The sequence below is a fragment of the Felis catus genome, chromosome B4 (genome assembly GCF_018350175.1).
Source record: "Felis catus isolate Fca126 chromosome B4, F.catus_Fca126_mat1.0, whole genome shotgun sequence".
Taxonomy (NCBI): Eukaryota; Metazoa; Chordata; class Mammalia; order Carnivora; family Felidae; genus Felis; species Felis catus.
Window position 1 is genome coordinate 43,859,350 of NC_058374.1, and position 72,089 is coordinate 43,931,438.

Below are 72,089 nucleotides of genomic sequence, written 5' to 3' on the forward strand. Positions count from 1 at the left end.
CTTAAGGGATGATGGGAGGAAAATAAAACAATAAAAGGCAAGAGGCCAAGACAAGAGAAATAAGAAAAAAATGATAGAATGAGGAGGAGGCCAAAGAGGATGAGATTTCTAGAAGACAGTAAAGGGGATGTGAGGGTTAAGTATTTCATGTACCAGTTAAATGTAAACATAACATATCAAACTGCAAACACAAAAAAGTGTGATGGCTACATACAAACACGATGGAATGAATTATTCCTGTTGTCCAAGTACTTTTGTGTAGAGGGCAAGAGGGACAAGTGTCATATGATGCTTTGATAATGCAAGTGTCACCTAGATCAAAGCTGTATATCCTCCGTTAAATATTCCATGGTGGTCTAGTTTACTAAAGATCTTTTCTTAAACACACACACACACACAATCGCATCAAAACTTGGCATTTCCCATTCAATACTCCTAAACTGGAATGTCCGGTATGCCCCATTTAATTGATTAATTAATTAATTAATTGTTTATTCATTTATTTTGAGAGAGAGTTCACATGCCCACGTGGGCAAGCAGAGGAGGGGCAGAGAGAGAATCCCAAGCCGGCTCCATACTGTCAGCGTAGAGCCAAATGTGGGGCTCGATCTCACAAACCTGTGAGATCATGACCTGAGCCAGAATCAAGAGTCAGACTCTTAACCCACTGAGCCACCCAGGTACTCCTTTAGGCCCCATTTTATATTGAAATGCGGACCAGGAAAATTATTTTGGTTGTCTGTCCAACATAAACTGGAAAGAGGTTTCAATGCAAAGGGCAAGTAACAGAGCTATATTGTTCTTCAATAGTCTTTCATTCTTTAGAAGATACATAGATCTCAGCTCCCTGTTACCTCTCACCCTCACTGTGACACCAAGAAATTTTGGGAAAGTAAACATTAAATTCTAGAATTTCTCTGTGCCTTGAAATACAGCCATTAGCAGACTTCATCGCGCCCTCCTTGCCTCCTTAGAATTGGGGAAACGATTTTATTATGTCCGCAGACTATTGAATACGTGCCACGTAAAAAAATGAGGATTGAGAATTCTTGATTTAGGCACACACAAAAAAGTTTCCCACATAGGGACATTATTTACCACAAAGTGAATTCCTCTTACTTTACCATGTACCAAGGAGTCGTATTTTCCTTGAATGTAACTCTTGAATTTATATAGAGCCTCGGGTGTCTTTAAAAGCATGGAGTCCTGAGGTCGTATCTACATATCTGATGTGCCATGTTTTGGTAAAATAAACGAACTGAGAAGGTATCAAGCAATTCTTAACCCAATCAAATAAACTTTTGTGGCACCACCTGTGGACTCACCCCAACAGTGTATCTATGATGAATCAATTAATAAACATTTAGTAAGGGCCCAGTTGTAACTGAGGCACTGTGAGCAACATACATTGGGCGGAGATACTACACAAATAAGTTTAACCATTTTCTTTTAAAACACTATATTTTTAATTCTGGGGGTACTGGTAGAGTCCAGGATACTCTGTTTCCATTTTTTTTTTTCAGCTCAGCAACTGGAGAATTTATCTGTATCTTTTTCTTACTTGTAGTAGTATCTCAGCAGAGTCATAAGCCTGTATTAATCAGTATAATAAATTAATTTTTCAAAAGATCAAACGCCATTGGACTTCCCTCTCAATTATATAAAGGAAATTGATAAATCCATCAATTAATTTGTGACTTTCTAAGTACTTTTCCCCTTATTCTCTGATGATCTTTCATGGAGAAGAGTCTGTGCGTTTTGTGTTGCCTGTGTTTCTTTTATTTCCTTGAGCCCATATGAAGTCCTCTTTAACTTCATCTCTTTCCCTCACGCCCACTGACCCTGGCTTTCTTGCTCTTTCTCTGGATATTGGAGGATCCCATAGTCTGTACACCATAGCGTCTAGAAACTTGACCTCAGAATTGACACCAGTAAAGAAAATTATGAGAGCCGCTGTCAAAGAAAGTCCTAAGTTTCCCAGGATGAAAATTACATATAATATACTGAAAGGAGAGAAACTCACAGACTCCGATGAGAAATGAAAGCATTTTATGGGACAATAAAAAATACAATCTGATAAGAAGTCACGGAAGACTGTGGTCTCTTCAATATGGGAGGTGATGCATGGCTTTCTTCCAGGTTTGATACAGAAAGATGAGTTTATTCAAAGTAAATAGCTTTCCATCTGGAATTTAAAAACGTAGGTTAAACAATAAATAACTGTGTGCATAGAGAGAAAGATAGATAGATGATAGATAGACAGATGGATAGATAGGTATAGACATAGCTGAACAAACATACATATATACACACACACAAATACACATACACGTCTAATCTATACGTGAATGTGTATAAATGTATGTGCATCTATATTTGATGACTTATCAACTTATAGAACAAAGATGAGAGGCTTTAAAAAATGAGTCATGTACAAAAGCCACGTATACAGCTGGAAATTCTTTAAAGCTATTTTATTTTATTTTTTTTTAATTTTTTTTTTAACGTTTATTTATTTTTGGGACAGAGAGAGACAGAGCATGAACGGGGGAGGGGCAGAGAGAGGGGGAGACACAGAATCGGAAACAGGCTCCAGGCTCTGAGCCATCAGCCCAGAGTCCGACGCGGGGCTCGAACTCACGGACCGCGAGATCGTGACCTGGCTGAAGTCGGACGCTTAACCGACTGCGCCACCCAGGCGCCCCATCTTTAAAGCTATTTTAAAGAAAGAAATAAAATCTTATTGACTATCAAGATACTCATTTAGTACACATAGCTACTCAAACCCTGTGACACAGGGCAGACTTCCCTTTGTTTCATCTATTGTTTTTATCTTTTTAGGCGTTCGTTGCAGATATATTTTCAATATTTGTAATTTCCTTACCTTTTCCGGTGCTTTGTTTTTTCTCACGAGGAATCTGAAACGCTGTTGATGTTGTAAGTAACAAGGGCATATTCATCTGGGAAATAAAGAGAAAGTTCGCCCCTTATTAAGTTTCCAACTTTCTATAATCAGATTATGTCAGACTATGTAGATACATTAGGTCTTATCTTTCCAATAATTTTGTAGGACGGTCAATCACTTCTCCATTTTCTAAATCCAAAAATATTGTATGAAAGTTTAAAGCGCTTGATGAAGTACATTCAATTAGTAAAGGACAGGAGCAGGAATTCAAATGCTACTTGACAAATTTCATGTGACATGCAATGAGAAACTAATAGCACTGAGCTTCCACGGAAAATTTTTAGGGTCCTTACAACATCTTAGCAACTGTTTTGGAACCTAATCTATCAAGAGTTGTCTATAACATTTCAGAGTATTGTCCACTCTCCTTCTCAAATCAAAGTCCGTAAAGGTAGCACGACATGGTAAGGGCAACAAAGAGACTGGAAGTGTCGAATGGTTAGTATTTCAAGTTAAAGGGGCGCTTTCTCCCACTATGTCAAAAAGATTCTAGGTGCCGAAAATCTTTGGTAACTCGAAAATGGCCCAGTCTGAAGATATAACAGGGAGGGCAAAAAAGCAATATAGAAAGTAAAACCAGTTACTGTTTAGTATTTGATGACTGAGGTTGATTTCGGAAAATTTAGTGGCTCAGGGAGTCTTAGATCTAGATATCATGGTCATGTTCAGTAGCTTTAGGGCAAGGGCGTTGCTTGCCTACCTTTTTCATAATAATCATAGACCATAACCGGGGCTGGCTGTATGTTGGACACGAGGTTGCTTTGCTCAACAGAGAAAGTAAAACTGTTCACTGTACCAAAAACCTAGAAAGATACAAATGGTAAATACATCAGGTCTACATCACACGAGGACGCAAATGATAAATACATTAGGTGCAAATACATCAGCAGTTCTGCAAAGAGAAAATCACTGAGCAAATCATATCCAGAAGTTCATGATTTACCCAATTAAATAGAACTAGGGTATCAGGAATGGATAAAGAAATTGTGGTTTATATACACAATGGAGTACGACGTGGCAATGAGAAAGAATGAAATATGGCCCTTTGTAGCAACACGGATGGAACTGGAGAGTGTGATGCTAAGTGAAATAAGCCATACAGAGAAAGACAGATACCATATGGTTTCACTCTTATGTGGATCCTGAGAAACTTAACAGAAACCCATGGGGGAGGGGAAGGAAAAAAAAAAAGAGGTTAGATTGGAAGAGAGCCAAAGCATAAGAGACTCTTAAAAACTGAGAACAAACTGAGGGTTGATGGGGGGTGGGAGGGAGGGGAAGGTAGGTGATGGGTATTGAGGAGGGCACCTTTTGGGATGAGCACTGGGTGTTGTATGGAAACCAATTTGACAATAAACTTCATATATTGAAAAAAAAAAAGAACTAGGGTATCAGTATCTTACATAATGACAAAATCATGTGTTAGGTGACATTAATTTATAAGAAATTTGAAGTCCTGTTGCTTATATTGAAGTGAAAGGAATCTAGTTCAGAGCATTAGTGTAATGTAGGCATTTATGTGAAAGGTAATGATGTACATATGGAAGGGACGACTCTAAAACTCATGCCAGCCTTTGTTGGGAGTTCCTGTTAAACTCTACATGAATTCTACACCGACTCTGTGTCCATACTATGTTAGATGCTGTGAGGAATGAAAAACAGGAAAATGATATTGCTGGCTTGAGTCATCCTAGTAAAGTAGTAGCTAAAGCATATATGAACACGCTTGTTAACTCTTACTATCTAGTGATATTTAGATATCATTAAATATCTTAAATATCTAATGACATTTAGAGTTAAGAGGGAGAAGTGGGAATGGAAGAACACTGAGCATCCTTAATGTCCCATATTTTCTAATAAACCCCATCAGATATACAGTTGACCCTCGAACAACATGGAGGTTAAGGGTACCGACCTCTTGCGCAGTTGAAAATCTGCATATATATTTTGACTCCCCAAAACTTAACTATTAATAGCCTCCTGTTGAAGAGAAGCCTTACCTATAACATAAACAATTAACATATATTTTGTATGTTATATCATATGCTGTATTCTTACATTAAGTCTATAGAAAATGTTATTAAGAAAATCATAAGGAAGAGAGAATATACTTACAGTATTGTGTTGCACTTATAAAAAAAAGAATCCTTGTGTAAATGGACCCATGCAGTTCAAACCTGTGTCATTCAAAGGTCAACTGGATAAAAGTTCACATATGTATAAATAAAATACAAGCATCCAATTACCTTTAGAAAACAAAAGAAAGCCACGGAAGAAAAAAAAACAATTATTGCTGAACTTACACTTTCCAAGTAGAAAAGAACGTGATCATTCTTGACTTCAGTCTTCATCACTTGGCCATTATTTTCAAGCTTTAAAGAAATTGGCAGGGAGGGATGGAGAACAGATATTAAAGAATATCTTCTAGTATTGAATGGTTCATGCTTTTTACTTAACTGATTGTCAGGAATCCATTTTATGGATGTTCCTTTATGCCATGATATTTTTTGAAGTTTATTTATTTATTTATTTTTTTAAATTTTTTTTTTCAACGTTTATTTATTTTTGGGACAGAGAGAGACAGAGCATGAACGGGGGAGGGGCAGAGAGAGAGGGAGACGCAGAATCGGAAACAGGCTCCAGGCTCCGAGCCATCAGCCCGGAGCCCGACGTGGGGCTCGAACTCGCGGACCGCGAGATCGTGACCTGGTTGAAGTCGGACGCTTAACCGACTGCGCCACCCAGGCGCCCCCTGAAGTTTATTTATTTTGAGATAGAGAGAAAACACAAGTAGAGGAGGGGCAGAGAGTGAGAGAGAGAGAGAGAAAGGAGAGAGCGAGGATGCCAAGCACGCTCCTCACTGCCAGCGTGGAGCCCGATGCAGGGCTCGAACTCATGAACTGCGAGATCATGACCTGAACTGAAATCAGATGCTTAACCAATTGAGACACCCAGGTGTTCCACGCCACGATATTTTTATAAACGCAAGTAGGAACTAAATAATTATGAGCTATGGGAAAAAATGACTTCTAATTGCTACAAATTAAGAACACCGTCCCTCCAGTGTGACAGCAAAAACAAACAAATGAACTCTGAATATATTTGTTTAAAGGAAGAATTGCACGATTTTGTTCTGCTAACGAATTATTCCGTGTATACACTATAGCCTTTTCTGTGTTCAAGTTTTAGGCTTCTATTATTTACCTCTTCAATAGATGCCATGACTGGAGTAAATCCTGACAGCATTTTGACATCAACAAGGACCATATTGGAGTTATTGCGGATTCCAGTATATCTGAAATTTAAAAACAAACACAAGTTGAGACAACTGTCTGGAAAAGTGACCTATATTAAGGCAAGGATGATGGAGACGTAGATACCAACTGTCTGTACGTCTGGAGCAAAGGCAAAAACTGAAGAGGGAACAGGGCGAAGAAAGTCATTCTCAAACATCTGAGAATAGGCACTACTAGAATAATAATGGATGAGAAGATACAAAGGAGCGTAATTTGGAGTAAAGAGTAAATTATCTGGACCCAGAATCTCCCCAATCTCTTTTAAATTTACCTGAGGCCTCAAAATCATGAATTTTAAACAAAGCTGATAAATTTATATGACATATACTTATGTTAGCCTTAGATTTGCACAATACTTAAAGGATATCTTTGGAAAGCAAGACGTTGGCAGAATCTTAGAGTAGTCATGCCCTGACTACTAGATTATGTCCCTAGATTATGTCCCTGACTCTGGACAGCATTGTTTGGGACATGAAGTTGAGGGTTCCACAGAGTATGTAGTTCTTATCTTAGCTCTGATGTTTAAAAGATTTTCATTCAGAAATCCTAAGAAAAATCCCCCAAACTAATTTTACGCAGTGTTTCTCCACATATTAACTAGGATTAAAGCTCTCTGGCATCGATAAATTATATATATATATTTTTTTAAATTTTTTTTTCAACGTTTATTTATTTTTGGGACAGAGAGAGACAGAGCATGAACGGGGGAGGGGCAGAGAGAGAGGGAGACACAGAATCGGAAACAGGCTCCAGGCTCTGAGCCATCAGCCCAGAGCCCGATGTGGGGCTCGAACTCACGGACCGCGAGATCGTGACCTGGCTGAAGTCGGACGCTTAACCGACTGCGCCACCCAGGCGCCCCGATAAATTATATTTTAATTCAAGAGAATGATTTTGTCTATTCCAAAAAGTAAAAATCTAAAATTTTGCTCTGCATAGTTAGAGAACCAGTATTTGTAAGTTTCCTTGTACTGGCCCCACTGTGTGGTCTTCAGGAGGAAAAAAAAAATAGTATCTCTGTTGCCCAAATCTGACAGATCGTACACACACACACACACACACACACACACAAATGGGAGCATTGCTGGAATATACTTCCAGCAGAAGCTTTCAAATTTATACTTCCCTATAATACAAATCATACTCGCATAAGTACTAAACTGGTGTGTACAGAGAGAGCTGTAAAGTAACTATGCTGTAGAAATATCACAACCAACGTATGAACTCATCGTGGTTGCCATCATTAATATTTATTTTGCTACTATTTAAAATAATTATTGTTTGATCTATCGCCCTCTGTCTAAGCTGGGAGTTGATGTCAAAATGGGACACTCACTTGAGGGTTACGGTCAGGTTAAAATGGCTCTGGAATGTATCCGATGAGTTTTTCTTTATCATTTCCAAGGAAAGGGAAAATCCAGATGCCTTCTTAGGTAGGAGTACGTTATACCTCAGGGTAGCCTAAAAAGAAAAGCAAATCGTAAGAAAATCATAAGACAGATTTATCCTGAAGTAAAAATTGAAGGACTTCTGTTTCCTCTATTTTTAAATTTAATTTTTTTTTAACGTTTATTTATTTTTTTTTGGGACAGAGAGAGACAGAGCATGAACGGGGGAGGGGCAGAGAGAGAGGGAGACACAGAATTGGAAACAGGCTCCAGGCTCTGAGCCATCAGCCCAGAGCCTGACGCGGGGCTCGAACTCCCGGACCGCGAGATCGTGACCTGGCTGAAGTCGGACGCTTAACCGACTGCGCCACCCAGGCGCCCCTTAAATTTAATTTTTTAAACGTTTATTTGTTTTTGAGAGAGAGACAGAGCGTGAGCAGGGGAGGGGCAGAGAGAGAGCGGGAGACACAGAATCCAAAGGAGGCTCCAGGCTCCGAGCTGTCAGCACAGAGCCCGACGTTCATGACCTGTGAGTTCATGACCTGAGCTGAAGTCAGGCGCTCAACCAACTGAGCCACCCAGGCACCCCCCTTCTATATTTATTTCTAATGCACTTTATTTTATATCTTTACCATCAGGGAATAAGGCTAAATGTAATTGTTCAGTTTTCAGAAGATGTAAGAACCTTTACATAATTTAATGGAAATATCGGAATTCTTTCTAACAGTGACATTCCTCGAGAAACTTCTCAGTTACCCAGCTATCTTTAGTTGTAAGTGTCTCTTCATAAAATAACTTGCATTTTCAGCTTTTGATTAGAAAATATCAATGAGAGAAAGAATGGAGATAATAATGAAAATATACAATGGCAAAATAACACTCTATCTATAACTAAAAGGATAGTCTGGCTTTTTAACTGGCAAATATTTATTTCTGCCTCAGGTAGATTTCTATTACCTGGATAAATGTACAACCTTGTCCTTCCACATCTACTGTATATTGTCCGTGTGCTTTTGTTAGTTCGGAACGCTGGACCAGTAAGCGATTGTCACTGTTAACCTGGAAAATCTCACTGGATTCTTCATTGCGAAAGGTGACGGTGTTTTGGTCATCAGAGAAGGTTAACTTCATGTAGCGGGTCATGGCAAGAAGACAGACTGCAGTGTCCTGCAAAGAACAGTAGAAGCCAAGATCTAAGTTCTGTTATGTTGCAATATTAGTCATCACTTGACCATAAACTTTAAATCAATCCGTAAAAATATCCCTAAGACAGGTCAACGGACCAAGAAACAAATCTTAAGTCATAGGAAGATACATTTGCTTATGCAATGATTGCCATTTAATCTTCTTCAACCCATCTTTTTTTTTTTTTTTTTAATTTTTTTTTCAACGTTTATTTATTTTTGGGACAGAGAGAGACAGAGCATGAACGGGGGAGGGGCAGAGAGAGAGGGAGACACAGAATCAGAAACAGGCTCCAGGCTCTGAGCCATCAGCCCAGAGCCTGACGCGGGGCTCGAACTCACGGACCGCGAGATCGTGACCTGGCTGAAGTCGGACGCTTAACCAACTGCGCCACCCAGGCGCCCCCAACCCATCTTAATTAGATGTTCGTTTAAAGGATTTAATGCAATGTAGTCTCTGTTATTGAAAATAGTGTCAAATCTTTTCTAAAAATTAAGGTTCTATGTACTTTGGCTGCCTTGGATAATGCTTATGCCCACCAATCTTTAAGAAAAGGAGTCAGAATCAGAAAAGGATGTTGGGAGATTCACTAACATACGATTTTATTCAGATACTAAGACTAAAGCAAAGAAAATAAGGAGGGAAGTAACAATTTCCTTCATAGGAATGAAACCGCATTTCTTTGAATTTTACTTTTTTTCCTGTTAAGGAAAGACATAAGCCACTGTTTTTTATACCCACTTCTTTTGTTACTCATTACTTCCATTTGTTTTTCCCAATGCGTACACCACATAAATAGAGAGAAATTTTTTTTCTTGGTCTATATGTAGTATCATAGTATTATTGGATATCTAACATCATCAAGACTCTGGTGCTTACGGTAACAATCCCTTCTAGACTTACATTCTACTTTTACTGTGCAAATGGAGGTAAAAATCAGTCACAAATTCCTTGAACAGAGGCCTTAGTTTATTCATCTGTATATGAAGAATTCTTGGTAGAGTCTCTGTTGCACAAGAACTGCCCAACAAATCGATGGGCATACACAGTATCAAATATTCTTCATCTCAGAAGGTATTTTCTATGATTACCTTTGCTACCTAGATTACTGAAGGCTAGCGTCTTTCGCATGAAACATATGATTAATATCAGGCCCATGTCAATCACCTGAGTGGAGGAGAAACCCCCATGGGAATTCATCTGCTGGGCAAGCCACTGCACAATTTTACTCGCATAGGTGAGATCAGGAGTTTTCTTGGAAAGAACAGCCAAGAGCACATAACAAGTCTTCTCAGTCTCAGCAGAAGGTGCATGAGGAATAAAGAACGGGGATGCTTCTGTCTTGGGTTTCTTTGCTCGTTCCCAGTATATGACATTATCTAAGGAAAAGGAAGAATTTTCACATAGTCCCTATAAATACCGCTGATTACACATAAGAACAGTGCGAATTCCATTTCTGACCTCTGCTGTGGGTTGAGATGTGTTTTCTCAAAATTCACATATTGAAGCCCTAATCTCCAGTACCTCTGAATGTGACTCTCTTTGGAGATGGGGCCTTTAAAGAGGTGATTCAGTGAAAATGACACTGTTAACGTGGGCTCTACTCCAGTATGACTAGTATTCCAATAAGAGGGGAAAATTTGGATACACGGAAGGGACACCAGACAGACAGGTGCACGGAAGAACGCCCGTGTGAAGACAGAGGGAGAAGATGCCCATCTATAAGCCAAGAAGAGAAACCTCACTTGTTGATACCTTGATCTTGGACTTTAAACCTCTAGAACTGTGAGATAATAAATTTCTGTTGTTTCAGTCACCTAGTCTGCAGTACTTTGTTATCGCAGTCTTAGAAAACCCATATAGCTTCCAACAGCAATTCCCTAAGGTTAAAAGCAGTATGTGATTAAGTCACACAAACAGTAATTTTGGTCGACGGCATGGTCACCATGCTTGATTTTCTCCACTTCACTCATTGGAAAAGAAACTAACAGAAAGGAGAAAGAGGGAAATAGAAAACGTGTAACGTTCTTGATTTTATTTTTATTGTTTTAAAACTTTTTTAATTTTAAATTTAATTTTGTAATTTTAGAAGGGCAGAGAGACAGAGAGAGAGAGAGAGAGAGGGAGAGAGAATCTTAAGCAAGCTCTGCGCTCAGCAGGGCTTGATCCCTTGACTCCAGAATCAGGATCTGACCCGAAATCAAGAGTTGGATGCTCAACTGACTGAGCCAACAGGTGCCCTATGTAATGTTCTTTAAAGATAAAGGGGCACCGAGAAATTCCACAAGAGAAATGGAAGCAGACCAGTGAAGACAGGGTTCCTATATGATTATAAGTAAGTTTCATTTCTTTATTCTCAAGGCCATCCTCATTAGTAAGACTGAATAATAATACTTACTTGTTTTGGTAGCAGATTGATCCAGGATCTGGAGTAAGGATTCCATTTGCTCCTCTTTTTCAGCTAATGCAAAAGCGTAAGCTAGAATTGCATGATTATAGCCATTAGTGACGCCGTGTTGAAGTGCTTCCTCTAGGCAAAAGAGCCCATCTCGTAGAGCAGGAAACTAGTCAAGGCGAAGAATAATGTATTTTAAAATAATACCTGAATACTTTATAAGCTTGCTGACTATTTAAACTAATCATTCTGTAAAATGTATACAATATGTCCTTGAAGTATATTTTGCATATAAACTTATTCATATACACGTATGTGTGATAGTTCATAAAGATTGTTAAAATTCAGTTTTAATGACAATATTAGTGTTTAGGAAATAAAAGCTAAGTAATATGCATTATATTTCTAAGGATGCTTTTCGAGATATACTAGTGACTAAAAATTCCTGCTATTTCACTTAGTTCAGGAATAGATTTTTCAGTCATTTAATCTGAATTTGGGATTGGGGGGTAGCCAATATGATCACACTTCAGTTGAAAATGTTTACGTACTAAACTGGTTTGACAAACAGACTCTTCGGTTACGTCTACACCTAAAACAGGACTTCTTAACCTGAAATTCATGGCTGGACATAAGGAGATATCTCGATACTGGAAATGGTGTGAAAAGCTTGCGGATGTGTGCCTATGTGTATTTTCCCTAGAGAGAAACGCAAGCGTTCATCAGAGGTTTCTATGAATCAGAAAAACTTTGAGCAGCTTTAACTTAAGGAGGGGTAATGAATTAAATGCTCTCCCGATGTTTCGTTCAGTCTAAGGATTTCAAATCGCTCTGAACCCATAATGCATTTAATGTGCATTCAACTGGCTGGAACTCAAGGATGATAAGAATCCGTACGGTGAAATTGAGTCCAGCTTCAAGGAACGCTCCGACAATATAGGCAGTGAGTAAAACGTGCTCTTCTTCTCCACCCTAGACACAAGGGAACAATTAATCACACAGGATAGTAGACCACACACAAAAAAAGAGCTATTGTTCTGAAGTGAAACTAAGTATGCTAGAAACACTGGAACCAATACTCTTCTTTATAAAAACATCCTAAATGTAATTTTAAAATGAGACGGCTAATAACTATGCTATCGGAGTGAGAATCCATCAAGATTCATTACACTAATGAAATAAACAAAAGTACAATTAATGTCAAGTACACGAAATGACAATCCGTTTGCATGACCCAGGATTGAGCATGAATTCCAAATAACTCCCCTGGCTCTATTTTCCCTTATTTGTTGTTCATTTGGAAAAACAAACACAGAATTTCTGCTGCCCTCGAGCAGAAGGTTGCTGCGAAGCTGCCTGAACATCCCTGGGGACGTATCCTAGGAGGTAACGATAGTCAGGTCTCAAGGATTCGTAGAGTGTAAAACCAGAAAAGCATCCATAAGTTATGCAATTTGTAAGCTGACAATGCATAAAAACGCAGTGGGGAACTTAAGCATTAGATAAACCAGCATTCACACAAGAGATTCTGATTCAAAAAGTTAGGAATAAGACACAGGGAAATGAATGGGTGCTCTAATGATATAGGTGCATCGCATTCAGATGGCGTTTGAGATCCTCTGATCTGGCATAAACCTCTCAGTTTCTCTATTTAAGCAAAAGGTGACCTCTTTCTTCCTCAGAAAATGAACATCTGAGGAGCTCAGTTTGCAAGGTGCAAATAACTGTAGAAAGGAACAGCAAAATAAGCTGGGGGGATCCATTTAAATTATAACAGGCTCGGGGCGTCTGGGTGGCGCAGTCGGTTAAGCGTCCGACTTCAGCCAGGTCACGATCTCGCGGTCCGGGAGTTCGAGCCCCGCGTCGGGCTCTGGGCTGATGGCTCGGAGCCTGGAGCCTGTTTCCGATTCTGTGTCTCCCTCTCTCTCTGCCCCTCCCCCGTTCATGCTCTGTCTCTCTCTGTCCCCAAAATAAATAAAAAACGTTGAAAAAAAAATTAAAAAAAAAATTATAACAGGTTCTATCACCATTCCCTTGCAGTATAGGTTCTTGTTTTTCTGTTGCTTCTTACTCCTTCCCAGCTCAACACACACACACACACACACACACACACACACACACAATCGTGGAAAAGGGATTGGGTAAGATCAGACAAACGGAAGCAGTGCTCAGTAAAGAGCCCAGTAAGAAGAAAGCTTGCAGAGATGTTTTAGAAAAGAACATACACAATTCTCATTTTCTACATAAGGACAAGAGCTCTTCTCTACCAGGGTGCTCCTATTGTGAAGAAGAGATTTGAAATGATTTAAAGACATTTATCTAGGGGTGCCTGGGTGGCTCAGTGGGTTAAGTGTCCGACTCCTGATTTCGGCTCAGGTCATGATCTCACGGTTCGTGGGATTGAGCCCCAGGTTTGGGTTTTGTGCTGACAGCGCGAGGGCTGTCTGGGATTCTCTCCCCCTCTTTCTCTGTCTCTTTTCCTGTTCATGCTTGCATGTGCTCTCTCTCAAAAACAAACTTTAAAACAGTAAAAAGATAAAGACATTTTTCTTTTTTTTTTTTTTTTTAATTTTTTTTTCAACGTTTATTTTTATTTTGGGGACAGAGAGAGACAGAGCATGAACAGGGGAGGGGCAGAGAGAGAGGGAGACACAGAATCGGAAACAGGCTTCAGGCTCCGAGCCATCAGCCCAGAGCCTGACGCGGGGCTCGAACTCACAGACCGCGAGATCGTGACCTGGCTGAAGTCGGACGCTTAACCGACTGCGCCACCCAGGCGCCCCAAGACATTTTTCTACACTACAAAGAGTATACCAATTGGAAGAAAATTGCATTAAAATGAAATACCATACAGAGTGGCCATTTGTCCATATTTTGAAGTGGATTAGCTTTAGGTTTCAAATCCCAAGAATAGGTGTGATGACTCTGAACAATAAAGAGGGAAAGCCCGGAATATTTTCGGCGATACTATGGCATGCTAAAAAAAATCATGATCAGGGCTTGTTTTCAGAGGGAAATACAAAGGTTAGGAGAATAAAGAACGTAGAGGACGGAGGGGCACCTCGGTGGCTCAGTCGGTTGAGCGGCCGACTTCGGCTCAGGTCATGATCTCGCGGTCTGTGAGTTCAAGCCCGCCATCGGGTTCTGTGCTGACAGCTCAGAGCCTGGAGCCTGCTTCAGATTCTGTGTCCCCCTCTCTCTCTGCCCCTCCCCTGCTCATGCTCTCTCTGTCTCTCTCTGTCAAGAATAAATAAACATTAAAAAATTAAAAAAAAAAAAGAATGTAGAGGATGGAATGGAGGTGTACAGGTATCGTCAAAGAAAGGGAAGCAGAAAGGAAAATTCTGCCTAGTGATTTACCTACATATGCACAGGGGATGGGAAGGGGTGGGTACCTTCAAGGACATAGTTCATCTCATTTGTATTTTGACCTACAGCAACCTAAGCCTTCCTCCTTTGACTTGAGAAAACATTGAAAGAGTTTCACTGAAATGCTGTGAATGACTGGATATTCTTCCTGAACATTCTTGCCATCCATAAATAGGAATGAATTCCCTAAATAGGGCCCCATTCTTTAACATATTGTCTGACTTTAAATTTATGAATGTTTCCCTTCTAGGTTTCTTTTTTCTTCCTTCTCTCCTATTTTTAGTTTCTCCACTGCAGGAGACTAGTTCTACGGAAGAACTAAAGACCATGAGGCAAACACCAGGTTCAGGAGGAGTTAGTCTAGCTGTGGTTAACATGCATGCAGGGGAATGAGGCTGTTGACCAATACACCAGGGACCTACAACCCTGGTGGACTCAGAAGGGGTAATATTCCCAGGAAAAATATTCCTGTTCTAGATGAGTTAGACCAGAAGTAGGAAAGGTAGGCAATGCAACGACGCGAGGAAGGCCTAATTCTGTTCATCTCTCACCTCCCAGGCATTGTTGAAAAGCTTGCCATCACTTTTAAAGCAGCCATCGATTTGCTGTTTGCTTGAAAGCCAGAGCAAGGTCTGTTTTTGAACTTGTTCATCAATGTAAACATACTCCTTCATTTTCTCTAATGTCTTAAAAGTAAGGGCACTGAGCCTGTAATACAAATCACTAGTTAGACAACAGTTAGATAAGAAAGAGACGTCATTTCTCCAACAGGTTCATCAGCATTGTTCCCCCTACAAGAGTGGCTGCGTCTGATTTGGCTCACGTTGACCGCAAAGAACATTTACTGAGAGTGGATTTTTCCACTGGGTCAGTAAAATGCTGTGAACGTCAATATGTGAACCTAAGCGTAGGTAATTTCCAGCGTGTTTCCACTCAAAATTCTTGTTTTGTGGTTCATTGGATTATCTACACACGGAGACAGAATGGGTTTAATTAGATGTTCTGGGGCCTTCTGGTTTTCCTTTCCTCTCTCCTGAATCCACATGGCTCTCTGAGAAGTGTAGACCAACCTGTGTCATTTGCCACAATGTTAGGCTGTGGCGGTACGGGGGGGGGGGGTGTCATTAAATGATCAGACTTGTAGGCAAATTGCCACGGTACTTTAGGTATATGGTTGTATTAGAGGTAGAATAGTCAAACATTTTAGTCAATGTGACTCATTTCTGTAAAGTCACTTCGAAACTCATTTTGCTTCCAAATCCCACCGAACTCAGCCCCCTCAGACTGTCACAAGCCCTCTTCGGATCACTCTTACATTATTTAAAATAAAATGTTCATCTCTTACCATAGGCTTCCTTTCCGGTTACTCTGCCAAAACACACTATATGAACCATCAAAGTTTTTGAAAGACAACTGCTTTTGATAACCTAAAATTAAAAAAAAAATAGGAAATTAGTTTTTCAAGCTACGAAAATTAGAAGAAAAAGAACGGCACAGCACAAGCCCTGTGTTTGGGTTTTAGACAGACAGAAATTACTAGGAGGATCATTTCAAGTATAATTTCTGAAATTTGGGTTCTCTATCTATAGTGAGAAAAAGTAAGTCATGCTTTACAGGGTTTTAATGACCAGATATGACATGTGACTATGCCTAGCTTACTAAGTGGCACTTAACTAATTGTTTAATACCTTTTCCTTAAGGTTAATTTATTTCTGTGATATCTTTCTGGAAAGTAAACCTGGAGAAATTATCCCCTTGGATCTCTCCTTGGTGTCACATTTTGCAAGGTTTGTATATCCTTTTTTTTTTTTTTTTTTTTACATACAAATCCAGTCACTTCATTGCAATGGAATACAACTGGGCAAATGAATACAGAACTTGATGAGTGAGCTATTTATAGCTATTAGTAACAAGCGCAACAAACTAGGTAGGGTGGCACAATGTTCAGATGAAAAAAAAAACTGGGCTCATAATTTTAAAAGTTATTGTTCTAATCTGTGAGGCTGAATGACCGTGTAGATACTGAAGTAAAAAGAAAAAATAGCTAGGACTCCGAGCACCTCATTTGGGGTCCAGACCCCCTATTATGGGTCAAAAATAAATACCTACCTGTCCCCCCCCCCCCGCCACGAGACCACCTCATAATAATAGCTTTAGGACATCTTGGTATCAGGGACAATTGATTTTATTTATTATGGGTGGAAATTACTCAAATAGCCTCACCGTTAGACAAGAAAAAGAAAGCCTTAGATTTAACTTCCTCGGTCAACTGTTTAGTAGATTGTAGATAGTCTAGGACATAGGTATCCGATGCGAGTAGGGCAATATTCTGCTCTCCACATCCATAGGGCATTTGGAGAAGATTCTCCAGATTCTGCATCGCAAGTCCTAGAATATCCCCTAAAAATAAGAAAAGCAGAAGGTTACCACCACTTATGGTTGGTACCTCAGCATTAACAACCGCAGATAAAAGACACACAGTGGAAGTAGGAAATATTAAAAATCGCATTACAATTGTTTTTTAAGGTTTGTTTATTTTTGAGGGAGAGACAGAATACAAGCAGGGGAGGGGCAGAGAGAGAGGGAGACACAGAATCTGAAGCAGACTCTTGGCTCCGAGCTGTCAACACAGAGCCCAACACGGGGCTCGAACTCATGAACCTTGAGATCACGAACTGAGCCAAAGCCAGATGCTTAACTGACTGAGCCACCTCGGTGTCCCTAAAATTGCATTTAAATGGTGGAAACAAGGAACGTTCTCCTGAGGTAATTCTGAAGAGGAGATAGGCGTAGCCGGTGAAGTTAAAGGAGTTTCTGGTATGCAAAATGTTTCTTTTTTGTTTAAATGTTTATTTATTTTTGAGAGGGGGGGGGACGCCGAGAGAGAGGAAGACAGAGAATCCCAAGCAGGCTCCTCACTGTCAGCGCCGAGCCTGACGCGGGGCTCGAACTCACGAACTGCAAGATTATGACCTGAGCCGAAACCAAGAGTTGGGTGCTCAACCGACTGAGCCACCCAGGTGCCCCAAAGCATACAAAAGATTTCTGAAAATCTCCTTACCAGAGACAGGGGGAAGTTAGAAAAGTGTGTCTTTGCTTGTTTGCTTGTTAGCTTTTTGAGAAACTGAGCCTGTGCATTATAACTGCAATCCATCCCTCCCACAAAAGCATTCGTGTTAGAAAGAGAAGTTTGCCTTTGGTAAAATAGATTTTGCCTGTTACTGAGGAAATTCTCAGCATCTTTACCAAGCAAAGTTTATTCTGATTTTTCAAAGGGGAAATATATAAATATGTATGATATTTCCGATTAATGAGCTATAATAGAAGCCTTTGTTTTCTAAATGGCAGTTATCATCCAGCAGAACAAGTGTTTCCTAAGGGCATAGATTTGAAAATAGAACCCTCTTATACTGTCGGTAGGAATGCAAACTGGTGCATCTACTCTGGAAAATAGTATGGAGGTTTCTCAAAAAGTCAAAAACAGAACTACCCCACAATCCAGCAGTTGCATTACTAAGTATTTACCCAAAGGATACAAAAAGACAGATTTGAAAGGGTACATTCACCCCAATGTTTATAGCAGCACTATCAACAATAGCTAAATATGGAAAGAGCCCAAATGTCCATCGACTGATGAATGGATAAAGAAGATGTGGAGATACACACACACACACACACACACACACACACACACACACATATATACATACATATACATATATATATATATATATACATATATGATGGAATATTACTAAGCCATCAAAAAGAATAAAATATTGCCCTTTGCAATGATGTGGGTGGAGCTAGAGTGTATTATTCCAAGCAAGCTAAATCAGTCAGAGAAAGACAAATATCGTATGAGTTCACTCATGTGTGACATTGAGGAAAAAGAATAGATGAACATATGGGAAGGGGAAAAGAGAGAGAGTGAGGAAAGCAAACCATAAGAGACTCTTTTAAAAATTTTTTTAAATGTTTATTTTTGAGAGAGGCATAGAGACAGAGTATGAGTGGGGGAGGGGCAGAGAGAGAAGGAGACACAGAATCTGAAGCAGGGTCCAGGCTCTGAGCTGTTAGCCGATGTGGGGCTCGAACTCACAGACTGGGAGATCATGACCTCAGCCCAAGGGGGATGCTCCACCAATTGAGCCACCCAGGTGCCCCAGGGGACTCTTAACAATAGAGAAAACACTAAGGGTTGATGGACAGAGGTGGGGGGGGGGAATGGGCTAAATGGGTGATAGGAACTAAGGAGGGCACTTGTGAGGAGCACTGAGTGTTATATGTAAGTGATGAATCACTAAATTCTACTCCTCCTGACCAATATTACACTATATGTAGCTAACTAGAATTTTTTTTAATGTTTATTTATTTTGAGAGAGGGAGACAGAGAGAGACAGAACACTAGTGAGGGAGGGGTAGAGAGAGAGGGAAACACAGAATCTGAAGCAGGCTCCAGGCTCTGAGCTGTCAGCACAGAGCCCGATGTGGGGCTCGAACCCATCAACCACGAGATCATGTCCTGAGCCGAAGTTGGACACTTCATCGACTGAGGCACCCAAGTGCTCCTTAACTAACTAGAATTTAAATAAAAAATGTGGAAGAAAAAAAAAGAAAATGGTACCATTCTCCTTTCAGATCCCACATGGAAATAAGCATAGAGAATGACCTTCAACAATCCTTCCCTCCAACTAATAGTTTAGAGAAATCTCTCCATTCTGTTATTTTGAGGATTATTTTTTTTTAATTTTTTTTAACGTTTATTTATTTTTGGGACAGAGAGAGACAGAGCATGAACGGGGGAGGGGCAGAGAGAGAGGGAAACACAGAATCGGAAGCAGGCTCCAGGCTCTGAGCCATCAGCCCAGAGCCTGACGCGGGGCTCGAACTCGTGGACCGCGAGATCGTGACCTGAGCCAAAGTCGGACGGCTTAACCGACTGAGCCACCCAGGCGCCCCGAGGATTATTTTTTTAAGATCACCTCAATCAAAATTTTCAACTCATTGTGAAAGACAAGATTTAGCCAACTTACCCACAACAGTGAAAAAGGCCCTGGATGATCCTTCTACCACATTGCTTGGCAAGTCCAAAACGACCTGATGGGAGACTTTGGTCCCTAGATGGAAAATATTGATAAAAAAGATAATGTGATAACTTTCTTTTACAGACAATAGCAGCCAGATACACGGGACAAACATATTAGGAGACAGATTCCATTATTGACTTCTATTTTGCAAGTTGCTTATTAGAAAGATGAAATTGAAATCTCTGATCTCGTTTAGAATAATAATACATTCAGAGAATGGTGTGTGTGTGTGTGTGTGTGTGTGTGTGTGTGTATTAGATAATGGCCCTTAGTTTCCATTAGTAGAGTGCCTAAACTCCTTATGTGTGAAAAAAAAATGTAAAAAACTACTGACTATGACATATAAAACAGCACACACAGAAGGCAAAGTTTGGAGATTCCCACTAACATCAGATCATCATCAACAAGATGGCCACAAAGCAGGTGACTGAGGGGTGGTGATGTGTCTGTGGGTTGCTTTCTCCCAGTCCTGATCTTCCTCTGTCCAATGCTGTGCAACAAATCATATGGCAAGAGGAGCCAAAAAATATGTAAAATAGGAAAACGGGTTGAGGCAGACCAATGTCGTAGATGAACTGACAAAAAAATTCTCACAAATTATACTTTTGGTTAGCCAAAATTGTACAATGAAGATAGGGGATGAAATAAAATCATCCCCCGTTAGGCACTTAACATGAAATCACTGAAATTACTCAGTGTGGCCAGGGAACTAATGTGTAAGGAAAGGAAATAAGTTGACTCTGTTGACAAATTTTCTTTGGGACTAATTTGACCACCTAAAAGAGTCTCTTACCTTGTGTACAGATAAGGAAACTTTGAGTCATTTCTTTTTCAATACCTTCAGGCTGTCAAAGAGTAAACAAAGACAAGCACAAAGTAATGAGTCTGGGGCACCTTCCATGTAGGAAACGTAATCCAGAATCAGCTCAGAGAGGCACGACTGGCCCATGTTTGTCCCCGGGAGATGATCCATTCATTGACCCCTTTTGTTTAAGTTTGGAAGTCACTCTATAGTACCAAGACCTACTTTAGACCCTGTGTTCCCGTTGTTCGAACAGAGATAACTTCGATATCATCATGGGACACTGTCGAACCCCCTGATCCCGTCCAGCATCTCCAATGACAAATGACAGTGTTTTGTGGAGTAGGACCAAGAGGCGAGGTGAGAATTATCTACTGAGAATTGTTAATTCTTTTTTTTTAAATTTTTTTTCAACGTTTTTTATTTATTTTTGGGACAGAGAGAGACAGAGCATGAATGGGGGAGGGGCAGAGAGAGAGGGAGACACAGAATCGGAAACAGGCTCCAGGCTCCGAGCCATCAGCCCAGAGCCCGACGCAGGGCTCGAACTCACGGACCGCGAGATCGTGACCTGGCTGAAGTCGGACGCTCAACCGACTGCGCCACCCAGGCGCCCCTGTTAATTCTTTTTGAGGATGGTGGGATCTACACCGGAGTGTAGGACAAGTAGATTTGTCTCGGATTTAAGAGTCGGTTAAAAAAAAGGAAGGGAAGGTGCGCCTGGGTGGCTCAGTCGGTTAAGCAACTGACTTCGGCTCAGGTCATGATCTCACGGTTCGTGGGTTCGAGCCCCGCGCCGGGCTCTGTGCGGACGGCTCAGAGCCTGGAGCCTGCTTCGGATTCTGTGTTTCCCTCTCTCTCTGCCCCTCCCCCACTTGTGCTCTGTCTCTCTCTCTCTCTCAACAACAAATAAAATGTAAAAAAAAAAAAAATTAAAAAAAAAAGGAAGGTTAAGAGCAACAGGTCTACAGGAACCACGAGTCAGGAGGAAGCAAAAAATCATCAAGCCTGTTTCAAATATTAAGCTTTACTATCCTGGGTCAGATATTAATTAAAGAAAGGATGAATTTTCCTGCTGCTTTAATTCATCTAAAATGATATGTTTTGTGTCAAAAGTCACTATACTCGATTCATTAAGTATATTCAAGAAGAATGCCTCCCTATATTTAACCCATTGCTTATCGGAAAGAGCCTGACAGTTTTGCATGTACATACCTCCACCAACAGACTTTTGACCACAGTATCTTTCCAGTTTAGATTCTGCTGATCAGTTGCTTCTTTGGGGCAGGCACTACTTTGTCTGGACTCAGCAACTACCGTGATATTCACTTCACCTGGAAAACATTCCTGAATATAAGTTAAATTGTTGACCGTAGGCCTCTTCTGTAAGGGGAAATGGTTAGACTCTACGAACCACATCTTGAATTGGATGAACTGAATACATATGATCATCGTATTTGGGCTTGACCAAAATAATTTGTTCTTTCTCCTGCCTGAAGATGATTTGATATGCTCTGTTTTAGCTGTTTCAAGATCCTTATGTTAAATACACGATTCATTATGTAAAACACAAAACAAGGAAACAAACAAAAAGAATCAGATCTAAATACAAACAACTTGATAGTTGCCAGAGGGAAGGGGGTGGGGTAATGGGCAAAATGCGTGAAGGAGAGGGTTCCAGTCATGGAATGAATAAGTCATGGGAATAAAAGGCACAACATGGGGAGTATAGTCAATGACATTGTAGTAGCCTTGTATGGAGACGGATGGTGGTTATACCATAGAGATGTTCAATCACTAAGTTTTACACTGGAAACTAACGTCGCACAGTGTGCCTACTCTACTCAAATAAAAAAGAAGTTAAAAACCAACCCAACAAAACAATAAATGATTCATTTATCTAATTAAAAAGTAAAATATTTTAAGGAAAGATAATAATTGGCAAAGCCACCAGAAAAACTTCCTTGATAATTGGTTGTCGATAAAGGTTACGTATACCAATATGGGGACAGAACATCAAATAACCAGGGATCCTCACTTTTCCCAAGTTTGAACAAACACAAATAGTAAAATACGACATAGTGGAAAGGGCACTGGATTTAAGTCAGTGCTAGCAAGGAATCCATTGTTTTTAACTCCCCGTGAATCATGGGTCATGTAATTAAAACTGATCTTCAGTGTCATTGCTTGTGAAAATTGGAAGATTGGAAAAGATAATTCTTTTGGCTTCCTATTACTGTAAGCCTATATACCAATATATATAACCAATTACTGTTCCTGTTTTTACTTGTTTCTGTGTTTTGTTTCATTTGTTTCCTTTTAAGAACGACTTTCTCTATTCTTAGAACTGTGCGCCCCACTTAATGCCATAAAACTTACCATAAAAAATGCCAAATAGTATTCTATCTCAACGGCCAGGGTAAGATTTTTGAAGACTTAAGTGTAGTCAGAAAAATCGAGAAACAAAATCTAACAGGGAAAGTAGTTTTAGTCACACCAACATCACAGGTGAACCGAAATAATCGCATAAATAAACTCTTTGCTGCCTGCAATAACACAATGAACATGGAACATGAAATAAAGGAAATTTTAATGACAATTTTTTACATCAGCGATAATGAGTATCATGGATCTATCACATCTAACATTTTGTTTACTAGTTTTTTTTAACTTTCCTTTCCCTTATGTTTTCAACAAGATACTTCCAAATTTATTTTTCTATATTGCAGATAACACATGCATGAAGAAAATACTCTTCTCAGTGTCTGATCTCCTTCCAAGGGGTCACTGTTTTTGATGTTTCATGATATATCTAGCAAATTTAGAAGTCCTGGCAATCATCATGATTGAGGAGTAATTTTGGTATAGGTGACACATGTCCACGATGACGGGTGAAGGAGCAAGTTAGAAGTGGAGGACCTGAGCAACATTACTGAAAATATAACCTCCTTTTGGGACAAGACATATGGATTTGATAGATCATGAAAATTGGCATTTATAGTGTATTTAAATCATGTTATGCTTTTATACAAATGAATGGTGGCTTTGCATTAGCAACTGGAAAAGAGATGATCAAAATAGGATTTTTAATTGAAAATTTACAAAGAGGAGGGGCACCTGGGTGGCTCAGTCGTTTAAGCGTCTGATTCCGGCTCAGGTCATGATTTCATGGTTCAGGGGTTCCAGCCCCACATCGGGCTCTGTGCTGATGGCTCAGAGCCTGGATCCTGCTTTGGATTCTGTGACTCCTGCTCTCTCTGCCCCTCCCCTGCTTGCGTGCCGTCTCTCTCACAAAAACAAATAAACATTTAAAACAATTTTTTAAAGAAAATTTACAAAAATGAGACTTACAAAATGTGAGGGAGAAAACCATGTTTGTATAGAGGATTTAAGGAAAATAAATGAAGGCCATAAAAGTAGGCTGTTTTTTCCCTACATCTATTTCACGCATCCTGGGGATTAAGACTGCACCTACCATGATGAGACCTGAATAATGTATAGAATTGTTGACTCACTCTATTGTACACCTGACTCTAATATAACGCTTTGTGTTAACTATACTGGAAATAAAAGTAAAGAAAAAAAAAGTTAAAAAACAAAAGGGCTGGTTTTCCATGAGGGATTGGCATACCCATTGACTTACCCAATGTCTTCGGTAGAAGAGTCCAGACATACGTTTTCTTCTCTCCAGCTTGGATAATCTCACTGCCATTGTTTTTAGGGGTGCTGATATTTGCTTCAAAATACTGAGATGATTCCAGCCGGACCGAAATCTGAAAAAAAAAAAAAAAAAAACAGTCAAGCAATGAGGGTGGCGTTCTAAAAACTTTGCTGCTACGATTCCTCTTCCCATCTTGAGAAAATTAGCCAATTTGCTAGCAAAAAACTATGGGAACAGGTCTTATAACTTGATAGTGCCATTTTTGCATTTGAGAATAAAGAGACTAGGGCAATATTCAAGGAAAACATTGAGAGATCTTTTGGCGTTGGTAGAGTTCATGTCCAGATTGAAGGGAACAACTTACCTCTACACATGTACTCAGGTAGCTGAAGACACTGACAACCAAGTCGGATTGTTCATTTCGAACAACTGAAAAGGGCAAAGTCATTTCAACAAAAAAAGGCTGGGAGATTTCCAGAGTGACTGTTGATGAAATGCCAAACCCGGCGTCACCATTCACACAGAAGCCATTTGCCTGCCACTGGGTTATGGTATCAGGGACGAGGAAGGACATGTTTGCTGAACCTGAGGAACTAAGGAGAGACATCATTGATAAAATGCATTCCTTGTCTACACAAGGAAGCTAAACGTAGGGCAGAGCAAGCAAAAACGTATTAACTGAAGGTTAAAAGTAAGTTCAAATGTTTAGACAGGGCATTAGATAACAATCTTGAAAGCCGTATTTTTATCAAATTTATCTTTAAAAATGGCAAATTTCTTTGAACACTGCACGATTTAAAAAAAAAGCTGAAGCAGCTTGCATCTGCCTGCATGAGATTAATAAATGAGAAACAATGCTAGAGGAAAAAAAAAATAACGTGGTCAGGACATACCAATGAATGATAGTCTCTATTTTACAAATACGGTATTGCTTTATTTATTTTTTTTTTAATTTTTTTTCAACGTTTATTTATTTTTGGGACAGAGAGAGACAGAGCATGAACGGGGGAGGGGCAGAGAGAGAGGGAGACACAGAATCGGAAACAGGCCCCAGGCTCTGAGCCATCAGCCCAGAGCCCGACGCGGGGCTCGAACTCACGGACCGCGAGATCGTGACCTGGCTGAAGTCGGACGCTCAACCGACTGCGCCACCCAGGCGCCCCAATACAGTATTGCTTTATACGGCCGATGGTGAAGTTTAAGAAATAACAACGAAAAGAAAATAGAAATAAACCCAGGAGAGAAAACTCAAAAACTCACTCGACACTGACGAGGTCCCATATCCACGTCTCTGGGAAGTTTGTTCTTACCGTTTCTATTATAGCCTGTTCTACATAGTCAAAATTCTCCTTCAGGCCTCCACCAGCTAAAAGACAAGAGAAATGCTTTATCTGGAGAGAATAAAGGTATGTGTTTCAAAGGCACATACCTATAAGCTATGTCGTTAGTCACCACCCATCCTTAATGTGAAGCAAAATAGGGCTTTGCTCCCGGGGCTCATTGCCAATAAATGTATATCTACACCTAGGCATCGGCATTTTGGCGTTCAAATCTCTGCCATTATTCAAAACCGCAACAAACCGACAAAAATAACAACCGGGCTACATTGTGCCTCCAGGGCCAGATTTAGAGAAAGTGATGTGTGTTCCTGAATTGAACTTCTCATTTGACATTCTGGTATCTTGCACTTACTTGGCCTCTAGGCTGTAACCGGCATTCTTTTTTTTTTAATTTTTTTTTTAACGTTTATTTATTTTTGGGACAGAGAGAGACAGAGCATGAACGGGGGAGGGGCAGAGAGAGAGGGAGACACAGAACCAGAAACAGGCTCCAGGCTCTGAGCCATCAGCCCAGAGCCCGACGCGGGGCTCGAACTCACGGACCGCGAGAGCGTGACCCCGCTGAAGTCGGACGCTTAACCGACTGCGCCACCCAGGCGCCCCTCATTTATTTATTTTTTGAGAGACAGAGCACAAGTGGGGGAGGGACAGAGAGAGAGGGAGACACAGAATCGGAAACAGGCTCCAGGCTCTGAGCCATCAGCCCAGAGCCCGACGCGGGGCTCGAGCTCCCGGACCGCGAGAGCGTGACCTGGCTGAAGTCGGACGCTTAACCGACTGCGCCACCCAGGCGCCCCTTGCTTGGGCTATCTTTACTCTGGCCTTTGAGCCATCCTTCTCCCCACCCTGAAACACTTTTGTTTTCTTCGCTGGTCTTGCATAGTGCTTCCCTCACTGCTTGGAATGCGCTTCTAACTCTTTTGCGATGTACAATCATTCATCTTTCACGTCTTGGCATAAATGCCAAGGATTTAACAGGCCCCGGAGGAATTTATGTCTCCTGTTTACTTTCTTCCCATTTCGTGCACTCTTCCCAGGTTTTTGGTGTTCCTGTTTCACTTGTCGGGCTTCCCTGTGAGACTAAAAGTTCCAGAAAAGCCGAGATGAAGCCACTGCCTTTACGATGTGTGACTCCGTACCTGGCCTCAATAAATGTTTGTTGAGTGAGTTAACAAATGAATAACTGAAGAAGGAGGACATTACAGGGAATGACCTTGGGGTTCAGTATATGTCATTGAAAGATACTAAGCAGTTTAAATGTGTCTGATAAAGATTACTGAATATAGTGTCATCGAGTCGCAGAAAAAAAAAGTACAGAGCTTCAACCTCTTGACTAGGACTTCGAAGCGGTTTTAAACTCTACACTTCTAGGGTCTCTTGAGTACCCGCTGAATCCACCCTTGCGTAAAGTTGTTAGGGCTTTCATTTTTCTCCAGTAGTTTCTGGTGCTCATCTTCAGGATCAGCCCCACTTCGACTGCTGGACTCCCTCGATATTGTGTAGGGGGATTTGTTGGGTGTTATTCACGTCTTTTCAGATCTGGAATTCAGCCTTGATTTTAGTCCCATCCCGATGATCTTGTTTCATTTGTCTTCCGGACTACATTCCCGTTTTGAACGTCTGTCTCATTACCTCATTCGCCGAAGATGATGGCTGATTTTTGTGTTTACAGCCCTTTCAATAGGAAACGGACTACTATTTGAACTCACGTCTCTGATGCCAGCTTTTCGGCTATCTGGGAATCAAAATGCCTTCTGTCTTGAACCCTGTGGACGGTGGTTTACACGTAATACAGGTATAAGGGCCCCATCAGGACACCTTCTCCTGTATCACACTCACTTACAATGATTGTCCCTCCCGCATCACGACACATAGCCTGCTCTTAAACACTTCTGATTCTGTGTTCTACCGATAAAAATAAACTTCCTTGTACATCCGAAGCTAATTCTTCCTTTGAACAACAACAAAAAAACCCAAACCAAAACCCAAAAACCATTTCTAGTCTGCCTTATCCTGCGGGATGTCTAGTTGTAGTAAAAAACATGGCCTAATTCACATATAAATCCCAATTTTTATAGTTTTATCACAAATACACCCAGTTCCACACACTCTTTTAGCCATCTCTAAGACACAAAATTCTAGATTACCCATATGCAAGTCTAACCTTTTTTTTTCCCCTTCCCCTCCCCCACGGTCTTCTGTTAAGTTTCTCAGGATCCACATATGAGTGAAACCATATGGTATCTGTCTTTCTCTGTATGGCTTATTTCACTTAGCATCACACTCTCCAGTTCCATCCACGTTGCTACAAAAGGCCAGATTTCATTCTTTCTCATTGCCACGTAGTATTCCATTGTATATAGAAACCACAATTTCTTTATCCATTCGTCAGCTGATGGACATTTAGGCTCTTTCCATAATTTGGCTATTGTTGAAAGTGCTGCTATAAACATTGGGGTACAAGTGCCCCTATGCATTAGCACTCCCGTATCCCTTGGGTAAATTCCTAGCAGTGCTATTGCTGGGTCATAGGGTAGATCTATTTTTAATTTTTTGAGGAACCTCCACACTGTTTTCCAGAGTGGCTGCACCAATTTGCATTCCCACCAACAGTGCAAGAGGGTTCCCGTTTCTCCACATCCTCTCCAGCATGTATAGTCTCCTGATTTGTTCCTTTTAGCCACTCTGACTGGCGTGAGGTGATACCCACATGCAATTCTAGATGGGGCACTGTATATTGGCCCATATCCTTCTGCGTCTAGATGCAATGGCCTGAGGAATGGCATCCTTCCCTCCATGGAACATACTTCCGGTTTCCGGTAATGAAGGTTGGTAAAGACTTTCAGACCCATAGCCTTCAAAGAAACAAACAACAAAAGAAAGCTGTGTGTTTCTTTCATGCAAGACCTAAAAAAAGGCCTACCAACTATATATTATAATGATAAACAGATGATAGAGGTTTCCTCTGCCAGCAAGGGTGTGGGATTTTAGAAGTCAAGTCAGCTCTATTCGATGTATGGAAAGTCTTTAATTTGGAACAAAAGTGATCAGCATTATGATTTATCTAGCATGTATGTGCCAGGATTTTGCTAAGTATTTTAAGTCATTCTCCATTTAATGCAAAGGGAAAAATACTTATGAGGTAAGCACTATCATCACCCTAATTAACGTCACACAGATGCAAACACATAGATATATACACATGCAATGCACAGTCCCTTGTAGATTAAACTAAAGTCTGTCTAGCCCTTTTTCTTCCATGCCTTCTGGCTCCTCTTATGGAGACTTCAGCGGATCTAATTGATGGAGCCTGGACTATATTTCAGCTTCTTGGTTTGGTAATTTCTGTGTAACATTTATTGCAATGAATTGAAGACTGGCTCATTACTTCGAACACAAAGTTTTATGATTTCACTGCCACTTATTTTTAACAAAAGAGGGAGAAAATTAATACCTTTTTAAAAATCTTTTACTTATTTTTGAGAGACAGAAGGAGACAGAGCATGAGCAGGGGAGGGGCAGAGAGAGAGGGGGACACAGAATCCGAAGCGGGCTCCAGGCTCTGAGCTGTCGGCACAGAGCCCGACGCGGGGCTCGAACTCATGAAACATAAAATCATGACCTGAGTTGAAGTCAGACCCTTAACTGACTGAGCCACCCAGGCACCCCTTAATATCTTTTTATAAGATAGTTTCCGAGTCATCTTGAAAAGATTACTGACACCAGTCTCCAAGAATAGGAAGAAAACGACACATTTAATAAAACACAGATATGCATTATGAATGCTACACTTAAAATTGAAATGAAATCATTTTTAAAGTCTTAAGTGATCTTACCCTGAGAATATCATAGGCGTCTCCATCCCCATAGTTGCTTACAGGTATATAATACAAACCATTGTAGAATATATCCTTCTGAGGAATGCAAGAGTCAAACTTGCCATCATCAAGGTTGAGGCCATGATAGAAATAACCATACAGTTCTACATGTGGAAGCAGATCGTACACCTATGAGAAAAATCACATGGTTCCCAACGGTTTTAAGCAGTCCTCTTTTATTTTTACAAAATTGGCAAGTATTTTAAATACTTTTTTGTTCCATAGCAATCTTCTCTTTATTTTAAGAGCATAGCCATAATATTTAACCCAACATTTTTTGTCAACTCATCCTTCCAGAAGAGGGAAACTTCAGTTTTGTTTTAGGTGGCCAATGTCATGTTCATAAAGTTTTCAGCTTTGGTTTAGGATAGCATTTAGGATAACATTCTCCACTCCTATTTCCATCAGCAACAATATTTGTTATTAAACAAATAGCGTTTCATTAAAATAACTGAAAAAGTCACTCTTTATCAATGAACACTGTCCACAAACATATCAAGAACTGGAAAAAATTAATTCCATACCAAACTGCTGTAAGATAAAGGAGAAAATGAAAATCAAAACATTTCAGCTGATGCAACTTGTCTGCTAAAGTCACTAACTGAACAAATAGAGAAAAAGCTATACCAAAAAAAAAGAAAAACCAAAAACATTTCATATAAACCAAATATTCTTAAAATGTTTTTTAATGTTTATTTATTTTTGAGAGAGAGAGAGAGATAAAGAGCACTAGCGGGGGAGGGTCAGAGAGAGAGGGAGACACAGAATCTGAAACAGGCTCCAGGCTCTGAGCTGTCAGCCCACACGGGGCTCGAACAGAGTGCCACACGGAGCTCGAACCCATGAGCGGTGAGATCATGACCTGAGGCGAAGTTGGACGCTTAACTGGCTCCAGGCACCCCTAAATCAAATATTCTTAAACATTCACTGGGGGTACTAAAAAAAGCACCATGAACTGGAAATTCAATAAAGAAAGAAAGGAAATGAGAAAGACCTAGGAAGAAATAAAATGATAATTTATTAAAGTCAGAAATAATCAAATTAATATCAGATATAAACTCTAAATTATACAGAGCTCAAGAAAAAATAGATTGAAAGAAAACTTTAAAAAGCAACATAAAAATAAAGAAAAAAGGATAAAAACGAGAGGAAAATAAATTAAAATGAGTCACAGGCAAAGCAGTTGACTTGGAAAGCAGGCAAAGAAGATCCAATATTGCTTACAGAGTTTTTCTAGAAAGAGGAAAATGGAAAAACTAATATTTAAAATTATAATTCAAGACAAATTCTGGAAATAAAAAATGAGTTTACCCAATGCATGGGTCTACTGACTAGCTGGTAAAACATCTCCTAAACAGATTCTGAGAGGTGTTTTACTAAAAATATTAGATTTTTATTTTTTTATTTTTTTAAAAATTTTTTTTCAACGTTTTTTATTTATTTTTGGGACAGAGAGAGACAGAGCATGAACGGGGGAGGGGCAGAGAGAGAGGGAGACACAGAATCGGAAACAGGCTCCAGGCTCTGAGCCATCAGCCCAGAGCCTGACGCGGGGCTCGAACTCACCGACCGCGAGATCGTGATCTGGCTGAAGTCGGACGCTTAACCGACTGCGCCACCCAGGCGCCCCCAAAATATTAGATTTTAAATATAAAGGGAAAAAGCCAAGCCCTTCAGGCAAAAAAATCAAATAATTTACAAGGGCACACGAATCAGATTTATGTCAGTGTCCTTAAAAGGAAGATTTGAAGCAATTCCAATAGGGTAGCAGCATTTTCAAGAAATTTAAAGAAAGTGGGAACCAAGAATTTAAAATATAGATAGCTTGTCCTTCCCACAACAAAGCTTTAGTGAAAGAATTGTGAATGCAAAATTCAGGGAATTCTCTACCCAGGTGACCTTCTGAGGAGTCTAGTATAAAAGAGCTTTGGGCAACCAAAGGGGGCGAAACTCGGTGCGTTTGAAGAGAAAAGTAGAATGTAAACATAGGATGTTTTGACAAAGAAATAAAGATCCAACTTTAACATGAGAGAAAAGGTGAAAGTACAATAAAATTATTGACTGTGGTAGAGATAATAGGAAGAAGTCAAAAGATATACTTAAAAATGACTGGTTAGATTTAAAGGTTAGGCAAGAAAAAAGTGAGATTAGAGTATTATAAAAGATATAAACACAAAGACGATCACTAAAATAAAAATTAAACCTCAGTTAAATGCAAGAAATTTGAAACCATCTAGAGCAAAGAAAAACTCAAAAAGCTAAAGAAATAAAATAAATTTGGGGTGCCTGGGGGGCTCAGTCAGTTAAGCGTTCGACTTCCACTCAGGTCATGGTCTCAGGTTCAGTTTGTGATTTCGAGCCCCACATTCGGCTCTCTGTTCTCAGCGCAGAGCCCGCTTTGGATCCTCTGTCTCCCTCTCTCTCTGTTCCTCCCTCGCTCACTCTCTTTCTCCAAAATAAACATTTAAAAAAAGAAATAAAGTAAATTTAAATGTTGCACAGTAATTATAACAAAAATGTTATGATAGAGTTGATGCCTGTTATGATAGAGTTGATGATATCACTCATATCAATACAAGTAAATAGACTTAATTTTTTTCTAAAAAGATTTTTTTAAAGCAAAATCCAGCACTATACTTCTAGAAAAAACCTATAAAATACAATATTTCAAGATACTAAAACTAAAGTGTAGGTAAAGGAAATTAATAAGAAAGCAGAGGTTGTAATGATCTTGATATTAGACAAAGTAGAAGTAAGGACAAAAGGCATCAAATAAGATAGAAAAGGGCACTTTGTAGTGCTAAACCCCCCATTGCACAATAAAGGGACAAGAGTAATGAATATCTGTGCACCAGATAATACAGCAGTCATTTGGGGCGCCTGGGTGGCTCGGTCGGTTAAGCGTCTGACTTCGGCTCAGGTCGTGATCTCACGGTCCGTGAGTTCGAGCCCCACGTCGGGCTCTGTGCTGACCGCTCAGAGCCTGGAGCCTGCTTCCGATTCTGTGTCTCTCTCTCTCTCTCTGACCCTCCCCCGTTCATGCTCTGTCTCTCTCTGTCTCAAAAATAAATAAACGTTAAAAAAAAATTAAAAAAAAATACAGCAGTCATTTATGCAAAGTAGAAACAGCAGAAGGTGCAAGGGGAGGTAGACAGAAACACTCTTTATGGAGTAGTTTAACACACTACTCTGAGTACAAGACAAGTCAAGTGTATTTAAAAAATAACAACAGAATCTTGCCATTTGCAATGACGTGGATGGAGCTAGAGAGTATTATGTTACACGAAATAAGTCAGAGAAAGATAAACACAATATGATTTCACTCTTATGTGGAACTTAAGAAGCAAAACAAATGGGCAAAGGGGGGAAAAGAGAGAGAGAAACCAAGAAACAGACTCTTAACTGTGGAGAACAACCGGACGGTTACCAGAGGGGAGGTGGATGGAGGATGGGTTAAATAGATGAAGGGAATTAAGGAGTGCACTTGTCGTGGTGAGCACCTGTTGTTGTAGGAAAGTGTGGACTCACTATATTGTACACCTGACACTAATATTACACGTATGTTAACTATCTGGAATATAAATAAAAACTTGGAAACACATTAGAGCTTACGGATAGAAAACGAACCGATAAAAGAGATTGCATCTTCTGAATACAAGTGAACCATTCTCAGAATCTGTTGATACATTTGAGCACGCAGAAAAAAAATCAGTAGTTTCCATAAAGTAGAAAGATTACTGATCACGAGGCAGGATAACTTGAAATTAAAACGAAAATCCCCATATAGGTAGGCCTGTCTACATATACATTATAGAATGCTTCACTAAGTAAGTTTTCAGGGAAAGGCTAAATGCAGGTAGTATAGAATTTCTGAAAAATGATGATGTGATTGCTACAGATCCAATCTAAGGGATACTTTAAAAGTAGAGATCAGAGAAGAATTCATAGGCCTTAACGCTTAAACCAATAAATATAAATAAATGAAAATTATGCAAATTTCTAAGGAAAAAAAGTTAAAAATAACATCAACAGGGGCGCCTGGGTGGCGCAGTCGGTTAAGCGTCCGACTTCAGCCAGGTCACGATCTCGCGGTCCGTGAGTTCGAGCCCCGCGTCGGGCTCTGGGCTGATGGCTCGGAGCCTGGAGCCTGTTTCCGATTCTGTGTCTCCCTCTCTCTCTGCCCCTCCCCCGTTCATGCTCTGTCTCTCTCTGTCCCAAAAATAAAAAATAAACGTTGAAAACAAAAACAAAAAAAAATAACATCAACAAAACAAGCAACAATAAAGTTATATGGACACAAGCAAAAATTAATGTGTTAGAATACTTCAAAAAGCCCATATTAGATCAAATTAATCAATCAAAATCTGAAGTTGAAAAAAATCAACAAAACAGGTAAACTACTAACAAATTAATAAGGAGGAAAAAGGAAGAAACTAAAAATATGCAAAATAAAAGTTACATAAAGAGGAAAAAATTAAAGAAAAGAAGGGTGTAACGATTGATATACAGCACAGAGTTTTTAAATATCATGAGATTTCTTTGCACTTCTCAGTACAAATAAATTTGAAAGCCTAAATAGAAAGACTTAATTTCTCAGGAAAATATAAATTGCCAAAAGTGACACCAGTAGAGAGAGAATGCTTAAGCAGACCAATTTCTACAAAAGAAATAAAATTATTAAGAAGCTACCATGCACAAAGCACCAGGCACAGGATATTCTGCTAGAGTCCAGAACAAGGCAAGGATGTTATTTCTCCTGCAATTTAATATTCTACTGCAATCAGGCAAATAATTTTTTAAAAATAGATCATCAGGGGAGCGCCTGTGTGGCTCAGTCAGTTAAGCGTCCGACTTTGGCTCAGGTCATGATCTCGCGGTCAGTGAGTTCGAGGCCCGCATCAGGCTCTGTGCTATTTGTTGGTAATATGGCAGTATCCCTAGAAAGCCTAGAGAACAACTTCTAGAACTAAATCACTAAAGGATTTCAGCGAGTTAGCAAAATTATAAAATTATTCTGCAAAAAAATACCTCTCGTGTACACAAATCATAACAAGGTAGAATGTGTTATAGAAGAGAAAACTTCACAATAGCAACAAAAGAAGTTAACCTGCTTCTGGATAAGCTTAACAGGAAACTACATAAAAATTATTTAAAATTAAAATTCACGAAAGACGTAAAAGTACAGTTGAACAAATGAAAAAGGCATTCCAGGTTCTTGATGTGACATTTCACCATCAAGATGTACTTGATGTGATTCATAAATTCCATGCAATCACAATAAAAAAATATCAGTGAACGTCTTCTGGAATTAGACAAGTTAAAGATAAAGTTGCTACAGAAAATCAAACATGGCAAAATAGCTAAGGAAACTCTGAAATATAAGAGCTGGGGGATGAGAATGAGGAGTTGATTTCTACCCAAAAATTAATGCACCCTACAAAGCTTCCATAATTAAAACTGTGGTGCTGACCCATCCATAGACAGGCAGACCAGTGGGATAGAATATAAACTCCAGAAATAAATATAATTGCAAATAGAAATACAGTCTATGGAAAAGTATTGCAAACCAGCAGAGCAAAGATAATGTTGTATCAACTGGATAGATATTAAATTTTAAGAAGAGAGAAATAAAATAAACACTATTCCATTGTCTAGTGAATTAAGGATCCCTGGAAAAATAGTTATTTTCAAGGCTGGAGAAAAGAAAGTACAAGATGGGCCTATAGCATCTTGCACCAGAAAATCAGCAATTGCTAAAACCATGATGTGGGCACGTCACAAGAACACTGGCACCGACTTGAAGATGTTCCCACTGGGAGAATTTAAGATAATTGTAACATAAAAATAAAGGATAGTAATGAATTGTGAATTACTATTTAAAAAAGTTTTGTGATTTTATTTTTATTTTTGAGAGAGAGAGAGAGAGAGAGCATGAGTGGGAAAGGGGAAGAGGGAGAGAGGGAGACACAGAATCCGAAGCAGGCTCCAGGCTCTGAGCTGTCAGCACAGAGCCCCAGGCGGGGCTCGAACTCACGGACTGTGAGATCATGACCTGAGCCGAAGTCAGACGCTTAACCGACTGAGCCACCCAGGCACCCCTGAATTGTGAATTATTAATTCAAAATTATAAACGTTGGGAAATAAATATTCCTGCATCCATAAGTAAAGAGGAAGAGGGAGAACTAGAAAATCGTGTTCCAACTCTCATACCAATATTGGTTTTGGCAAAAACTATGAATGGATGCTAACTCCAAGGAAATTCCGATGAGAAGCAGGATGTACAAAGAGTCTTAATAAGCACAAATTGCTCATTAGTTTAAGGAACAAAATAGCCAGTGGAGATATATGGAAACACCTTTATCAGGTGACTAAAATTACCGTCACCAGATGCGCGGCTGAATCTCGTGTACCTTGAAAAACACACAGTATCTTACACGCTGTATTCTGGACAGAGATGCATAATCTTGGCTCAAACATGAGAAACATCAGACAAACTTAAAATGAGGAACATCCTATTTAAAAAACTACTTGGCTTATGTTGTTCTAAAAGGTCAGATTTGTTAGAGACAAAGAAAGATTCTGTTCCAGGTTAAAGGAAACTAAAGGAACATGACTACCAAATGCAATATGCGATTCTGCCCTGGATCTTGCACTAAATTAGGGAAAATGTGTCGTATAGAGGACAACTGACAAAACTTGAACATAGCTGGCAGATTAGATCGAAAGTACTGAAACAATGTGCAGTATCCTAAATTTGATAACTGTATTGTGATTATGCAGGAGAATATCCTTGCTTTTAGGAAATGAACACTGATATATTAAGGAATAATATAGCATGAAGTTTTCTACTCACTCTCGAATGGTTTAGAAAAAAAATTTGAAATGCTATATACATATGTGTGTGTGTGTGTGTGTGAGAGAGAGAGAGTGAGGAGAGAGAGAGAGAGAAAGGGGGGAGAGAGAATGGGAAAGAGAAAACAGATGTGGCATAATGTTAAAAACTGGTGAATCTGGGTAGAGAGTACATGAGAGTTCTCTATACAATCCTTATATCTTTTAACATTTAAAACTAAAAATTAAACTTATATAACATAATATTGACAGTACTATAAACTTAATATGAATAGGAACGTTCTCCTTTATATAACATCGCTTGATTTACACTGTTAATATGGCCATAGATAATAAACAAGGGCAACCTCCTTTGGCTCTGATATATTCTGATTCACTTGTATCTTCTGGTCTGGTGAAATGCTGGAATTTTCTATTGGTGGACCCTAGGTGGTTTTTCCTCAGGGTGTTTTTTTTTTTTAATATTTTTTAAATGTTTGTTTATTTTTGAGAGAGAGAGAGACAAAGTATAAGTGGGGGAGGGGCCGAGAGAGAGAGGGAGACAGAATCCGAAGCAGGCTCCAGGCTCCAAGCTGTCAGCACAGAGCCCGAAGCAGGGCTAGAACTCAGGAGCCACAGATCATGTATGACCTGAGCTGAAGTCGGAGGCTTAACTGACTGAGCCACCCAGACACCCCTCTCAAGGTGGTTTCTCTAAGAGCTTGCTACCTCCAGTTGTAGGAAGGATGAGTAGAGATGATTTACTCTGGCTCCATGAAACTCTTAGAAGAAAAGTATATATAGATTTTCCATGTTTATAGGTAAGTTTATCCTTTATTTGTTGATACTTTTCTGACTCTGAAATCAGTTAGAAGCTTCGTAGCTCCAGGGTATCTGGGTGGCTCAGTCCATTAGGCATCCGACTCTTGATTTCGGCTCAGGTCACGATCTCCTGGTTCTTGAGTTCGAAAGCCCTGCATTGGGCTCTGTGTTGACAGTGCGGAGTCTGCTTGGGATTCTCTGTCTCTCTCTGCCCCTCCCCCCGACAAAAATAAGTAAACTTAAAAAAAAAAAAAAAAGAAGCTTCTCAACCCCAATAAGAAATTTAAATGTATTCAACTTTGACATTGGGAAAAAATGTATAGCTTATGTCATGATTAATTGTTAGTATATTAAGTCATTAATTTTTATAATTTATACTTAAAGCTGGATGTACTATAGATTGTTAAAAGCAGAATACTAAATTGTGTTTTTCAGTGAGATCCCGTTTGTAAAATATATATGCCTTCAGAAAAGAGATTTAACAAATTACATCAGAAATGTCCGTATCTATATAATAAAAGTCCATTTTGTGAAATTAAAACAAATTATCATAGTGTTAAGATTATGAATGATTTTAAAGATTTCCTTCTTTCTGCCTTTGTGTATTTTGCACATTTTCCGCAGGACACAGGTGCTGTGGTCTGAACTTGTATGTTGAAATCCTCATGCCCAGAGTGATGGAATTGGGAGGTGGAGCCTTGGGGAGGTGATTCGGTGGAGTGGGTAGAGAGTGAGATTAATGCCCTTACCAAAGACGCCTGAGAGATGTCCCTTGTCCCTTCCACCATGTGAGGACACAAGGAGTCTGCAAACCAGAAGAGGGGCCTTGCCTGACCATGCCAGCTCCCTGATGTCAGAATTTCAGCCTTCAGAACTGTGAGAAATATTTCTGTTGTTTATAAGCTACCTAGTTTGGGGGTATTTTCTTGTAGCAGTTCAAATAGCTTAAGACAATAAGTATAATTTTAATCAGAAGAAAAATTTTTAGTGTTTCAATTAGTTATAAATGGGATCATACCTTTCAATATTTATATGTCCTCATGCCAAAAAAAAAATAATAAAGGGAAAATAGCCAACAGTTATTGATGGAAACAATTTTGATGTGAAATTCTAGAATTGCTGGTCTGGAAATGCTTACGAGAATATAAGATCTCTTAATAGGTAATAGACAACTGTAGACTGTATCCAAGCATCTCTTCCAACACAGAGATTTAACTTTAAGTTTCAAGAAAAATAAAGTGTATAATCCCTGAGAGAACAAAGGAGGAGAATACTTGATATTCTAAAACTTGTTTCGTCTCAAATAAAGCACATCGGCTGAAAGGCAAGGAGTCCAGATGAAAAGGAGGAACAGGAGGAGATCAGAGAGCTTACACTTTCGGCTGACAGCTGTTGTTCGGATTTCAGCAGAAGAACACTTTTATCCACAGCCCGGAGTGCGCAGAATGAGTCAGGGGCTGCTTGAAGGTAGAGATCCGTGTTGGAGCCAGGTAGCCCCTGCTCCTTAGAGAACTTCATGCTAACCTAAAGTGGAGGAAGAAAAGGAGAGTAAGATACTTATAAAAAAAATTTTTTTTAATCTTTATTTATTTTTGGGGGGGGGAGGGGCAAGGAGAGAGGGAGACACAGAATCCGAAGCGGGCTCCAGGCTCTAAGCTGTCAGCACAGAGCCTGACGTGGGGCTCGAACTCATGGACCACGAGATCATGACCTGAGCCGAAGTCGGTCGCTCAACCGACTGAGCCACCCAGGCGCCCCTCATCCCCCCTGTTTTAATCACACCGACATTTATTGTGAGATCACCGCGTAAAGGCGATAGTAGTCACGTAAAGAAGGAGACAGCGGGGAGAGAACTGCTTCGCTCCTCTCTCTCAGGACAGGAAAGAAATAGAAGAAACATCACCTTGTTTTTAAAGCACTTGTCAACCTGGAATCTGACACTGTCAGCCACAATTTCCCCACTGGGGTGAAGGGTGTAGACAAGCATGACAGCCACAGGAGCAAGATCGGCACTGATGTTGATCGGGAACGAGAAGTTTCCATTCCAGGCTGTGTAGTAGGAGATGCCATTAACTTTAGTGCCAAAACTTCCCTGGCTCACTGGCTACACTTGGATAAGAGAGAATGGCTAATGGACAGCAGGAGCGAATTGGGCTTTGTGTTAAAGGCAAACAAGTTAAATAATGGGAACGACGCGGGCAGATAAAAAAGACTGCATAATTTAGGCGGCAACAATATTTGGGTTTGGCGGAGCACGTTTCTGTAATGGGCTTGACAGCCTGGCAAGGATTGAAAGGAGTTGAAATCACTTTCTCTGCGATATTTGGAAGAATACCCTGGGGTCATACTATTGCTTCCCACCCACTAATTGTTAACGTCAAGTGCTCTTGACTATCCCTATAACATTTTCTTAGAAGGAAAGAAAAATGAAGGCAGAGTACCTCGTAAAAAAAAAACAAAAACAAAAACAAATGAATGTATCATGTTTACCTTTGTTTCTGATTTCCTTTTGTCCGCTGAGGAAGATAGCCCCTTTTACCATCACCTGGACAGAACACAGGAAACACGACGTGTAACATCACGCTATCTAACAGAATCTGAAAAATTGCTAATGACGGTCTGATGATAATTCTGTTCCAAAGATAAGGTAGCTTCTACGAACAAATGCAAAACTGCACCACTTGGAAAAGAACACAGAAACTTCTACGAACAAATGCAAAACTGCACCACTTGGAAAAGAACACAGAAACTTCTACGAACAAATGCAAAACTGCACCACTTGGAAAAGAACTCAGAAACTGACGACGATGAATTGAAAGTCTATTCTGTGCTAGCAACTTGGTAAATAACATGCAATTCACCACGCAAGGGAGTGTACAAAGCCCTGAATTATTTAGCCTGTCTCGCTTCAAGGAAGCCAAGTCATGTCACTTCTCCACCACTGTTCCCTTATTTGTAAACTGAAAAGTGTAACTTTTTTTTTTCCCTTTGCCTCATAAGGACAAAATGGATAAATATGGAGACAGAGCCAAAAGGGCTCATTCCTTTTACTGCTTATTAAAATTAGCCTTCCCCTTTACTCTCTTGTCTCTGCCTAATGTTTTACTCTCATGAAGGGTCATGGATACTCGATGTGAATTATAACTGAATGTTTAAAAGAGCGGACTCTGAATGGCAGGTTTTTCAACCTTAGGGAAATTGAAATTGCCTTGGATGTTTTTATGTGTTCATTTACTTGTTTCTGTGTTTGTTTTTAGCAGATCCAAGGGTAGTCACAGCCACATGGGGTCTGCTCACTCAGGAACAATGACACGATTGATGTCCCCGTTCCAAGCCGCCCTGTGCTAAGCAGACAATCAGACAAGACCCCAGGATCCATCAGTGGAGACTTACCAGATAAAAAAAGTTGATACTGGAATCATCCCTATATGCTTCTTTGTTTAGGGTGTAATGCACAGTAACAGTTTTCTGTTGATTGCATCTAAGCTGTTTTGGTTCAGGAACAATCTTCAGGAAGCTGTTGGTTCGGGAGTAAAAGCGTGAAACTGAGAAATGTGCATCCACATACTCAGGCGCTAACCAGCTGGGAGGATAGCAGTTCTTAGGTCGAATATACATGGCCTAATAGGAAAAGAGAAGTAAAGGATGTTAGAGCTATAAAGACTTTTAAGGACAGGGATCATTCCAGAATGGAAGGCTTCTTATCTCTTCACAGTAGAGAGGAATCTTAGCTTGTGCCTGACGTTTCAAATATCAAGTTATTGGAAGTAAAGTAATAATTACGCTTTCTTCTTTTTTGGCGTACAAAAAACATGACCATAGTTGTACGTATATTTTATTAGGTCTACGCTAGTTTATTTTTACTTTGTCACTGAAGTCAGGGAATAGCCTTACACCCTGTGTCCTTCAGCTATATTTGAACGTGGATGAATTGTTTAACTCTAAAATTCTGTTCAAGAAGCAGAAAAGTGGAAATTGTAGTATCTCCCCTATCCAGGCATCAAATGATCAAAGGGGATAAAAAGGCCAAATCATCTTCACGAACTATTTCTGGTGTCTCGGAGGAAAATATTGGATGTTACAGACTTTATAACAATTGTACCAGGCTATTATCTCATCCTCTTGAGTAAGTATTCTTACATATTATTTAATGAACAAGGAGACATATAAAATATGTGAAATGTTGCAACTTTTAAAAAATATATATATTTTCTATTTTTTAAATGTTTGTATTTATTTTTGAGAGAGAGAGAGAGACAGAGTGTGAGTGGCAGAGGGGCAGAGAGAGAGGGAGACACAGAATCTGAAGCAGGCTCCAGGCTCTGAGCTGTCAGCACAGAGCCCGACATGAGGCTCGAACTCATGAACCGCGAGATCATGACCTGAGCCCAAGTCGACAGTTAACTGACTGAGCCACCTAGGTGACCCTAAAATATATTCTTAATATAAATGATCTTTTAGGAGATTCCTAATGTTCAAAATTCCTAACACTCAAATACTTTGTGGGATCTTGTCTACTCTTTGGTGTCTTACTTTCAGGTTGAACTCTGAATCGAATATATCTGAAGTGTCGATGGAAAACAGAGCTTCCCCATTGTCGCCTGTGGTGTAGTTTCCTATAAATCTATTATTTAGCTCCAATCGCAATGGCTTGTTCCCCATCGGTACATTATTAGGTCCAGAAAATTTAAGCTGTGCCAAAAAAAAAAAAAAAGGCATTAATTTTTAAAACTCAAAACATCACCTTTCTATAGAGAAAGAATTTTCTATTCATAAATGTGATCGCTTATTTGTAATTTTATTAAAATCCAATAGACAGAAAGATGGTCTATTAAATAGATACATAAGATGGAAACAGCTATAATTGTGTTGATCGCTTTCCTTCCCCCGTGAGGGACTTTCATCTATCAGACATCGTGAGGCTACAAGTGTGTTATAAAAGTAGGAAAGAGATGTCCAGAAATTTTCAAAGGGCAATCCATGATCCAAGAAAATGAAATGAGAATATGTATTTTTAAGTCAAACCTACAGTTCCAAAATAAGGAATTCCTCTTCTGTAGAAAGAATCCATATTCTCAAAGCTCACACTCCCAAGCAATTGAGTGAGAAAAATGGAAGTCTTTTCACTGATCTGCACACCTGTAAGAAATAAAAAAAAATAGTGTGAGGGAGGATGACTTGTTTAATCTAGAATCTCAAAAGAACAAATAGCTTAGGGGATATGTGCAACTTCTATACAGAGAATTACATTCTTCTACATTGAAAGGAAAGCGTAGGTGCTTTGGAGTATGTTTCAGAATACTCTGTATCTATCTGGTTATAATACACATCAAACTTAATAACATAATTAATGTGAAAATGTTTGGACCAGAAGCAGGAGAAAATGCTTTTAATTTCTTTCTTCTGACCATTCTACTCAGTTCTGGCTTGTAACTCCTTTTATAGCAGAGAATGTCATAGACATCTCTTGAGAGAAGGCTTTCACTTCCTTTAAATCTTTCTTTAGCCTGTCAAGATAACTATGCTTTTAGGCTTTTCCAAGATAAGAAAAATATCTGAAAGCAAAGTAAATAGGAATGAATTGTGATAAGCAGAGGTAAACATACGTAGCTAAGTTACAATGCGACAAATACCTATAACAAATGCCATCACGCTATTGATCAAGTGTGTTTATACAAAGCACTTTATAAATAATATTATCTCACTCATTTTTAAGCAACAAAAATAGCAATTGAATCTGGCTTTCTCCACTCCAAATTAAATTCCACTTTCCTCTTTTTCTTTGTTATTCTTTTAACAATGATTTATTTATTGAGCACTCATGTGCCATCTTGTAAATTTCTCAATGATATTTTATACCCGCAAATGTCTCCATTTGTATTAAATCAGAAGTTGACAAACTTCTGTGAAGAGGACCTCACAGTTATTATTCTAAGCTTGTGAACCATAAGCTACAAAACTTTGGTATTTTAGCTGTTAAGCAAGGTAAACGAATGGGGTCGTGTTCTAGTAAACTTTACATAAAGAAGTGTGGAGCTGGGTTTGACATTCTAGCTGTAGATTGTGAACTTTTGTATTAAATCAAAGCTCAGACCCGGTCAATTGGTTATCAACTGATTTACCCAAAATTAAAAAGAGTGCCTACTTTATTAGCTTAGCTTGCTACTTCAAAGAAATCTCTGTCTGATTGATGCAGGCACAGAAGTAGATATAAACCTGTAACATTTACATAATAAGTTTATTTTAAACATTACGAGGAAAATCTTTTTTCAGAAGCAGCCTTCAAGTTGACCTATTGGTAAATGTACTCCACTTTACTATGTGGAACAATTATTGATCTCTATTTGGTGAATCTTGCTTACTAGATACACTTCTCCCTAGGAAGCTGCATATACCCCCAGGTTGCCCATAAAACATGACCATTACCTGTCCCAAATTCCGTAACTGTTACAGCGGTTTGAAATGACATGAAAAATCCTGAGCGGTAGAGTTGGAAGACTTTCGTATTCACAATTTGAGTCACACAACCGTTTCTCAACTGAAAAATGAAGAGAAGGTATAATGAAAAGATTAGGGATTCAAAGGTCTTAAAGGGATATAGACTTTTAGCACAGATTTCTACCTTCCCCCACCACCCCATGGTTTCATCTCACAAACTTGTTGAAATGACCAAGAATTCCGAAAGAAGGGCTGGGAGTCCATCAGCAATTACAACAAGTGAAGGAGGTAATGTGTATTTTACAGACTTCAGGGATATTCTATCGACAACAATGTAGATGGCAATAAATTAAAGATGAGAATCCTATTTTAAGAATTAGAGATTAAAATCATCTTGAGTCTTCAAGTGTGTCACACAAGAACTCTTTTTAAGGTAAACTGTTATTTATTTATTTATTTATTTATTTATTTATTTATTTTCAACGTTTATTTATTTTTGGGACAGAGAGAGACAGAGCATGAACGGGGGAGGGGCAGAGAGAGAGGGAGACACAGAATCGGAAACAGGCTCCAGGCTCCGAGCCATCAGCCCAGAGCCTGACGCGGGGCTCGAACTCACAGACCACGAGATCGTGACCTGGCTGAAGTCAGACGCTTAACCGACTGCGCCACCCAGGCGCCCTGTAAATTGTTATTTAAAATGAAGAACAAATCTATAGATGATCTTTCATTGGTGACATCAGGAATGAGAGAAACGTAGATTTAATTATATTTTAAAATGAACGGTACTATTAATTCTAAATTTAAAATGGTAGAGGGATAGATCAATTCATCTGACTCTCAAAACTACCACATGAGGAGACTCGATTGTCATCACCATTATATGGATGAATAAACTGAAATATATAATCTGCCCAAGGTCACACAGATAGAAAGTGGTAGCTAGGCATTCTGATCCCAGAACATGTGCTCCTCTGAACCATCAACTATAATGTTAACAACAACAAAAACAGGCAATTTTACTTTGTCTATTTATAATACAAATTACAAAGAAATGACAGAGGCGCCTGGGTGGCTCAGTTGGTTGAACGTCTGATGCTTGATTTCAGCTCAGGTCATGATCTCAAGGTCGTGGGATCGAGCCCTACCTTGGGCTCTGCCCTGGATGTGGAGACTGCTTAAGATTCTCTCCCTCCCTCTCTCTCTCTCTCTCTCTGCTCCTCCCCCCCCATTCACACATTCTCTCTCTCTCTAAAAAAACAAAAATTAAAAATTAAAAAAATGAAAATAAAATGTAATCAAAAGAATCTTACATGCCTTGAAATTAAGAAAAAAAAAACCATTTTTCAGTAATACCTGAGTCAAAGAGAAAATATAACGTAAATCAATAAGAATCTCGACATTAAAGACAAGGACAAAAGTGTTTTGCATCAAAATCTATGGTATTAAGCTATGGTTAAAAGAGAAAGTAAAACACAATGTTTTTAAGGAGAAGAAACAACATTTTTTAAAACCACCAAAATAAACTAAAATTTCAGGGAAAAGAAAGAATATGATGATTATAAAAATAAATGATAGGGGCCCCTGGGTGGCTCAGTTGGTTAAGCGTCTGACTTCGGCTCAGGTCATGATCTCACGGTCCGTGAGTTCGAGCCCCACGTCGGGCTCTGTGCTGACTGCTCAGAGCCTGGAGCCTGCTTCGGATTCTGTGTCTCCCTCTCTCTCTGACCCTCCCCCGTTCATGCTCTATCTCTCTCTGTCTCAAAAATAAATAAACGTTAAAAAAAATTTTTTTTAAATAAATGATTTAGGGACGTCTGGGTGGCTCAGTCGGTTGGGCATCCTCCTTTGGCTCAGGTCATGATCTCATGGCTCATGAGTTCGAGCCCTTCATCAGGCTCTGTGCTAACCGCTTAGAACCTGGAGCCTGCTTCAGATTCTGTCTCCCTCTCTCTTTGTTCCCACCCCACCTGTGCTCTGTCCCTCTGTCCGTCTCTCTCAAATATAAGAAATAAAACATAAAAAAAATTCAAAAAAATAAATGATTTAGGAACAAAAAAATAATATCAGAAAGGAAATAATAAAACAAAAGTCAGAGGAAGTCCAACAACACAGAATAACCTTTTACGAGCACTATTTAGAATAAAGAGGGAGACCAAAGTTGTGTAAGATTAGATGCTAATACAACTTAGTATCCATTTAGAAGAAAACGAAATGTGTTATTTTACAGCATAATAAAAACTACTTTATGTTGATTAGAGAAATTTTTAAAATGTTAAAATCACGCTCAGATAGCCACACGTACAACATGGTGGTAGGTGAGAACATTTCCTAAGGCTGAAAACCTGTAAACATCAGGAACTTTGGTATTTCAAAAATAACACAATCAAAGTCAATATTTAAATAACAGACTTGAAAAAATATTTGCTCAGGGGATAGAGGGCAATATTTATACTAAAAGAAAGTTTCAGTTTCACACAAACAGGGAAAACAAGGATCATTAAGGATTCTTGAAAGAACAAATTCAAACTCATAACAAAAATATGAAAATACACTCAAATTCACAAATAATACCAATGAAAGCAAAAGAAACTTCTTTCAAAATGGCAACATTTTTTTTTTTAACGTTTATTTATTTTTGGGACAGAGAGAGACAGAGCATGAACGGGGGAGGGGCAGAGAGAGGGGGAGACACAGAATCGGAAACAGGCTCCAGGCTCTGAGCCATCAGCCCAGAGCCTGACGCGGGGCTCGAACTCACGGACCGCGAGATTGTGACCTGGCTGAAGTCGGACGCTTAACCGACTGCGCCACCCAGGCGCCCCTCAAAATGGCAACATTTTAAAGCCTGCTATATATATTGCCGGCAGTAACTTCGGAACTATAGTCCTCTCACACATTGCTGACAGGAATTTAAATGCTTAAAAATTTTTTTGACAATATTTTTTAAATGTAAAATTGTGTGTGATTCTATCATCTATCTATCTATCTATCATCTCCTTTGATTCATGAAACCCATGTGAATGAATCTGTATGAAATACATAAAACCACTGATATAGAAAGATAGTTTTAGCAGATTATTTATTGCTATACTTGTCACACTGGGGAGCAAAAAGCCATTCGCAGAGAGAACACCCATCACTTGGTAAAATGACTAAATTACATTAAAATCACACTACGGAAAACTGCACTGCTGATATGGAAGAATTCGACTCAGCCTTTCTTTGCCTGCAATTCTTATCTACAGGAGTTCTGCTTGTCTTTAGCAAATCTCGATATTTACCAATTGATGTTCATCAATTTGGCGAGTAACTTCAGGACAATCAGGCTTAAATTATAAACTGAAATATATGCAAATCTCATTTTCGAGGTCCTAAGTTGATCCTCAAATAAATGGACAGGATTGTTTACTGAGATTAGCAGGTAGATACTCCGAATCGCAGGTGTGTGTGAATGAACTTTTTTCACAAGGACAATTCTAGATTTCATGGTGGGTCCTATCAGGGATTTGTTAATTTAACAGATGACTAATGATTCCACATGGGAAGACCAGAGAGATCATCTAGACGGTATATAAAACAAGAAAACCGGGGCGCCTGGGTGGCTCAGTCGGTTGAGCGTCCGACTTCGTCTCAGGTCATGATCTCGCAGACCGTGAGTTCGAGCCCCGCGTCGGGTTCTGTGCTTACTGCTCTGAGCCTGGAGCCTGTTTCGGATTCTGTGTCTCCCTCTCTCTCTGACCCTCCCCCGTTCATGCTCTGTCTCTCCCTGTCTCAAAAATAAATAAAATGTTAAAAAAAATAAAAAAAAAAAAACCAAGAAAACCAATAAGGTTTTTCAAATTTAAAAATTCTATGAATCCATAGGTGGGTAACCATTTACATGGCCTAGAGAAAGAGACTATTGGTGGACGTTGTATTTGCTCCTTATTCTTCACCTTACCTAGCTGCAGCCTCCATTACCCACAAAATGAAAATAATGTTTTTAAGTCCCTTTTATAAACGGAATTGTAGGGGCCAAGGGCAGTTTCCCCCCAAACATGCCACGTGGGCATATCGATATTTTATTTTATTTTATCATTTAATTTCATTTTATTTTAATTTCATTTTATTATTTTATTTTATATGTTTACTTATTGAGAGAGAGAGAGAGAGAGAGAGAGAGAGAGAAGGGGAGGGATAGAGAGAGAGGGAGAAAGCATTCAAAGTAGGGTCCATGCTGTCAGCACAGAGCCTGATGTGGGCTCGATCTCACGACCATGAGATCGTGACCTGAGTCAAAATCAAAAGTCGGACACTTAGCTTACTGAGCCACCCAGGCGCCCCAAGGCATATTGATTATTTTACATAAAAGTTACTTAAGAAAGAGCCGGTGCAAGGACACTTAGATCCTCCTTGGTCCCCCTGAAAGAGGGGAAAAAAACTCCCAGGTGAAAGGCACCCTCGCTGCACTAAAAAGTAAAAAGACATCCTTACCACCAGAGACAGGGACTTTAAAGCCACGAAAGCTCTAGGAAAAAAAAAACCCAAAAAACCCCAAAAAAAACCTTGTTGGTTTTTTTCTAATCCACTCCCTCGACCCAAATTCCAATTCGAATTCCTTACTAATTAAAGCTTACAAACACCTGTTTTCTTTGTCCTGTCAATTCCTCACAAATTTATTGTCCCTCTGTCAAAAAGTATAAAAGCTGCTTGCCTTGGTCATCTTTTGGGACCTCAATTTCATTATGGGACCGCTGTATGTACCTAGTAAAACTTTGGGTTTTTTTCTCCTGTTAGCCTGCTTCATGTAAACTTAATTCTATTTAGTCCAGTGGAAGACTTTAAAAGGTAGAGGGAGGATTTTTCCTCCTCTACAGAATCGAAGAAAGAATAATAATGAAATATAATGATAATGACAATAATAATAATGATCTGTACCTGCGCAATAAATTGTTCACATATTTCATTGTTGTTGTTCTCACAGTTCTCGGAGGAAAAGAATTTTCTGCACACCCGGATTTGAGCTTTTCCTTGCACCGGCTGGCCATAGGTGTACCTGGTAGGAGAAAGTGTCGTGACAGTTATAGATGAACAATACCATGGGCCTCTTTTATGGGCTTTTTCAGAAATTGTATGTGAAATCCGGAACGTATGGCTACCCCAATGACGGAATTCTATTAGCAATCATCATCTATTAGTGCTATCTTCCCCACAGAATTTGAATTCAATTAGGCATGTGATCTGTTATGAGGATTCGGCTGCCTTTTTAAAAATCAAACTCAAGGGGTGCCTGGTTGGCTCAGTTGATAACAGCATGTGTCGGCCGATCTCAGCACTGTGAGTTCAAGCCCCATGTTGGGCACAGAGCTTACTTAAAAGAAAACAAAAATCAAATTCAGGGAAATGTAGAACCTAAAGTCTCAGCAAAAGGGATTTAATGATCACATCGAGTTTTTTAAATTATATTTTAGCCTGATAGAAATATTATAAAATTTGTCTGCAGCACCATTTTTTTTTTTAGCAGAAAATATATATGGATCTAAGTAACATGTGGATTATTAGGATTTTTTTTAAGTTTATTTATATTTTGAGAGAGGCAGAGATAGTGCAAGTAGGGGAGGGGCAGAGAAAGGGAGACAGAGAATCCCAAGCGGGCTCCGCACTGTCATCTTGGAGCCCGATGTGGGGCTCGAACTCAAGAAACCGTGAGATCGTGACCTGAGCCGAAACCAAGAGTCAGAGGATTAACCGACTGAGCCACCCAGGCGCTCCTGGATTATTTAGGATCTTAAAATACTTCCAGATCAATACTTAAAAAAATTTTTTTTATATTTATTTGTTTTTGAGAGAGAGAGAGACAGAGTGCGAGCAGGGGAGGGGCAGAGAGAGAAGGAGAGACAGAACCTGAAGCAGGCTCCAGGCTCTGAGCGGTCAGCCCAGAGCCCGACATTGGTCTGTGACTCACGAACCGGAAGAGCATCACCTGAGCCCAAGTTGGACACTTAACCGACTGAGCCACCCAGGCACCCCCAGATCAATACTTTAAACAACAATTCTCATTGTACATCCAACAAATGTAGCAGGTATGGAGACTGGCATAAACAGATAAATTTTGATCAAAAGTATGTCTTGTGGGGTGAGATTAAATAAATATCTCATTTTCTCCTAAAACACACAAAAAACCACAACACAAGGTGGTTTTTTTTTTAATTTCAATCAAAGGCAAATACAGTTGATTTGATATTTTTTGTTATTTGAGGATTGCTTCATTTAGAAAAACATAGCACCTGTGAAATTAGTAAGTAGTAAAACTGAAAATAATTAATCAATGATAATATTTTTTTTCTAATTGTTGGGCACTACTATGTATCTGGTGGTTACACAGATGATCTAATTTATTTTTTAAGCGATGCTGAGATGTCGGCGTATAATGTCATTGTGCCGATTAGTGAACTGAGGCCAAGCAACTCGTCTACGTTGTAAGACACGGAATTGAAATTCAAACTGTGATCTTCCTCCCTTCCCACAGTCCGGGCTCTTCCACTAAGTTGCTTTTCTCTCCCTACTTAAAAATTGTCAATGCTTCTGAGAATTCGATTCGAGCCAAATCGCTAAAATCATCCGTGAGCTTTAAAGGTCAATTACATATAACACAGCGGCAAGACTCAGATCTGGCCACAGGTGACACACCTGAACATATCTTATTATTGCTTCTTACTGTCTTTTGCTTACAAAATAAAACTCTCATTGTTGTATTTTCTAAGGGTTAACACATGCCTGTGAAATATGTAGCTTAAATGTTTGTACAGATCAGAAAGAATAAACATTTTCCCTTTGTGATTTGAAAAGCTTTTGGTGGATACTAATGCGGTTTATTAAGGTGTCTTTGCCTATAGGCGCGTTTTCTTCCCTGTTTGCTAAAAGGGGGCCGTTTGCCAAAATACCCTGGCTTGCTGTTGTTTCCTCAAGTTAAGTGCCAGGGAGTCCTGAAGAAACAAGGCACAGACGTAGTGCGTGCGACCTGAAGTAGGCAACTCTTGCATGGATGTTCACTCCTAGACATACTGATTTTATTCATCCTGTTCCTGTAACCAGCCCAGAAATATTTCTGTAGCCACGAGAGCTTCTGTCTCAGCTGCCTGGTCCTGTTGCAGGGCATCATGATTGCTGATAACTGAATACCATGTCATGTCAAATCTAAATGAAAGGTAACATTCAAGAAGTTTTTGAGAACTCCCAATTCTGTATCAACAGTTAGTTTAGCAAGTCTCCTATGAAGACGATACTTGATAAATACTTTGGCTTTCCTGATATCTGTGTCGTACTTTTTTTTTTTAGCATACCCCTGGGCGGATAAATTATAGGTATTAATCCCACTGAAAATTCTGGCTTGTGTGGGATTTTATGAGTGAAACTAGTTTAGAAGCCTGGATTTTTTGAAGCTTATTTGATTACCTCCTTGTTTTTAGCACGCATATCTACATCTTTCATATATTACGTTTATGAAATTCTATCACGTGTCAGCTACTCTTCACCGAGACAAGAAAATATTCGTACAGTTGTGCTAGAGTCCAAAGAACATTGTAGATACTGTCAGCCTTTCACCCAATATATCTTTAAAGTACCTTGACTCTGCTCAAGAATATTTTGAAAGTCAAAATCTACTTTGAAATCCTCTGAAAATGCTCTAAAGCAAACTATTTCCATGTCGCCAATTAAATAAAAAGTTGGAACAAATATGTCATGTATTACAATTTTTAATTGTTTATATAAATTATAACAGAGGTTTTGGTTAGAAGAGTACTTCTGAAGTCAAGTAGTATTGGTCTAAATCCTAAGTCGGCCATCAAAAGGCGCCATTACTGTTGATAAATTATTTCAGTTCTCTGTGTCTTGTTATCTTTTTTTTCTAAAACAAAGATGATAATAGCTCCTATCACATAGCATGGGGGTAAGAATATAATAAGGGCAATGCTCAGCACAGAAATTGGCATTCAATAAATATTAACTATATTAATTATTAGTAGAAATTTGAGAAAAGGCATCATACTCTTAAAAATGTAAAAGCCATTCGAAATAATTTCCCAAAAAGAAAACTAAAATTTCTCAAATCATACAGGATTTTTTTTTCACACGAGGAGGATTCAAATGAATTCTAATTGTTAAAAATACCTTTTTTCCCACTATGACATTTTGAAGAGTTTCTTTTTTATTTAAAATGAAAATATCAATGATGGTGAAGATTCAGTGAGGCAGGTACTTCTGTATCAGCTGCTAGAACTTTACACTGATGCAACGTATTTAGTGAGTAATACGGCAATCAAAAAACTAAAAGAATGTTATACATTCTGTCTTGACAATTCCAGTTCTGGACATCTTTCTTAAGTAAATCGTTTTTAATTCAGAAGATACTTCTTATACACTTATACACAAAGACATATACTATAATAGTATGGAAAAAAAAATGAATAGCCTCCATGTTATGTAATAAAGAAGAGTTAATTTGGTATGGCCACATAGAGTTATGTTTATGCAGCAAGGAATTGGAATTCGTAAAAGATGAGCTGAATACGAAGACGTGTTTTCTTAATTATAGTGTATGGAAAAGGATGATTGCAGTTGATGAATATGAAAAGATTCATACAAGACTAGAAGAAAATACCTTACAAGGTAAATGGCAACCGGCAGAATTAATTACAGGTAATTTCTTATGGTTTTCTTTGTTTTTAAAATATTTTACAATGAGAATTCACTCTTTCTCTAACAATCTTAAAGGAAGCATATAAATAAAGGTACATGGTTAATCTCATTTCTCAGTCTTTCTGAGCTCTATATTGACCGTTGGAGTCAAATCTCCTGAATACTTACTTAGCACATACATTCACTTGGAATTCATCATCCGAAATAGTTACTGTTTGTGGTGCACTGACCTTAACTTCAAACCTGGGCAACACTGGAAACAAAAAGAAATAGACTTCAGCCCTTACAATCACTGGTGAGAAAAACTTATGGCAATCATGTAACTAATCATGTAACTAGGTAGGTTTCTGTGCACAACATTTTCCTATGTATGCATCTCGATAGCCCACATTTCAACTGCCCCCAATTCTGTGTGTGGCACCAGTAAGTGATAGGGCCTTTCCTTTATCTTCCCTGTTCTCAGAACTTCACATGTTATTTATCGTAATCATTTAGATCGTCTTAGAAGATTGTCTGGATTCTAGAAGATGAGACATTTCCCAGGTAGGAAGGTCGGGGGTTAGAATAAGGATACGGGGCAGGAAGGAAGGATGATAAAGCCGAAAACCCCAAGAAAGGAAAATGGCAGAAAATCAAATCAAGCCTCACCTAAATCTTTTGCCTAAATCTAACATAAAAATTGTTTTGTTCAGCCCTTTGAACTCTTCCTTTATAAGGAAACAACCATAAGTAGTAATTCATTACCATATCTATCAACAGTAAATTGGTGTGTCAGTGTCCTTCCTGATTTTTCTTTCACGATAATAGAGTAATCTCCAAATATTGGTTCTGAAATCAGTTGGAATGAGAGTTGGGTAATGTTTTGAAAGGAGGTCACATTTTGCCACTGAAAAATCCTATTGTGTTGAGGATCCTAGAAATAAAGAAGAAATAAAATTAGAGATCATGAAGAGTATTATCCTTTCCTTCTTTATTCTGAGTACCTTCTATAGTTATTGGAAGTAAAGAAAACCACCATTTTATTGCACTAATATCTCGCACTGTAACAATAACATAACTTCCTCGGGTATACAAATTCAATATTACAGTCTGTCTCTGTTAAGCCCCAAAAGGATAAGAACAACAATCTCTAACTATTGCTTTGGATTGTTGTCTTTCTGAACCAGAGTTCCATAGTTAACAAGTTTAAAACACAGGGGCGGGGCGCCTGGGTGGCTCAGTCGGTTGAGCCGCCGGCCGGCTTCGGCTCAGGTCATGATCTCACAGTCTGTGAGTTCGAGCCCCACGTCGGGCTCTGTGCTGACCGCTCGGAGCCTGGAGCCTGTTTCAGATTCTGTGTCTCCCTCTCTCTGCCCCTCCCCCGTTCATGCTCTGTCTCTCTCTGTCTCAAAAATAAATAAACGTTAAAAAAAAAAAATAAAACACAGGGGCGCCTGGGTGGCTCAGTCGGTTAAGCATCTGACTTTGGCTCAGGTCATGCTCTCACTGCTCGTGAGTTCGAGCCCCTTGCCGGGCCCTGTGTTACAGCTCAGAGCCTGGAGCCTGCTTCAGATTCTGTCTCTGTCTCTCTGCCCCTCCCCTGCTCACACTCTGTCTCTCTCTCTCTCTCTCAAATATAAAATTAAACACAAAAAAATTAAAAATAAAATAAAATAAAACGCAATGTGCCTTCTCCAGAGTAGTGCTTTCCACAGTAGAGTGGACCCACTCCAACAGATGCATAAGGAGGGATTTCTTCTAACAAATACTTCTATTTGTCACTGGTGTTTATTTGGTCTATAAATAAACTGGTTATGAATTTACACACTGCATGCAAGAGCTGTTTACTGGGAGTTCTACATTTTCTCCTTTATTTGTTTTTAGCACATTGCATCTTATGTGAGCCTGCTTCCATAAGCCTATTTAAAGATATCAACCAGTTGTGATTAAAGAATTCCTGATAAAAAGATTTCTACAAAGAAACAAAAACATTATTTACTACTCAATTTATTTTTTTTTTCTTTCCTCTACAAGAAAGCCTAGAAAACTAAATTAATTTTCCAGGCTTCCTTTCAGTAAGGATTGCCCATATGACCAATGTAACCAAGTTGCCCAATGAAATGACCAATGTAACCAGCTTGGCCAATGAAATGTAAGCAGAAGTCACCGAGTAGACATTATTTCTAAAAGAATCAGATGCGGCTGGCATTGAAAATAAAACAACACACTGAGGCCAGCAGAGAGGTTAAGTAGAAGAAGCCCGCATCCTTCGTGATATTATGTTGTTCTTGTCCCAACCTTAAAGTGCCTGCACTCAGACTTAGTGGTTTGTGAAAACAATAAAGCTTTTACTCATTTAAACCAATGTTGGTTAAGCTTTCTGTTGCTTTCAGTGGAACACTAGCTGTGAAGGTAACTGTGAAGGTAGAATCCTAGTGTTCACACAAGGATGTGAAGATAATGCTATTTACAGATTACGAATGATGCGGAAAACATGAAAATGGCTGACTTGATATTTATCCTACTGGAAGGATGAGCTATTTGCCACCCACGTAAGAAGGAATTCGTATTATAAAGACAAAATTATATTATATATATATTATATATATACAAAATTATATTATATATCGTATTATAAAGACAAAAAAATTCGTATTATAAAGACAATTTGGACTATTTATATACATATATAATGACAATGAACCTAGATCCTAGTGTATTAACATTTAATTTTTTTTTTAATCTTTATTTATTTTGAGAGAGAGAGAGTGTGAGCAGGGAAGGAGCTGAGGGGAGGGAGACACAGAATCTGAAGCAGGTTCCAGGCCCTGAGCTGTCAGCACAGAGCCCGACGGGGGGCTCAAACTCACGAACCACGAGATCATGACCTGAGCCGAAGTCAGACGCTTAGGCAACTGAGCACCCAGGCGCCCCTCAGTATATTCACATTTAGACTTAGTTAATAGTAATAATACATATTGCACGTAGAAATTAAAGTACATATGTTGGAGTTGATGGACACAAAAGATTTACTGACAGACTTAAGATCTGAAATTAAGTCACACTCTACTGCACTAGAGCTTTGAACTGTAGGAGACTCCATTAACTATTTTCTGAAAGCAAAGGGTCCATTTTGTAATAATATCACCGACTCTATTTCAAATCTTTAGGTGTTTATGTTTTCTATTTCCTTAAAATAAGATATGGTTAAATTAACATTGAGAAGGGCCAGTAGCCAAAATGAAGCAATTTTAAACATAAACCTCCCTTAGAAGGAGCCCAATCTTTCATTTTCTGTGGAAATTCATTACGGCATTTGCCACACAGGATCAATACCAAAGTGGCAGCTTTTTATTTACATCTTCGGCTGATGCCTTACATTGTAAGTAGATAAAGATTTCTCTTCCCCTTATTTCAGTTCCCTTACTTTCTAACTACATGTCATGAAAACTACACACACACGTGCGCACACACACACACACACACATCCTTATTTATCTGAATATTCAAAATAACGAGTGTGATAAAGCAGATCGCTTACCTGAAGTGTGATCAACGGATACTGAAAAGAAAAAAATGCAGGTTAATATTGTAATAGTGCTTTTTTTTTCTTTTTTTGCCAGATATTGCATTGTTAAGATCGTCTGGCTTCGTGTTGAGACAGCCTTAAGTTTCGCAGAAGACCAAGTTTCCGTAGCTAAGCGTGCCAAGGAAACCCCAAATGTGAGAGATCCTGAACCTCATCAGGGAAGTGGAAAGCAGGTTCCATGCAACCCATTTTTCCCCCTTATATGATGAAAAGCCCTAAAGAAGTACAAACTAACTCCCAATAAAGACAAGTTCTAAATTTGGGGGTCAGCATTAAAACTCCACTTGTACAGTATTCCATTTCGAATCAATTTCCGTACTTATGCAAAGCCTCCTGGTGACACTTTAGATGGTAATGGATTTGTTTACTTTGCCGATTTCATTGTACCGGTAGAAATTAATGAACTCACCAATTCCTCAACAGGTCTGAACTTGGTATCCAGCGTCACGATGCGAATTTGAACTAAAAGAAAAGAGGAAGAAGGGACAATATTTTTGTCTTGTTTTTCTCCCAGGTATGAATGCTTGTAAATAGACATAGCAATTAATTGTCTTGCTGTCACGGAATGCTGCCCTGTGTCCCCTAGCTCTGATGTGACCCTTTGAAATTTGGGTCCTATTTGGAAAGAGCTCTCGTTACACATTTGTAATTCCTCTGTTGACTGTTGACGATGCTCTATTATTACCAAAGCTGCTACCACCAACTGGAAAGTTTTGCCCTAAATGGCCCACAGGAACACCTTAAAAATTGGTGCCTCGGGGCACCTGCGTGGCTCAGTCAGTTGAGCATCTATCTGACTTTTGATTTCGCCTCAGGTCATGATCTCAAGGTTTATGAGTTCAAGCCCCACATCGGGCTCTGCACTGACAGTGTGGAGCCCGCTTCGGAATCTCTCTCCCTCTCTCTGACCCTCCCGGCTTGCACATGTGTGCGCCTGCATGCACGTGCTTTCTCTCTCTCTCAAAATAAATAAACGTTATAAAAAATTGGTGCCAGAATTAATTGTAGAAAGAAAAATGTGAAGTATGTATAGTAGAAGTTAAACATAATTTTCCGGAAAAGGATAGTAACGTTGGCAAACATTAAATTAATTTTAGCAGAATTCCAGAAAGATCATTTTAACTACCTTTATATACATAACTGTCATTATAACATTTTAATAAGTACAGAGAGAATATAATGCAGGGAAAAAATCTCGCTATAGGAATTCTGTTTTAATTCTTTTATTTCTTCTCAAAATAAATCATACAAATATGTAATATTAGAAGAAAATACATAGATGCTGTCATCCAAACCCCCCTAATTTTACAAATGAGAAAGCTAAAGATCTCAAAGAGCAGAATTTCCTTGGCGAAATCCAGTAATTTATTGGTACGGCCAAAACAAAAACCACCCCAGTTCAGAATCCTAGTTTGGTGTTCTTTCCGCCACCTTCTACTTACCACAATACTAAAGAAAATAGAAGAACTCCGCTTAGGTTATCAGATTAGTGATTATTTCTACTGGCACGAATAATAATAATAATAAGGAGTCTTTGTGCTAGGTCCTATTTTACATTGACTGTCTCATTTTATTCTCATACTATTTCCGGAAAGGAGGCATTTTTATTCTCTCCATTCTACGGATGAAAAGACTGAGTCTACACCGAGATTTACTTAGCTGGCCCACCTGGTAAATTATGGAGCAAGAAGTGAAACCAAACGTTTTGCATCCCAGGCTCGTATCCATTTTATTACGAAAGTCTGTCACTAGAACTTTTAAACTTTTAAAGTGGCATGCACGAGTTTAAGAAGCAAAGCATTCAGTTCCTGGGGCTGGAGGGCACTGTTACGTAACTGACCTAGGCGGCCAGTGGAAATTCGAGAAATCCGTGATCCCATAACATTCAGAATAAACTTCAGACTGACATTCACACGTTCGGGGTGCTCTAAATTTGAGGAATGTGTTCCTGAGGCCAGTGAAACAAAGGAAACAAGAACACTGACTTACCCTTCTGTCCAGGTTTATAGATGGGCTTATCTGTCTGCACAAAGGTTACGGTCTCCTCTGAAGCGAGTGCTACGGACCTCCTCTCGAAGATTTTAAGAGTCTCTCCCTTAGCCCGCAATGTCACAAAGGCCAATGGCTCAGAGGACTTTTGAGGCACCTGTTCATGTTAAAGAGCAGAGAATGGGAAAACAAGTTGTAGACATTGAGCCGGTAAACAAGGTCTTAAATTGGCTTCTCAGGCCTTGAGCCTCTAGAGAGGACCTTATGTCTTAAAGGGAGACTCGGAGACCACTTTTTACAATTGCTTTAGTTAGCATGAGGGCTGTTTCTGACAAACTTATTTTTACGTCCGCTAGCCTTCTATTTTCTGTGTGTGTGTGTGTGTGTGTGTGTGTGTGTGTGTTGCCCTCACTGTCAATCTTGCTTCTTTTTACCTGTATTTTCTTTCCTCATATTGTTAAACGGTTCTATCCAAAGGGCAGTGATTGTGCTTGATTATCACTGCCTATGAAAGAATAATGGCAGTATTTCACAAGTTTTGTTGCATGGGTAAATTTTCCTTTTGTTTCTTGCCTCTCAGGAAGTCTCTGATCCCATTCCCTAGCTTCCACATTTCATCCAAAATCAACGTTTGTTATCTCTCTAAAAGCAATGCCTTAATGCTTATTTGTTTTTGAGAGAGCGCAAGTTGGGGAAGGGGCAGAGAGAGGGGGACAGAGGGTCCCAAGCAGGCTCTGCGCTGACGGGAGCGAACCTGATGTGGGGCTCGAACTCCCGAACCATGAGATCATGATCTCCGAGCCGAAGTCAGACGTTGAACTGCCGGAGCCGCTCAGGGACCCCTCTCTAAAAATAATTTTTCAGTAATAATTTCCTCACCCCCGCTGAAGTTCAGAAACGGCAAGTTCAGTGCCTCACCTTGAAATCTGCACAAGCGTAGAAGTTATCGTCGTCCACAGACTGCTCAAAAATCGTGGTGTTGTATCCATCATATTCTAGGACAACACTCAAGGATACAGATTCGTTAAGGTTTGAAAGGTGGAGACAAGCCTTGTCTGTAGAATGACTCTGCATCACGGAGGACACCCATAGGATATATTGCCTGTGCAAAGAAAGTAACCAAGGCTTTAAACAAGTGCAGCAGAAATGCAGAACACGCATAAGGAACGATTTTAACGTATTGAAATGTTTCTGAAACATTTTTCATAGCATTGCGATAAACTTGAGTATGTAGAGAGAGGCATCTTAAGAAAAAGGTCCTAATTCCCTCATACGCTTGTTTAAAATTTATAAGGCAAACCAGCACTCAGTCTCAGAAGTTGAAACGGTCAAGTAGAATCATATTTTAACACAGCACGCATTTCCCCCGGTCACTTTGCCAGGACTCAGGGTAAGAATACAGAGTATACATTTCCTTACGGTTCTGAAGCCACAGAAACAGTAAAATGAAGCAAGAAGGCGCTCAGAAAAATGGTGGGCACCATTTTATCCCAGTGTCTGAACAATCAAGACTTCAAGGGAAATATTCAATCTCTCTCTCTCTCTTTTCTTCTTATTCGATGTTAGTTGCCCCAATTATCCACTTTCTTTTCTTCCTTCTACTCTGCCTTCCCCTGTACGTTGTTGCTTTTATAGTCAGGCACGATGAAGGATCAGTTACTTTTTGGAACAAGTCACCTGGGACCCATCAATCACACGTAGAATAGCCTCTCCCATTACTTCTGGAGCAAGGAGGGGCGTGTTATCGCTTTATATATAAAACTTCCTTCTTAAGTTCATTGGATGCTGCTCTGTTTTTGGAATCAGCAGCACAGGTTGGACAGGAAGCAAGAGAAAACAAAGAAAACAGTTGTGCAACACTTAAGAGCTCATTCATTTAATTTAGCACTTCCCTCCCGGGGCTGACCGCAGTATCAGAAAGCGTTGATAGATAGGAATTAGCACTGGGCAGAAAAATACCTCTCCAAAAAGCTGTTATCATTCTGATTGCCAAAAGGTACATTTTTTAAGCTGCTGAGAAAAGTAGCAATATCCGATGCTATCAAAACACAGGTGGAAATGGATATCTCAATACAGGCTCGTTTAATGGATAATTGATACTGTTTTTATTCTTTTATAAATTCAAAATGCAGAATGGAACCTTTAAAATGTTGACGTGTGTTCAACATTTACGATGATTTTCTCAGGGAGATTTTTTTGACAATGTTCAATATCCTTTTCTACCCTAAATGTCATAAGAAAAAGGGGCGCCTGGGTGGCTCAGTCGGTTAAGCGTCCCACTTCAGCTCAGGTCATGAGCTCACGGTTCGTGAGTTCGAGCCCCGCATCAGGTTCTGAGCTGACAGCTGGGAGCCTGGAGCCTGCTTCGGATTCTGTGTCTCCCTCTCTCTCTGCCCCTCCCCCGCTCATGCTCTGTCTCTCTCCATCTCTCAACAAACTGAATAAAAAGTTAAAAAAAAATTAAATATAATAAGAAAAAAATTCAAGCAAAAGTAATAAATACACGTACGTGTGTATACACGCCCAGTAGTCACTTCACCCTTATGTTGATTGCAAAGCATTTCTAAATGGAAAATGAGCCATGCCAAAGAAACTGGCAACCTCTTGACTTGTGACTCTGGTGTGTTATTTTTCCCACTTGTCTCATTTCCTTTTTTTTTTTTTTTTAAACATATTTTCTATTTCAAGTATGGACGGAGTTAGGACATCTGGGTTGAAGAATGTTACGTTGTATGTTGAAGGGAGCTGGGTTCGGTCCTCATTTCTGAAAGAAATAGGCCCACGGCACTGCAAAGGCAATGCAAAGTCAAAAGAAACAAACAAACAAAAAATAGCAATTATAATAGAGGAGAAGCTAAGCTGTAATGAAGTAGTAAGAGCCCTCAGGAATGGGAGACTAAGGGTTCCTGGTTGACCCCGTTTCGAATTCCAGTGCAGAAGTGTGTTCCCCAAAACTCTGACCATGTTGCTTTCTCAGTACAAGTGAGACCTTGCTCCCTTCCTCATTTCCACGTTAAGACTTTTGTGTTTGTCTGCCTTTTCTCTAAAAGGAAGAGAGAGGAAGCCAACTCTTCCTGCAGAGGAAGCCAACTCTTTTAAAGTCTCTGCATGCATGGGGGGGCTGGGGTGGCTCAGTCGGTTAAGCGCCCGACTTCAGCCCAGGTCATGATCTCACGGTTCCTCGGTTCGAGCCCCGCGTCGGGCTCTGTGTTGACAGCTCGGAGCCTGGAGCCTGTTTATGATTTTGTGTCTTCCTCTCTCTCTGCCCCTCCCCTGCTCATGCTGTCTCTCCCTGTCTCTCATAAATAAATAAATATTTAAAAAATAAAAATAAAAAAAATAAAGTCTCTGCTTCGGCACTAATTCTCACTTGTTGACCTGTCCAATCATTTTTAAGATTCAGATTTTTTTTCCACTGGAACCCCAGACTGTTAATCTCTGTGTTTGACCAACACCCTTCCCTCTGATAGCCCCTTAGGCTTATTATTAGAACCACTCTTTCCACTCCACTCCCCATACTGATATCATAAGATAAATTAAATCACTAGCTTCCCAGATTGTTGATAGATCAAAGCAACCAATTCTTTATTCCCAGGGATGATAAATCCAAAGAGCTTGAATCTTCTCTAAAATATTTGCACTTTTCCAAGTGTAAAACTTAAAAAATTCTTTTTCGCATTTACTTATTTTTGGGAGGGATAGAGACAGAGTGTGAGCTGGCGAGGGGCAGAGAGAAGGAGACACAAAATCTGAAGCAGGCTCCAGATCTGAGCTGTCAGCACAGAGCCCGACGTGGGGCTCAAACCCACGAACCGTGAGATCATGACCTGAGCCAAACTAGGACGCTTAATCCACTGAGCCATCTGGGCGTCCCTCCAAATGTAAAACTTTATGTTGGGTAAATGCCTGTTGATCTTAACGTTAATCGAGGGAATTTACTGCTAACAAGAATGTGGGTTTTTCGCAATTCTTTTCATTCATCTTAGGGACTAGCAGGGTTTTACGACATTTCTTTCCTCAAATATAATTTTATCTGATGAACATTTCCTCCAGCGAATTCAGGTTTGGATTCAAACTTATCTATTGAAGACCTGCTCTATATGGGCAAAAGTGCTAGTTCTAGAAATAAAAAGATAAGTAAGACACAATTTTCTAAAGCAGTTTACCTTCTAGTAGACAAGGGAAGAAGGGAGGAAAGAAGAAGAGAATGAAGAAAGAAAAGAATGGAGGCAGAAAGGGAGAGAAGGAGAGAGGGAAAGACATGGTAGAAGGGAAGGGGCAGAGTGAAGATGAAGGAAGGGATATGATAGAGAAGAGAGAGTATTTCCTGAGTACTTGATACATAGCAGGCGGTGTACTAGGGGCTGATATGGACAGTATCTCTAATCCTCAGAAAATACAATTTTAAATGTATCACTTATTCTCATCGTACAGATAAGAAAAATACAGTATTGGAAAATATCATTAATTTTCATAGGGTCTCCCAGACAGTTAAGTGGGGTTGGGAAGAATTTCTTTTTTTTTTTTTAATGTTTATTTATTTCTGAGAGAGAGACAGAACATGAGTGGGGGAGGGGTAGAGAGAGAGGGAGACACAGAATCTGAAGCAGGCTCCAGGCTCCGAGCTGTCAGCACAGAGCCCGAAGTGGAGCTCGAACTCACAAACCGTGAGATCACGACCTGAGCTGAAGTCGGTCGCTCAACCGACTGAGCCACCCAGGCGCCCCAAGGGAAGAATTTCTTTTAGCAATCATAAATTGAATGAGATCAAAGGATATGTTCATAGGTAAGAATATGAAAGGACATGGATTAATGTACTTTGTTCTAAATTCTCAGTAGGTTTCTGCTGAGCAAAACCATATGTAATAGAAAACTGATATTACATCAACATCTTTTGGCAGATTCGACACTATTTAAGTTATTGGCATTTACTGCTGTGGGAATACCTCTATTGACTCATTCACTCAGTACATGTTTATTAAGTGACTACTATCTGCTAGAATTGTGGTAGATGGTAGAAAGGAAGAGGTGATTGTAGGTTTTGGAGTTATCATTCTATCAGGAAGGGCAGAGGCTTAACAACTAATAAGTCATTAAAATCACGGTAAGTCTCACAGAGGAGAAACAACTATAGGGCACCATGAGAATGTATGTTGGGATGTACTTAGTATTAAACTAAGTCCTGGTGATAAACAGATGAGTAATACCACTTCTTTTTTTTTTAATTAAAAAAAATTTTTTTAATGTTTATTTATTTTTGAGAGAGACAGAGACAGAATGCAAGTGGGTTAGGGTCAGAGAGAGAGGGAGGCACAGAATCCGAAGCAGGCTCCAGACTCTGAGCTGTCAGCACGGAGCCCGACGTGGGGCTCGAACCCACGAGCCGTGAGATCGTGGCCTGAGCCGAAGTCAGATGCTCAACCGACTGAGCCACCCAGGCGCCCCGAGTACTACCACTTCTTTTCCTAGAAGAGTTCCCTGTCCACTCAGCAGAAAACGTAAACATAAATTACAGTGCTATGTGGCACAAAGACTATCCTATACTGAAACTATGAGCAATGCTCAGTGGAATCATATTAAAATGATAAATTAGAAAGCTGGAAACAAGTTTAATAAGGTTTGAGTTGGAAATATTAACATGATTACGAATTTTCCAGGTATAGTAGAAATTAAAGAAACTGTTATAACAGCTTTAAAAAAAGTTTTTTTTTAATTCAAGTATAATTACTGTACAGTGTTAGATTATAACAGGTGTACAATATAATGATTCAACAGTTCTCTACATTACTCAGGGCTCATCATGATAAGAGTACTCTTAATCCCCTTCACCTATTTCACCCATCCCCTCACCCAACTCCCTCCTGGCCACCACTTGTTTGTTCTCTATACTTAAGAGTCTGTTGTTTGTTTGTCCCTTTTTTTCTTAGCTCATTTGTTTTGTTTCTTAAATCCACATATGAGTGAAATCATATGGTATTTGTCTTTCTCTGACTGACCTATTTCCTTTAGCATTATACCCTGTAGACCCGATCATTGTTGTTGCAAATGGAAAGATTTTAATCTCCTTTATGGCTGAGGAAGATGCCATCGTATATATGGACACCACAAGTTCTGTATCCATTTGTCTGTGGGTAGACACTTGGGTTGCCTCCATATTTTGGCTGTCACAAAGAATGCTGCAAAACACATAGGGGTACATATATCTTTTCAAATTAGTTTTTTTGTTTTTTTTGGGCAAATACCCAGTAGTGGAATTACTGGATCATATTTTAATTCTATTTAAAAATTGTTCGGGGGGTGCCTGGGTGGCGCAGTCGGTTAAGCGTCCGACTTCAGCCAGGTCACGATCTCGCGGTCCGGGAGTTCGAGCCCCGCGTCGGGCTCTGGGCTGATGGCTCAGAGCCTGGAGCCTGTTTCCGATTCTGTGTCTCCCTCTCTCTCTGCCCCTCCCTTGTTCATGCTCTGTCTCTCTCTGTCTCAAAAATAAAAATAAATAAATAAATAAAAATTGTTCGGGAATCTCCATACTGTTTTGAGAGCTCCTTTTTCCTCCCATCCTCACCAACATTTGTTGTTTCTGAAGCAACAGCTTTTGGAAGAAAATTGTAAGACTGTAATAAAATATTATGCATATTTTCAAAATAATAGGTTCAGTTTTGGTGAGAAAACAAGGTGGTCGTATGACATGACATTCGATAAGGAGATTGAAAAAGGTTGTGGCTGGCTTAGGGAGAAGCCTTTTCCTTGTGCCAAGGAGATTGAATGTCACTTTGGAGGGTAACGGACGTAATGACTGGGCTCCTTGGAAAACGGGAGTGAGCAAAATAGTGGTAAGAGAACCATGTGGAAGTCTGCTCAAAGACTATTCTAAGCTACACAGGTAAGGGATTGAACGATGACAGTATCTCCTCAAGAAACATTTTCGATACTGCAGGTGTTAGAACTTGGTGAGTTTTGGGGCGCCTGGGTGGCGCAGTCGGTTAAGCGTCCGACTTCAGCCAGGTCACGATCTCGCGGTCCGTGAGTTCGAGCCCCGAGTCAGGCTCTGGGCTAATGGCTCGGAGCCTGGAGCCTGTTTCCGATTCTGTGTCTCCCTCTCTCTCTGCCCCTCCCCCGTTCATGCTCTGTCTCTCTCTGTCCCAAAAATAAATAAACGTTGAAAAAAAAATTTTAAATAAAAAAAAAGAACTTGGTGAGTTTTGACATGGAGATGAGGAATGGGAGAGGGCGAGATGGACACGAAGCGTGAGTGCCATCGTAATTAGACAAGACAGGGAAGACAAAATGAATGTAGAGATTGATGGGGGCTTGGGGTGATGGTGGGGTTCAGAAGTGATGGCCAAGAGAGAATTCTTGAAGACGTCTTTGGTGCAAAAAGGTGATTTTATTAAAGCACGGGGACAAGACATGTGGGCGGAAAGAGCTGCACCTGAGTTGTGAAGACTGACTGATTAGGTCGGGAGGGGGTTGGGGACAGTGTACATCTCCAAGGAATTTTGGAAGTAAGGTTTCCAGGACCTTGAGAGGCTGGCTGTTTTTAGGAAGACGTCATTTATTACCATTTAGTAAAACCTCAGTCGTGAGACCCTTCAGATGTCTATCAGGAGCCATATGCTTGGAGTATAATTGCCAACATATACTTGGGGGTGAAAGATAAAAGAGGTTTGCAAAGGAATTTTTATGTGTTTAAGGAGACTCACAGGATCCTGGGGCCGTGGTGGGTGGGGGGTCAAGATAGTGTTAAGCTAAGATTCCCTTTTGCCCCGGAGCAAAGTGTCATCATCCAGGCAGCTGAGCTCCTTGAGGAAGGTCACTCTGCCTGTAGGCAGTAAGGGAATATCATTTTTCATTTGCCTTTGTTTCCCACACCACCATGGCAAGCACTTAAACCCCCTCACATCTTGATGAGGACGAGACTAGGGCTCCCGGCAACGGAGTCTATAGGTTTCTGGAGATTAGGCTATGGATAAGATTGCCTTTTTGTTGCAGTTTACTACTGAGTTATCCGTGAACTGAGGGAGACTCCTGTCCTGCATGACTGTGATCTCTATCAGCCAACCATTTGCTTCCTTTCCTTTCTTTTGTTCTTGGGCAGCCACGAGTGTCCGAGGAATATCACATATATCCCACCTGGGTGGGAATGAGATGAATCTGAGGCAATGCCTTCAAATGCTTTGACAGGATGCGTTTTACGAATTCTTTCAACAGCAAGAAAACTCCTTGATTTTCTTAGCTACCTAACTAATAACGGCGCATTTTACGTGTGCGAAGTGTAAAGCCTATTTCAGCGTTCCTGAGAAAGTCTTGAACGTCTAGTTCACCTTTGTGAAATGTTTAAGTCAACATTAGAACTAAGAGCATTGCCCAAGACCCGTAATATATAGGCAGTTAATTCCGTTTTAAAATAAAGCTGTTCAGTTCCCGATGTTGCAATCCATTGAAAGGGAAGTCACCTTTCCCTCCTAAAGGAACAACCTACTTGACGAGTGAAACTGCCTTTCTTATTCTCAGATGTTTATCTCCTGCCTCACTGATTGGTTGTGAAGGTGGCCAAGAAACTTCTAACCACACAATACCCACCTGTGGATGAGTGATTAAAAAAAAAAAAAGTAATGGGGAAAAACCCAGATGGATGATGAATGACCACTTGAATACTTAGGGCATGGCTATGTTTACAAAGCCACGTTTTTCACGTTTTTCAACTCTGCAAACCAAACTCAACAGTGTCAAAGATAAGATTATCCAAGATTGTTTAATGTCAATTGTGCCCTTCTGTTTGCCTAAGCACCCACTACCAATCTCAAATAATATCACTCCACCCAAGCAGACAAATGTCAAATGGAGTCTTTACCGAATGCTACCACCCATATGGTGGTTCAGACATCTTTAGTTCTACAGCCCTTTTCTTTACTAGAGAAAATATTAAAAGGTTGCGGTGAGGGGTAGATGAGATGGAGAAAGGATGTGTAATGATGGTAACAACATAGTACGGTATGCATAGTTACGTTATTCTTCACTGGAACAACCATCCGCCTGGAAATTTCTGTGACCGTCCTTGGGGAAACATGGCCTTAGCAAGACATTTAGACTCCAACTAACATTATTCAACACAGAGACTTGTTGACTGCTTCGTAAAATATTCAGAATACAGTTCGTATGACCGCATATCAGTAATAGGTCTTGTGATTGGGTAGAATCAAATAGTAATAATAATAACACAAAGCTTATTTTCCTCAAGAATATGGTGATTGAATTGTTGAGATAAATGCAAAATCAACTCCAGACCACGCAAATGGAATAATAAGGAAGCATGGGTTTTAGGAAGCTTTCTGCCTGGAGGAGAGCAGGATCAAAGAGGATCCCACCAAAGAGGGGTCATTTAAGAATCTTCAGGCTTTTGGGGCGCCTGGGTGGTGCAGTCGGTTGAGCGTCCGACTTCAGCCAGGTCACGATCTCGTGGTCCGTGAGTTCGAGCCCCGCGTCGGGCTCTGGGCTGATGGCTCAGAGCCTGGAGCCTGTTTCCGATTCTGTGTCTCCCTCTCTCTCTGCCCCTCCCCCGTTCATGCTCTGTCTCTCTCTGTCCCAAAAATAAATAAAAAACGTTGAAAAAAATTTTTTTTTTAAAAATAAAAAAAAAAAAGAATCTTCAGGCTTTTAATTTTATTATTATCTAAAAATCAGAAGCCTCAACTAGATGTACTCCTTACCCAGAACTGCTGTTACATTTTAACTGGAATAGACCGGAAGTTGTAGCAGTACATGGAACTTGGAAGAAGTTAGGTTATGAAAGGCTAGGGGAACCTGGACGGTAGGCATGAGGGATAAGGTATGATTTTCTCTTTCTTCCCCAGAATAAAAGGGTATAAAATCCAGGTTTCTGGATTCCTCTGAACTAGCAGTCTCTTTCTCCTTCTATCATCAACAAGATGGACAAAACCAAATAAGGTTTTCAAAGAACAAGGGAGGCCCTGGGAGGCTGTATCCTTATTTTCTTGTGTATGCTTTCCTTAGTGGGTAAATGATGAGATAGTAAAGTAAAATAACCTTAGCTGAGGGGATCTGACCTAGTTCACTGTGACTATCTGGGCAATCATCAAGTTACCTTGATGATTCTGGTAGACCTTTCTGGTCTAGACACCTAGCTCATAGTGATGACCATGGTGATAGGAGAATAGGTTTATATATGACTCTTGCCACATTATGTCATGTAATTTTGTGAATCAGTCTTTCTACTCTTTCCTAATATCACAGGAATACAGGAAAGATACATTAAATGGAAATATATGTTGGTACGGCCTGAGTTATAATTTCAAATATATTTTCTAACAGTCTGTTTTGCCCAAGGCTGGCCCAAATATCTTTCTAACTCTGACTCTGTGTCTCTGGTGATAAATCTCAAGCATATTAAGCTGAGTTGCTACCCTGACATTCATGGAACAAGATTAAGACATACTTCAGCAATTTGGCTCAGATGCCATTCTACAATCACTCCATTCATCATTGGTCATGAACTTTCTGGGATACCTCTGGGGCATGATTGCCAAACTCCTACTTCTGTATAATGTGTGAGAGTTTGTCATTTCCCTCTTGTCTTTGGACTCCTGCCAATGCCTATCAGTTAAGTATTGCTCGAGAAGTCCTCCAAAGAATTAACTAACGAAGACTGTAAAAAGCAGGTTAATTTGTTTAAAAGAATTTGTCATTTCTTTAACAAATAATTACTGCACATTTACTATCTGGTAAACCTTGAAAAATGTATTGGGAATTCAACAATTAACAAGACATGGTGTGATTCCCACTGTAAAAGCTTTTACAACTTAATGGGAGAGACATTTTATTTTATTAATTTTGTATTAAAATTTTTTTAATGTTTATTTATTTGTTGAGAGAGAGAGAGAGTCAGGGAGGGGCAGAGAGAGAATCCCAAACAGGCTCCATGCTGTCCGCTCAGAGCCAGACACGGGACTCGATCTTACAAACTGTGAGATCATTGGGGTGCCTGGGTGGCGCAGTCGGTTAAGCGTCCGACTTCAGCCAGGTCACGATCTCACGGTCTGTGAGTTCGAGCCCCGCATCAGGCTCTGGGCTGATGGCTCAGAGCCTGGAGCCTGTTTCCGATTCTGTGTGTCCCTCTCTCTCTGCCCCTCCCCCGTTCATGCTCTGTCTCTCTCTGTCCCAAAAATAAATAAACGTTGAAAAAAAAAAATTCAAACTGTGAGACCATAACCTGAGCTGAAATCAAGAGTCAGATGCTTAACCGACTGAGCCATCCAGGTGCCCCGGGGGGGGGGGGGGGAGGAGACATTTTCAAAAGCAGTTATAATATAGTGTGATAAGTGCCTTGATAGGATTGCAAGGTGTACAGGGAGCAAGTAAGAGAGGTACCCACCACAGACCAGAGCATCAGGGAAGTCTACCTCCTTAAACGTATGATACAAGTGAAAGGTATATGTTTGTAATGTAGACAGATGTTGTTGGGGTAAGTAGTCGGTCTCGAATGAAGGTAAAAAGTGTGCACAACATAAAAGTAAGGGAAAGTCTGTCAAGTCCAAGGATTCAGAGTGGCCAGAGTAGGTGGAACGCAGAAAGAGAGAACAGGGTGTAGTGAAATATGAGGCAGCCAGCAAAGCGAGCGGCCAAATCACATGGCCATTTTGTTTTTATGTTGTTCAAAGGGCAACTGTAATCCGTTAAAGTGTTTTCCTTGTGGGAGTGACAGGAACAGGTGTTTGAAATTGTGTTCAAAGAAGTTCTAAGACTGGTTAGCATTCAAATTTGCTAATTAAAATATTCAGAACGTGTCGGATAAACCTGGACAAATTTACATCTGTCCATCCATCCCTCATCTTTTCAGCAGGGAAGATGATCATTTTTCCTTGGTGAGGGGATGTTTGGTGAGTTGTTTCATATAGGTTATTAAGTTCCGTAATGGATTTATACATGAAAAAAAGGTTTATTAGAAAAAAAGATTTAGAAAAACAAAACAAAACAAGGAAAGCAACACTTATTGAGACTTAATTACCTACCAGACATCATCGTGCCAGAGTCTTTCGGGTATACTTTCTCCTGCAAATTTAACCTGAGGAAAGTTGGCTAATAAGAAATGCAACTGGATTCAATGATAACTAGCTCTGACCCACGTGGCTTCAGGGACAGGTAACAGTCCCTAACTAGAGTCATAAAATCCCAGGAAACAAGACACCAACGTTCCTTTCTAAACAGTGCTGCCTTGTGGTGCTAACTGAGCTACCATTTTTATAGTAATTTTATAGGAATTTCTTCACTCTTTTTATCCCATGGAGTAGGGTTTCTTAGTCTCGGGACTACTGACATTTGAGGCTGGGTAATTCTTTGTGGCGGGGGCTGTCCTGTGCCTTGTAAGATGTTTCGCAGAATCCGTGATTTCTACTGACTAGCGGCTGGTTCGTCATGGCCACCAAAAATGTCTCCGGACGTTGCCAAGTATCCCCTGGGGGCAAAATTTTCCCCAGTTGACAACCACCAGGAACAGTATTTGTCAAATGATAATGCAAGAATAGCTGAGAATCAGATACTGGTGTTGGGGACAGAGTGTGCGTTAATCCTTGGGGAGATAAGGACACCTGATGGAACATTAAGCTCTTTATTCTGAGCTTATGGTCTTCCTGCATGTTTGGTATCATATGTCCTTTCTTTTACAAAATAATGGTAAAAATAAATGATCGTACTTCTTAATTTTTCATTCCTTAAGCGGCAAAATTAAAAAAACACTCAGCCACCTTTGTCAACTTCCTATTTATTTTATTTTATGTTATTTTATTGAGCTATGAAATCCAAACTGTCCTCATCTATGGAGGAAATGTAATGACCATCTTATCAAAGCAGAAGTATTCTTAGAATATCTGGGATGAAAATAATTGGGCTAATTCTAACTAAATAGGAAATAGCAAAAGTTTCCCTTAGCACCCCATACATTTCAGTCTATCTAACTACCCTTATGACAGTCACCGTGTATTGGGGAGGAAGGCAAATTAATGCCCAATTTCCACACAGGGGGCATAATTCTAAGGGTGTGCCTAAGAAGACAGTATTATTTACCATCGTTGGTGCACCCAAGTGGGATTTCTATCTGTCTTAAGGCATAGACTGACAGTGCCCCGGACATATCTTAAGAGTCCTAGTTGAGTTCTAATAATTGAGGCTACTCTTTCTTTTTGGAGGGACTGCCCGAAGAAAGTCATACCAACTTTCCCTTTGTCCAACCCGACAGCTGGGCAGCATAGATGCCACTTACTATAAGATACCGGACAGGCATGGGCAATACCCTGGAGGGGTGGCAGGAGTTTTGCAGGAGAGATACAGGAGCTGAAGCCATCCCTTCCCATTGCCAATGGACTTCCTAGAAAACTTACGGGAAAGGACAACCAATCGTGGTTAGAACTATTTGGTGGAGGATGACAGACGAGGCACCGATTTAAAATTAGGGCATTTGAAGCAGTTGGAGAGAGCTGCACCCAGGTCATGTTCCTTCATGAGGAAACACCTAGGTGTTTGGAAACGCAAAGATCACTAATATTCCTCCTTTCCCCATACATCTTGGGGTCTGCAAAATGTCCTCCCTAGGAGTTAGAATTCATACTCTATTTCGGCTTCCAAAAAGTGTGTTCCATTAGAGTAGCTATAACCTCATATATTTTTCTCAATCATCCCTTCGGTGTACCCTGATCTTTTGTTCCAAACTGTCAGGTACACGACAAATAAGGGCATTTTAAGAATAGAATTTACAGAGACCTATTATGTGCTCTACTTTGGCCCGCATGGACTATTGTACGGGAACTCAGCAAGCGATATCCTCAACCAGGTGGTCATTATTCTTCCAATCCAGGACCTTGTCAGTCCAAAAAGACAATCTACATGGCTGGAGCACAATTAAGGTTAAATCCCTTAGGCTTGACCCTTATCAGTTGACTTTGGATGTCCCCACTCTCCAAAGGATTGGGTAGGATGATGGTTTGGGTATCTGCCTGGTTTCAGATGGGCTGTCAAAAAAGTTTGAGTCCTTCCCCTCTCCAGAGTTTCCCAGCATACTCATACAGATGCATATGGTCTTTGGTCCTTCCTGGGGCCAGAGGGACCTTTGCACCACCTCCCATCACTTTTCCTCTTAGAGCCGCTGAGGTCAGTAGAAGGTGTGGCAGGGGTCAGAGAGCATGGAAGGAAATAAGTTCCGTATTAGTAAGGAAGGAACATTTGTTTTCCATTCTGAGAAGATGGTGCATGCTCTTGGCTCAACCAAAGGAAGTACTAGTGACTTCTACCCACCCAAAGCTAGACATATTTATTGCCGACACCATTTGTTTCAACTTTAAGGACTCTGACTTAGCAGCTACAACCACATTGGAGTTTGGCTG

The 72,089-nt window shown here is 39.8% G+C and overlaps 1 protein-coding gene across 2 annotated transcripts; it reads right to left on the bottom strand.

Moving 5' to 3' along the window:
* Positions 1–2,032: 2,032 nt before the first annotated feature.
* On the bottom strand, positions 2,033–59,416 carry LOC101081475 (ovostatin homolog 2-like). 2 transcript variants are annotated; one of them, XR_006600526.1, is made up of 37 exons: positions 59,119–59,416; positions 58,618–58,801; positions 57,700–57,856; positions 56,120–56,172; positions 55,663–55,683; positions 52,887–53,055; positions 52,311–52,395; positions 48,381–48,498; positions 43,449–43,560; positions 42,052–42,161; positions 41,556–41,714; positions 40,416–40,643; positions 39,513–39,567; positions 38,926–39,071; positions 38,397–38,546; positions 29,328–29,498; positions 28,202–28,346; positions 25,412–25,517; positions 24,516–24,744; positions 24,134–24,263; positions 21,706–21,824; positions 20,482–20,533; positions 19,635–19,718; positions 16,822–16,998; positions 15,944–16,025; positions 15,150–15,306; positions 12,127–12,201; positions 11,233–11,398; positions 10,002–10,213; positions 8,607–8,816; positions 7,598–7,722; positions 6,170–6,260; positions 5,269–5,337; positions 3,666–3,768; positions 2,885–2,960; positions 2,646–2,715; positions 2,033–2,185 (listed from the first exon to the last, which is right to left on the bottom strand). XR_006600526.1 is itself a non-coding variant. In XM_019834475.2 (36 exons), exons 1-35 carry the CDS (start codon positions 59,181–59,183, stop codon positions 2,908–2,910), a joined length of 4,368 nt encoding a protein of 1,455 aa, XP_019690034.2. In that variant the 5' UTR covers positions 59,184–59,416; the 3' UTR covers positions 2,033–2,185; positions 2,885–2,907. The 2 variants fall into 2 exon arrangements, 1 of the variants encoding a protein (XP_019690034.2); XM_019834475.2 differs by lacking the exon at positions 2,646–2,715.
* Positions 59,417–72,089: the final 12,673 nt, after the last annotated feature.

What these genes read in the sequence shown, in the direction of transcription:
- LOC101081475 (XM_019834475.2), bottom strand. Translation starts at nt 59,183, where the DNA reads ATGGTGCCCACCATTTTTCTGAGCGCCTTCTTGCTTCATTTTACTGTT. An exon ending in TTTCTTTTTCTTGTCTAACG is followed by an intron (nt 16,026 to 16,821) that starts GTGAGGCTATTT and finishes TTTTAATTTTAG; the next exon opens with GTTATCAAAAGCAGTTGTCT. An exon ending in TCATGGCATCTATTGAAGAG is followed by an intron (nt 5,338 to 6,169) that starts GTAAATAATAGA and finishes ATTTCTTTAAAG; the next exon opens with CTTGAAAATAATGGCCAAGT.